Raw genomic sequence first — 72,089 nt, 5'->3', positions numbered from 1 at the left:
GGGATATAAATGCGTCCGTCACCTGTGTAACTTCGTAGATTCTGTGGTTGATTGACCCGTTGTCAATGTAGTTGATGACAGTTCTGAAACTGAAATGCATTTCTCGGATTCAGATAACGAAGGAGCTAAAAACTGGATTCGGCGTTCAACAACATGGTGAAATGCCTGCGGTATGCCTTTGTATCGCACATAGCTACCTCAGAAAAGTTACTCTTTGTTTAAGTTAGGAATTTAATCATTCTTGTTTGTAATTAGTGTACCATATTCGGTGAGAACGAGAGCATTTTATGTTTTGCGTCTGGTCATCTGGTTACCTAAGCAGCGTGCGGAAGTGCTGCAGTTTTGCCGAGTATTATTTCATTCTCTCTAAAAATTACATGACATTAGAAGCTATATTGTTTCTCTGCTCGTCCCTTTTTACTTCTGAACTGCAACTGCTCACAACATTGCATGTTCGTTGGACCAGCTGGTTGGCCAATGCTGTGCAGGTTAAACGTACCGGTGAATCTGGTGTCACGCATTATCCCTCAATCTATGTGCGTGTAACACAGCATAAAACGTATCCTTATGATCGTACTTGATTGTACTGGACACAGCTTGGCTTCCTATCCCTGCGGAACGAAATCCAATGAGATTGAAGCTAACGCAGAAGAATGTATGAGGTAGTGTTTACATCAGGTTTACTCTTATGATGAACACAGTGTATCATGGAGTGAGAAGCTCGTAACAATGGAATATTTTCAAACACAGATTTCGAATAAACAGTTATTGAGATCTTACAATCAGAGTTTCAGGCTAAGTATAATACTTATTCTACGAATTAGCGGAGTTAAATTTCTATTTTCATGGGGTTTTGGACTGTATTACTCATTCATTCATATCTCTGAGGATACTGCTATTTCTTCTTTACCAAATGTAGATAATATTACTCCGCTTTCTTTTCCTTTTTTTAGATTAAACAGCAAATGCTCTGTCACATATATATTTCACACACCTGCTCACTCCTGCTTACTTGCCCAACAATTAAATTTCATTCATTGTGGAAGGTCGATTCTTTCGTCTCCGCCGAAAAATTCGACACTCCCGATCAAACTGTAAATAACTGCTTACTTGGGCCATGTCAGTTGACTCCAGTTTCATTTTATGAACATATTCTAAAACTACCGTGGTCGCAATATCTGTCTTTGTTCACTACAACATGTGTGTAGCTACTGAGTAACAGTAACTGGTCACTAACCAATCCTAGTTACTTATAAATCAGCGTTAATACTGAAATAATGAAATATAACCAGAACATCTCAGAGAAAAATAGGATATCATTCATTTCATAGCAGTTAGAGAAGAGATGATCTCTTTTATTTTTCCTTAATTCACTCTTAAATTGAATTTATCAGGGGTGTCTAATAGCGCAATTCCTGAGCCTCTCGTTTGCTTCTCCGTTTACAGTGGTCTACATGCACTTGACAAAAGTATTTCTTAATGTCTTTAATATTTTTGGCAATGGGATATGTTAATCAGTAACTTATTTCGAATTATACTGCCCCCACTCATTCTGGTGGTTCGTTGTTTCTGCAATGTGTCATAGCACGTATAATGTGTCATGTGTCGTGAATGTGACATAATCTTGACGACGGTAACCGTTTGGGTTTCCAGTAGGCAACATTTTATTGATACAAAGCGGGCCGCTCTCTGTGTGGGGAGGTGTCGTAGCAGCCGCATCATTGCTTGCGACACTGTTCACTGTTCGCAATACACTTTGGTAATAGCTGCCGAGAATTCTTCCGGGTTGTATGGCCGTGGTCCATGGAACTCTTCTATCCTTGACGTTTTGTCCAAAGCTACGTTGGACATCTTCGGATGCACTCTTGGTTGTGCTGAGTCTTGCAGATTGACGAGTCGGACGTCGAAGAAGTGGGCGTGATCTGGATTTCAAGTGATAGCAGAGATAAACCTTGACAAGGATAAAATATAACTATAGATCATACTACGTCAAAGATAAAAACTTCTCATCAATTCTGTAGTGCCACTGTCCATATATCGCTGAGTTTCACAGCTTCTTCATTTCTGTTAAAATTATCCCCATGTTTATATAATTCGATGGCTTCTGTATATAGCCGTGAATAATATTTCGTCATAGTACATAAAAGTTCAGTTTATGAAAATTTCACTACCTGATCACCCGACTGAAGAGTATGTTCCGCCACAGCCGACTTGTCTGTTTTCCCTAGTCGGCAAAGACTTTCATGTTCCTTCAACCGTGTATTCTCACTTCTCTTTGTAGTTCCAATGTAGACCGTACCACATGTAAACGGAATCTTGTATACACCACTTGCAGACGGAGGGGGACGTTTATCCTTAACGCAACGAAGTGCTTGGTCTACTTTCTATTGAGTCCTACGAGCGCCAATTTTTACATGGAAAAATTCGAACAAGTAGCTCTGGAATAAGTGAATAAGAAACCATGTGTGCCGTCGTTTTTCTAGAAAAAATCAATTATTGAAAAGAGATTCATAATATTACTACACAGTCTACATTTTGATACATCACCGAGTTGCTCAGCTCAGTTTAGGCGACCAGCATCTAGTACGACTGCCAGTCGTGGATTTGAAACGACATTAAAGGCTTACTTTTAAATCCTTGTAATGTTATATTTTGACACTTTACTTGAAGTTCGTTTCGAATAAAGCAAGTTATTCATCAGTTCTTCAAGCGGCACGGATAAGACGGTACAGTGTCACGGTGTAATTTGAGACACGGTGACAGTGACACTACGATAAAACACAATGGCATAAATAGCGCTCACTATACACACGGCGGACATGGAAGCAGTCGAAATTCATTTAATGCTATCAGTTAACATGATTAGAGAGTGCTTCGACGGACAATTCCGCTTCTGAAATTCAGGTTACGTAAAATATAAGTAAATATCGAATCTGGTATTCTCCAGAAGAGCTGAGAACATCTCTGCACGTAGAAGAAAATACGTTACTAAAAGACAATGTCAAAGAGGACTTAAAATGCATTTAAGCTGTAATTTCCTCTTTCCGTGGACTACAAAAAGAATATATTCATTACACCATGAAACACAATCTTAGCTAGTGAAATTTCTCTGCGACAACAAGAACGTAACACCTACCCCTGTGTTGTTTCACAAGTCTGTATGCGACTGCAAAATATCAGTTACTTCGGGAGTTGTTGATGATCTAATGTCTAAAAATAGCTTTCGCTGTGATTAAGTTACAAATCTTGTGCAAAGTCAATTGTTACAAAACATTTGCTGGGTATGAAAAAGACTACGTATATAAATCTGAAGAGTCAGTAGAAGACCTAAAAAGAAACACATTTGTAACGTGGCATAAATGTCACAGTGAAACGTCCCTTAGAAATATTAATGAATGATTGTGCTGATAAACCTCTTACATTATTTGGTTTTCAAACAGCTGAGCAGAACTGAACGTACTCAGACATTTCGCTCTTTACCAATTCTGAGCAACACGAAACTGACACACAATATTTTTAGTGCTCCGCTATCTGACTTTCAATAATCCCTACAAAGCAAAGGCTCTGACTAATATTAACCTACGGGCTGTTCACATCCAACTGCCAAACACTGCAATAGGGAATATTCTAACAATGCTAACCAGCCACAGACTGCACACAGCAAAGTCAGTGATTTTCATATAGAGCGCTACGTGGCGTTACCAACATAAAAACCTAAACAGCCTACTTACAACAGGTGCACTCACTTGGGATCCCGAATTCTTCACTTCTCTGAATAAAGTACGACATTAACATTGTTTTATGTTGTGATATGATTACATGTCTGTAGAAATTGATGTTGCACAATCCAGCCGATATAACTGGAAGGCCTCTTATTTATGAGGAGGCACAATCAATAGTCGAGTAGCAAGGGGACCGGACGCAGGAAAATTTACAGCGATACGATTAAGATATCGTGTGACATTTCAAAGACTTAATAGGCTTATATGTGAAACAGAATGCCTTAGAACAGACTAACGGGAAAGTTTGGGAGATGTTCGTGTTGAGGAAGCTGTGTTGGCGCATGATCCATATCTATGCATGGTGTGTTAAGCTTCAGGCACCCGACGGGTATGCATCGATTCGTGTATCAGAAGGCAAAAGATCTATCAGCTGCTTACTTCCCCAGCTCGTGGAATTCTACGAATAGTGTCTACATCACATCCCTGACTTTACTGACGAATGCGTCTTAGTTAGTGGCCGAATATAGTGCAGCCACAATAGGAGTTGGAAAATCGTACAGCGCCTCATGTATTCCACAATCAACCGAGTATTACCATGAATGTATTGGATAGTAGTGTTCACGACCATCTTATTTGGCAGTGCATTCTGTGTAACAGGCGCGAAGGAGGAAATTGCCGTATATTTCTCCGAGACGTTCTACCGCAAATGTTGATGGATGCCTCGCTAACAGTATCGAAACCATTATGTTTCCAGCATGATGGGGCTCGTCAACACTTTGCCGTTGATGTCACAAAGCATTTAGACAGTGTCTTCCGCAATGCTGGGCAGAGAGTGGCGTGCCAGGACCGTGGCTACCACATTATCGTGGCACCATTCCTGTGGATCTCTTCGTGGAAATATATGAAGTGTCCGCAGCTCGTAGTCGTGCGGCAGCGTTCTCGCTTCCCGCGCCCGGGTTTCCGGGTTAAATTCCCGGCGGGGGCAGGGATTTTCTCTGCCTCGTGATGACTGGGTGTTGTGTGCTGTCCTTATGTTAGTTAGGTTTACGTAGTTCTAAGTTCTAGGGCACTGATGAACATAGATGTTAAGTCCCAAAGTGCTCAGAGCCATTTGAACCAAATACATGAAGCATGTGGTGTACGAGACATCGAATGACATTCCAAAAGAGCTGCTTATCCGTTTTTGGACACTAATGCAAGCGGACGATTTTTTCAGCAACATATCTGAATTAATATGTCTCAGACATTGCTTCAACGCCGTCTCTCAATGTAATTATCATTAAAACTTTCTGAAACTCCTACCTGGGATCATACCTGTGACATTTTCATCACTTAAAAAGGTGTTCATCACCTCCAATCACTCTAAGGTTCCGTATACGTAGTTTTTCTACAGACTTCTTATGTTTTAAGTGAGTAGAACGATAAATTGATATCGTGAGGAACGACAGCGACTGATTATCAAAAACCATAAGGACAGTCTAAATCGAAATGTATTTAAAACCTGATTTCGGGTGTAACAGAAACCTCGGACAAATTTTATACGAATAATGAGGTGACAGTGACGGCAGCATCGACACTGCGATACCACTACGTGATGGAGGTATGAGGGTGACTGCACATAAGAAGTAGTTACGAAACATAAATTAATTCAGATACGCAAAGTTTTTAAGATGGGTTTCTTGGAATAAGAGGTAATACGAAAAAATCGTCTTTCATAATTTTTAAGATGAGTTTTTTCGAATAACACGCTGCTTCCGATGTAATTCTGTACTTTTTCCTGTTGCGCATAATATCCGAAAACGTTTTCGCCGAACTGTATGTTCCTTCACACCGACATGTTGAATTTGGTTTATAATCGCAACTTCATGATAACAAATGGATCTAGAATGAGATTTTCACTCTGCAGCGGTGTGTGCGCTGATATGAAACCTCCTGGCAGAATAAAATTGTGTGGCCGACCGAGACTTGAACTCGGGACCTTTGCCTTTCGCTGGCAAGTGCTCTACCATCTGAGCTACCGAAGTAAGACTCACGACCAGTCCAGTTTTAATCTGCCAGGAAGTTACAACAAATGGATATGTTAGAGAAATACTGAACATGTCTGTCTGAACTATAGGATCGTTTGCCTGATAAATTTTCGTTTTTTGAGGCGTAATACAGTTTATTTGAATTAGATGCCATATATTCGTTATGTCCTTCATCATACATCTTTAAAATGAATCTTTACTGCTGGCGTTCCATAAATTCTGCTTCTGCACCACAGCATATTTTTGGTTCTTAATAATTTCTGCATACTAAATGTTCCTCGAATAGTAAAAGTTCCTAGCATCATAAATGGTGGAATACTTTTCTTAAATCTCGCACATTCCGTGCGTTAAAACTGAGGTCCAATTTTACTAATTTTCACTCAAATAAAATTCTATATTTCTTTATTTTACACGCCACATGCACCAAAAATATGATAGTGCTGCTTTCATCTTCAAAAATGGTTGTAAAACTATTAGTTCCTTCATTGTCATGCAACGTGCCAATACACTCAAGAGCCAAGGAAATTGGTATAGGCCTGCGTATTCAAAAACAGGCAGAATACGGCGTTGCGGTTGGCAACGCCGAGATAAGACAACACGTGTCTGGCGCAGTGGTTAGATCGGTTACTGCTGCTACAATGGCAGGTTATGAAGATTGAAGTGAGTTTGAACGTGGTGTTGCAGTCGCCGCACGAGCGATAGCACGCTGCATGTCCGAGGTAGCGATCAAGTGTGGATCTTCCCGTGCGACCATTTCATGAGTTTACCGTGAATATAAGGAATCCGGCAAAACGTCAAATTCCGACGTCGCTGCGGCCGGATAAAGATCCTACAAAGAAGAGACCAACGACGACTGAGGAGAATCGTTGAGCGTGACAGAAGTGCAAGCCTTTCGCAAATTTCTGCAGATTTCAATGCTGGGTCATAAACGTCAGCGTGCGAACCGTTCAACGAAGCATCATCAAGAGGCCCACCCGTGTACCTTTAATGACTGCACGACTCAGAGATTTAAGCCTCACCTCGTCCCGTCAACACCGACGTTGGACTGTTGATCGCTGGAAACATGTTGCCTGGTCGGACAAGTTTCGTTTCAAATTGTATCGAGCGAATGGACGTATATGGGTATGTAGACAACCCAACGATCCTGCATGTCAGCAGGGGACTTTTCAGGCTGGTGGAGGCTCTGTAATGTTGTGGGGGGTGAGCAGTTGGAGTAATATGGGACCCCTGATATGTCTTAATACGACTCTAACAGGTGACACGTACGTAGACATCCTGTCTGATCACCTGCATACATTCATGTCCATTGTACATACTGACAGACTTGGGAAATTCCATCAGGACGCCGGGACATCCCACACGTTCAGAATTGCTACAGGGTGGCTCCAGAAATATTCTTCTGAGTTTAAATATTTCCGCTGGCAGACATGATGAACATTATTGAGCATATCAGGACTGCCTTGCAACGTGCTGTTCAGAAGTCAGAAGAGATCTGCATCCCTTCGTATTCTTACGGATTTATGAACAGCCCTGCAGTATTCATGATGTCAATTCGTTCAGCACTATTTCAGATATTAGTCGAGTCCACACCACGTCGTATTGCGCTACTTCTGTGTGCTTTCGGGGCTCTACACGATACTGAGCAGGTGTACCAATTTCTTTGGCTCTTCAGTGTATTAAAACGTAAGAAGAAAACGACCCTAACTTTACAGGGTAAGTACCACTGATAACGTTTGCAAATTGATAATATTTGTTCCTTCCAGATTTCTCTTACTTTTATAGAATGGGTGTTTTTTGAATAAGTGTCGTTTTGAAATAAAACTAAACAAGTAGACTTTTCTCAGCAATTTAATTTTTTTCATGGAAATATGTACTTTAAACTGCTTTTTCACATAATTCCCACCAATATTGAAGCACGTAATCAGATTTTGAATACCATACTCGTAAAATTATTTCGTGCCGATAGACAACTATTGCAAAACGTTTGTTTTGACGTCTGCATTTTTGTAGTGCCATTGACCACCCAGACGCATCTTCAAATGCTGAACACATATTACGTCAATGGGTACTAGAATGGCAGCTGTACGGAGGGTGATCAAGTTGTTCCCAGCCGTATGATCCGATAATTTGTACAGTTCGACTGAACGGGTATTCTCATGAAGCAAAGTGATCCCCTTACTCAGCGTGTCTTATCTTTTGCTTTAGATTGTATGGCGGATTCTTTTAAGATTCGCAGTAAGCTGTGGAAGTTACATGGTGTCAACACGAGATAGAAAACCTCTAAGTTACAGCGTCCTTCATTACTCAAAAAACAGTGCACATGATCTCACGGGCTGAAATAGTTTGCCTGAACTTTACTTTGTTGAGTGGTTTTGAGTGCTACCCTTTCCATGGATTGCTGCTTTGATTCAGGTACAACTTGTCTTAAAAACTCGCCATCTTCCTCACTTTACCACTCCAGAAAAGTCAAAGAGCTGGGTAAACGTTGGCTTTTCTGCATACCCATGTGAGGTATGCATGTCATCTTGGTCATTACAGAACTGTTAACTTCCTACTTTCATAATTCGATACGTACACAGCAGAGAGAGAAAGCCATACTGATATTCGTTGGCTTGTTACGCTATCCGTGCCTGAGGGAGCTCACGGAAAGAGCACTATTATTAGTAACGGTGTGTTGGGAAGCAGACCTGAACTGAATGGCTAGGAAATTTTTTTGCTTGAAATAAGCTGCTAAATACTGACTCCGAAGAGTGTTAATTTGTAATTATATCACATACAAAAAAGTTTACGTCACTTTTTATCACACCGTCTGTCCGTCAAGATACGGTCATTTACGTTACATATTTTGATACTCACAAACTCACTCATCAAAACCTATACGGTACTCCCGTTGGTGTTGTATCGTGAAATTTGACAAGAAGAAAGGTACCACAGCACAAGTAAAGAGAAAAACTCGGAAAATAATCAATCTGTAATCATTTAACAAGAAAAAAGCATTTGTTTCGAAATTTGTTATCTGACTTCAAATTTGAATTTTCGAAAGTCTTGAGGACCATGGGATCGATATCTTCCCAGTATCAATGTCGAGAACAGGCAAAAATTGTCGATATTCACCATTCTCTGGATGGATTAACTGTCTACACACACCATTAAGTTTGTACGGAACCCAAACTGCGCGAATCCTACAACGCACCTGTAAGATTTCTTTCGTCAACTATTTGCACCATATTGACAGTAACGACTGATGTTTAGTCACTGCGTTCGCCTTCATGCACATTTGCACAGCTGTCATTGAAAGCTGTCACCCATTTCCGTACCACACAATCGCTCATAATGTTTTCTCCATGATCTGTATTGATCTAATGAATTTCGGCTGTTTTCACGTCCTTAGCTCTAAGGTTAAGAATCACAGCACTTATTTCACAGTCGGTCGCAGTCTCAGTTACAGAAGGCATTTCAGATACTAACAAACAAACGTAAACAAGCCGTATGACTTGGTAATGGTTTCTGTGACTTACCAACAGAGTGCGGTACACACCACACCTGCTCGCAATGCCGGCCACGGCCCAGAAACGACGGAATTCCGAAACAGTACTTACTTTAAAAATACATCTTGTGTCAGTATTAAACTTTTAACAGGTGTTCCTTTTTCCAAAGATAACAGTCTCATTCATCTCTGCTACAGTTCGTCGAATTACTGGTACGTTCTGATTGATCACATTTTATGTAAAATTCTCATCCTTTCCTCAGCAGATGTTTTTGTCATTATTAAACATCAGCTAACTAAGACAGCGTAAAAGCTAGTGAGAAGGAAAAGAACGTAATTCATTATGCTGTTTTGTGCAAGACAGACGTTTTGAGCCTGTAACTATGTATAAAAGACAGGTTGATTCTTGCAGAGAAGATAACAGCCGCTTTTTATTATGCTGATTATTTACACAAATAGCACCATTACCGGTTTTGAATTGACATGTTCATCACCAGGCGGCTTGTTCATGTTAAGATACATTTTTGTTATAGTTTACAATAGTTCTCGCTTTTTATTTCCCCATGGGACAAAAATTGCATGTCAAAAGCCCCTCGCCAATACGTCGCAATGCCTGCTTGTGTTCATACAGTACCGAAGACAATGTCAACCAATTTCTTAATAAATATGTACAGTCTTAGATGTAAAAATTGACCGCCGGCCGGACACCACAGAGACTAATTCACTTAAGGTGGCCAATGAAACTGACTGCCCCTGACAACTCTAAGTCCGGCCATCTGCACAATCTGGCAACACTGTAAGATGCGGAAGTGTCGGGAGGAAGTGTTCCTACTTCCTAGATGTTGTCGGATTGTGTGAGCCCGTGGACTAGTGGTAATCGTCGTGCATTCTAAACGTATGGTCGCTGGGCACGCCCAACTGCATTTCTTTTTTAACCACATTTCGGCCCTCGTCTAAGGTTATGAGTCTGATTGAACATGGAGGATAATTCGCTTCACATTCTACCCACCAGCAATAACAAGTACTCCCAGAAACAATTCCGCAGGACATCTCGTGGCTGCGTGGCAATCAGAACGGCTTACGCTCGAGCGTTTCCTCGCGCTGCCGCGGCTACCGGCCGCCGGCCAGACGCCACCAGCCGCCTGAAATCCGGCTCCGCCCACGTGAACGCGGCGCAACGCTGTCAGTGTACGTGTAAACTGTCATTTTCGAATCTGAAGTTCTGGTTATCATCTTATAGTTAAGCATTGGATTTTGCATACCTGAAAATCGTGAACTACCGTTAAGTATTGTGAAAGTGAGTCGCAAGTAGAAAAAGGTGTAACATCTACAACACAATATTTACTTTTCATATAACAGAGGGGTGAATGCAGAGGAGGCAGCTACAACGATTTGAACTGTCTATGGAGAGAGTGCTTTTAGGAAAACTACGCCAGAAAAAGATATTCTTCTTTCAACAAAGATCGTTCTCGCATGACCGATTTTCCACATTAAGGAAGTTTCGACTACTGATATATGTCATGGATTACCATTTAACCGTCATGCGACATTTGCATTCAATAGGCAAAGTTCAGAAGTCTGGTGTCGGAGTACTGCATGCTCCAATTCGAAACAACAAAATTCAACGGAGTAACTACTATTGAACGTCATCAGGTCGCTCATTGAGTATTCCTATGCAGTACTGTTATTGGTGACGAGTTGTGATGCCTTTATCGTTAACTTCCTAAGAAGAAATGAAAGGCTGAGCCCCACCAAAGGATGTAAACTCGAGCAAAGGGTAGTGTGAACATAGTATTTAACATCTGATAGCTCCAAAAATGCGTTTTGGGCTACAAATTCTGCCCCAAGGGGTGTGTGCATCACCGCTGGAATATGTTGCCATCAACTGGGACACCTTTTGGTCGCAGTGTAAGAAAATCGACCGGCAAAACTACATCGTCCGTGCTGCTCCATGATAACGCACTCTGTTGATTTGAGAAACAAAACTATCTAGGGGATTGATAGGAAAGTCGTCTATCAGGCACATGTATTGATAGGGAAGTCCTCTCTGAAGCACTTCTCCCTCTCGTCATATGCCGCCCAGAGTGGCCGAGTGGTTCTAGCCGCTACAGTCTGGAACCGCGCGACAGCTACGGTCGCAGGTTCGAATCCTGCCTCGGGCATGGATGTGTGTGAAGTCCTTAGGTTAGTTATGTTTAAGTAGTTCTAAGTTCTATGGGATAGATGACTTCAGCAGTTAAGTCCCATAGTGCTCCGAGCCATTTTGAACCTCTCGTCATATACTAGTAAAATATTACCTTTCCCGCTCTTGATCGATCAACCGTCACGGCGATTCATTTCTAGACGAAAACGCTCTACAAACTACACTGGTTGAATGACATCGTTGGAACCAGTAGGTTTCTACAGGCATGGAGTTTGTAATCTACTTTAGGATTGTCAGATTGTTTTAGATATCTTGAAAGGAAGTTCTGCTGCTGATTAATTTCTCTTCGAAGATTACTGTTGTGGTCAGTAAACTAATGGAAAACGCTATTTAAATATTCACTGTACTAATACAAATTAAATTCAGCTTACTACGGAAACATCATGACGGCAGTCTATCTTAATAAAGCATTAAGTATCTGTAAAACGATTGAGCCTATTTTTACACGAATTAGTAGGATATTACCGACTTTTGACTTCGGAAAGTTTTGTATTTACTTCATGTCCTGTATCATTCGCAAGTGTTTTGAAAATGTGGCAGTTCACAGATAAAATTATGTATTCACAACAACAAAACATATGTCGGCAGAAAACAAAAGTGGCATTACGGATTTTGCAGTACCGTAAGGTTTTCGCTCTGACACTAACAGACACTAAAAGTAGCAAGACGAATTTTGCTCGAGCGTTGTTTTACGATTCCCTTATTGAGTTTGTATCTGCCTGCTTGTAGCTCTGCTACAGAAGAATTAAAAATCTGGCTTTCAGCGAGTCTCGAAAGGTGAACAAAGGCAACGTATACCTGAGAAGCAAGCACGTTACCTAGGAGCTAGCGAACAGGTGTGGTGTCATTGACTTGCTTATAGGCCCATTAGGTACTTTTGGAAGATAAATCGCAACATAAGAGGCAAGAGTATTTGCATTTCCCGTGTGGAACGACTTCCGCTGACTCAAAAGCATTAACCTGATATCCTTATATTACATTTCAAGAGAAAATCACGTTGTTCAATTGAAATGACACGATAATAGGAATGGAATTTAGCCGGCTAGTTCTGTGACATCAAAGAAGTAACTCGTCGGTCTCAAAGTTGCCAAACATATTCTGCGCTGTTGCCAAGTTTCAGTATACTGCCAGGAAGGATACCAGCTGATGTGTTCTGTGAGGGACCTCGGAAGTGACTAAAGCTTCCTCTCAAAGTTGCGGGTGCAAGGGCCGCAATATCCTCATTATATGTCAATGAATCTTATTCGCATTTCTGTAACTGGGTTTAGGGGCTAGAATGTAATCACTTGTAATACATCGATGCACTGAGTGCAAACTAAATCTCATAAATTAATAACTGCGACAGTTATTTGTGTTTACCGGCCTTAATCGAACAGAAAAATTGAAAGCGTTGTACCCAGCGCGATTCACACTTTTGGAGCTTCTCCAGTGGTTGAGTTGGCAACGTATCTTTGTTGTACAATATTGTTATTGAGATAACTGTCATTGGCACATCCGCCAGAAGACAGGCATGGCCTGGCTTTTTGTTGTCAGCTTTTCTGACGGATATTCTGCCTTTGCTCGAAACGTGAAGACTTAAGGCGATTTCGAATATTGCATATCGCGAAAATTTTATGATTATAATCTTCCAGCTCTAACATTCAAAAAACTGTTACAATAAGCGGTAGAAGAGCGCCTGTGAACCAACAATTAATAATGCAGTCATAAATAGTGGAATCTGACAAATTCCATCTGTCATCTGATAATTGTGAAAAACTACTTTTTTTCTCTGCACAGCACCGCAGTATGAACTCATGGATTTCATAGGATTCCTATACTTAATTTCAATGTGTTCGTTTACAATGACAGTAGGGGAAGAAGTAAAACCATCTGACTTGAAACATACTTTTCCAGTGGGATTTGAATATTTGGCTACGTTGCAGTAGCTCGTCCAGTGGGGTATCAAGAATGTGAGCAATCCCTCATTGCTGTAGTATAGGCTAGGCCAGAAAGAAGCATGTTCCCGACAAAATAAACGATGAGAGACACTGTCGCTGTCACTTATTAAAGAGGAATTGTTAAGAATATTACAACTATATGTAATGAAATGAGTAGGTTGATGCAGCTCCAGTCCCGCGCTATCACTGTGTTGCCAAACATTTTCCCAATAGCTCTTAAGATGAAAATGTGTGTGTATCTGTGTGTGTGTGTGTGTGTGTGTGTGTGTGTGTGTGTGTGTGTCTGCTCTTTCGAACATTTCAGAAAGAACAGACACTACGAATCCAAATAAACAGCCTTGTTAATCAATTAAATATCGAAGGACAGATGTCCAGGGTGTCATGGGCGTTACAATAGAACAAAGGCGTCAGATGAAAATTTGTGCCTGACCAGGTTCGAACCCGGATTCGTAGTGTCTTTTCGTTCGGACATGTCCGACAGAACAGATTCCACACCCATATCCATATTCAAGGTGTTTCAGGAGGAATAGTAGATATTTTAGCAGGTGGTAAGGTGGTACTGCAGACGAATTGCATAAAAAATTACGAATAAATGCGTCCACTTTTTATTGAGTACAGAGATACAGCTGTTAGTACTTAACCCTAACAAACTCAAAGGAAAGGCAAATGAGGACGTTAAAAGTTGATTATCAAAAATTCCCACACCAACTTTAATGCACATTTGACTTCTCTTAATAATACCACGTGTAGCTCTTCTTAGGTCGTCTTTGCGTCTTTTTATGAGGGCTGCACTATTCTTAATCCGAACGATCAGATCGGCTCTTGGGTTACTCTTTCTTTGTAGACTTCGCCTTTAACCATCCATGCAGGCAAAAATCCAGAGATAAGGCTGGGGATCTTGGTGGCCAAGAAAAGTGCCCATTATCTATTGATCAATCTTCCGGGAAATGTTAGGCTTGGATAATGTCACCTGACGACTAGAATGTGCAGGAGCCCCGTCGTGCTGGAGGAACATACGCATTCTTGTAGCCAAAGGAACCTCTTCCAATAACTCTGGAAGCTCATTTTCAAGGAAGTGTAGACAACTGGGTCCTGTAAGGACCAACATACGAAACGAAAATGCATTGAACCTAGCTGTACAGTACTCAATAAAAAATTGGACACACGTTATATGACATTTTTCGGCAATTTGCCTATACTACCACCTCCTGTAATATTTACTATTCCTCCTGAAACATCCCGTATAATTATTCAGGTCTCGACTGGTCATCGAAAGTTTTCAGTGCTAGACGCACGTCATCGTCCGAATCCTCGCGCGGGAATACAGTGTGGCCACGAGTGAGTGGAATAATCGACTAGGGTGGCCGGGGGGGGGGGGGGGGACTTCGGGAGGTACCGCGCATGTGGTATGCGGCAAAGATGGGAATTCGCGTCTGACGAATAGCGTGTGTAGATTAATGCTGCAGAGAAGTTGGCCGCTGTGTCCCGATCGTGCCAACCTTCGGAGGTTCGAGTTCTCCCTCCGGCATGGGTGTGTGTGTTGTCCATAGCGTAAGTTAGTTTAAGTTAGGTTAAGCAGTGTGTAAGCTTAGGGACCGATGACCTAAGCAACTTGGTCCCATAATATATTATCACAAATTTACATAATTTTAATTCCAAAATACTGCATCTCGGTTCTTACAATAGTGCAATAGGTGCGCACTGGTTAGATGTAACTGAAGAGAGACTCCAATTCTGATTGTGGTTAAGGGCGAATCCCAAGCGCATGGCTACGAACAATTGGGAGCGGAAACTTAATGTTATCGGAGACTTGTTGAAGGACAATGACATGCGATCGTTACACCGACTGCAGAAAGTTCAGTTTATAAATACATACATACTTAGCGAAATATATCATGTCGCAGCAGTCTTACCGATACCGCAGGTCACAGCACATAAAATACTTACTGCAGCGTGTTGATATGTGTGGAAACAAAATATCTTCAAAATATCCTTCCACAGGGCGACTTTGCAGAAGCAAAATGGAGGACTTGGAATTAAAGACGTTAAATCTAGATCTGACGCAGTGTTTCTAACTCGTGCTTTTAAAATAATACATGCCACTAAGACAGGCATCATGAAACTTCTGTTCCTCTCGTTAGATCCTAGGGATAGGAACGATCCTGTTAATGTAGCACATATAGATGCCAGCCTAGATTACGTCCGAAAGTACTATGTCGATTGCAGCTGTATAAGACTTCCATCAGCACGAACCAACACTAGAACCGTCTATGGTTATATGACCAGACATCGTATTCACAACCCAATTCATGTAAATTAACCTACTAAATACTGGATGAACGTATGGAAAAATATCAACAGTAAAATTCTACCAGTGCCCTGTGGTACGACGTTGTAATCGAAACCATACTCACAGAGGAACGATTACGGAAAATCAAATTGAGACCATTTCCATACCGCGACAAATGTCGGCTTGTAGAAACTGTAGCGGACATGTTCTTATGTGAAAATAGAATCAGAATTTTGGACTGGAATAGGAAGAAATTACCACTATCAACAGAGCCGCAGAAAGTCATATACCGATAACTGAAGCTCTACAATCCAACTGGAAACGTTACCCGTCCGCAAAGAATAACAGTTTTTCGTGGCTTCTGGGACAGTTTGTGTTTTACGTCTTAACAAACAAATCTTCGAACTTAGAAGCGTTCATGTCTTATATTGCAGAAGAACATTTTAAGCTGCAGAAATATAACAAGTATAACTAATGGTTTCAAAATTTTTTGTCTATTGCTTTATGTGTCTACAAAGAAGTTGGCAGTTTTATTGATTAGAAGCAGAATATTATTCGTTAACTTTATTTATTCCTGGAACATGCTTTTACGTTTGTTGTAAAGTCAGAACTGTTCTAATTTAGTAAAACGCCTCCGGCTCCGAATATTCTTTCATTTGTTGAAAAGTATATGGCTTCCTTACAGACCTCATATGCATCCAGTGCATAATATCTTAAATAGTGAATATGATTCTGAATGAATCTTTATCTATTTTTCCGTCACCATTTTGACTGTTATAAGTTATGTTCTACAAGGAACGCACGCCATTGGAGGCGTAAATCTGTAATTTATTTTACCTTAATTACTACTACAATTTTGTTCTACAATGTAAGGCGTATATGGGAACAAACATGGAATACATGGGAATAATGCAGTTACTCAGTGACAGGTATGGGGGAGGCATTGTGGCCAGGCCTCGGATCTTCGACCCCTACCCTCTTTGCCTCCGCCGATCTGGTGCTGAAAGACTTCTCAAATTAAAAAAAAAGTGCAGTGATAAGACGTCTGTCTAGTAAGCAGGAGGTCCAGGTTTGAAGCCCGGTCGGTCATAAATTTTTATCTGCTGTCGTTGCTGTATTTCAACGCTTTGTAACCGTGTGGACGTCGGTCTTTCGATATTTAAGATGCAATTTTTTTGAGGCAATAGAGGTGATTTGCGAACATTTGTCTTGCCATCAATGCAACGGGACTTCAACGGCGTCCAACCCCTAGTCATTTCTTTGTGGCGGCGCTAACGCATGTCATATACATGCGAATCAGATTGTAGCGCATATTTAGTCAAATAACGAATAGTCAGTATACAAGTACTTACGAAAAGTAGAAGCAGGATTGCAGCGAACTGATCACATAACAAAGTGCAACGTAGAGTACCTGTATAATGAGTCATTCCAGCTGCATAGCTGAGTGTATTATTTGTTAAGCAATTCACTGAAGAATTAATGCAATACCCACACGATGATCTCTGAAGTCATACTGTATCATTAGCAGCTCGCGAATGGAGTACTATGTTCGTTAAATTGGATTACTCAAGCTGATGCCAAATAAAGAGAAGCGACGACGCCACCCCACTATCTTTACTTAAGTTGGTATTCAGCGCTAAATTATGTGCGCCACCATTAACGTTAGTGTAAGCAGTTTGATAAAAACACCACCACTACTACTACCAACCTGTACCACTATCATCATACAGTTGTAACTCGCCGTGATTACAAGTTGCTGATGTTTGTCAAAAATAGCGGAAAGGGCCTCATGAATGTGAAGTTCCATTTGCATTACGCCTAGGACGGAGGGAATCCTAAATAACAGTAATAGGTCACCCAGCGAAGAGAAGAGACTACGTATTGTCTCAAGTTCGATTCCCGGCGGGGTCAGGGATTTTCTCTGCCTCGTGATGACTGGGTGTTGTGTGATGTCCTTAAGTTAGTTAGGTTTAAGTGGTTCTAAGTTCTAGGGGACTGATGACCATAGATATTAAGTCCCATAGTGCTCAGAGCCGTATTGTCTCAAGCTCTTGCAGTATGATATTAATGCAGTTCGCGATGGTTTCACACTAACGGATTCCTTTGGCTATTGGAATACTCATATGGGAATTATCGAAGTGTAATTGCTAGAACGCTGAACTACCTTAATAACACCTCATTCTGGATTGAATACGACTCGGAAAGCGACGTTAATTTGACGTTTCCGTCCATCTCCTGACGTCTTACTGAATGAAGTCTGAAGTGCATTCACAGTTGTGCTGCCTGCCGCATGGATTCTGTGAAGTGTTGTGGCAGCTGGCAGTAATTGCTGAATACAGACATGTGCAAATATCCTCACTGCTCCAGGGGAACTCGTCTTTGTTGCTTTTTTCCCACACCGTAATTAACACAATAAGATAAGGCTTATTCTGCTGAAGAACGTAATGCCCACAAGTCAGTAAATAAGAATTTCCGAGCGGTAGTAATGCATGAAAGGAAACAGACTGTTGGACAAAAGAATGGACAGCTTCCAGCTTTTTGCTTTTCCGATAACGCCTACGATAAGAATCTGGTGTCATATTATGCTTCAGAACCCAAAACAGTTTATTTTTTTTACTTTACAAAAGCTATGATATGAGAATGGGAAATGACTTGCATGCTTCTCAGGAACTTTAGTTTTTCGTGTTTATTTTCTCACTTCATACTAAGAAAAGCGCGTTGATATGATAAGAGAAAATAAAATATACGCTTCCAAGACATAATATTTCCTTGTGTGCTACTACTGCGTGCATGAAAACACCGCAGGTAATTTTTGCGTCTTAGATAAATTTTGGTGTCATCTCACATTACTTTGTGAGAAAGTTCCCACTTTTTGGGATTCAAATAAAGTGGACATTTCATCACTGGTAAATATTCTGATGACTACTGCCATGATACTCGTTGTAATTCCTCCATGGCACCTGTGAGTGGAGTCTCACGTTTGTTACTATAAGAATATGCAGGCAGTGATGTCCGCTCACTGTGACATCTTTCTGTTTATGGTGAAGCGTCTGCTGCAGTGTCTACGCTCATCCAACATAAACAAATCGCGGCGGCATCGGGCACTGCTAATCGCTGCACTTGTCGTGAGCCGCGACGACAAGAGCGCACTGTCTCTCCTAACGATATTATGGAGTTAATACATCTTACTTACTTAACGTAATATGCAGGACGTGGGTTGGGTAAAACTTCAGTTTGTAACTTCCCATCGCATTAAAATACTTTAGAGTCATATTTGATGCAATATTTATTGTCTCTCTAATGTTAGTAGTTTTGATTCAGATTGTGCGTGAACACGAAGACACACACACACACACACACACACACACACACACACACACACACACACAGAAACAGTCATTGATTCTAGTGATTACGACGACTACTGTGTGTTGAACAACACATGCACCAATCAATTCTTCAGTTGACGTCGAGTTGATGAGATTTTTCAATTACCTTGGATTGCAAGAATTGTAAGGAGGAGACTGAAAGTAAATGGACTTGTATGCTAAAGAGCAAAGCAAAGCTTGTTATCAGATAATTGTCCACAAGGGTTTTGTGGACGAGTATACTTCTTTTAGTAACCAATCGAACCACCATCATTACGTAAGATTTCCCGAAGGCATAGAGGAATTGATTTAATTAAGTCGTCGACAGTGTAGCGTGATGGCTTACTTCCCACCATACGTTTTCTATATTCGTCCAAAGGTCGCTTCCATTTGTAGGTCCACATGGCAATGACCTTGTTACCTCTGCCCACATATTCTGTATCTGGTTGATGTTCGGTGATCGTGAAACAAATGGCAACTGCTTTATCCTCTCTTGGCCCTGAAGCCATTCTTGCACTTCTCTGCTATGATGTATGGGGCTCTGCTCCTGTAAATGAACTGTTATCTCGTTACTTCATATATTTATATTTAAATAACATATTTGTTATAAGCACATTGTATTAGTATTTTCCATAGTGTTTAAGAATTCAGGCCCAGTCTTAGATAAGTGATCTACATTCAACAGTCCGGTTAAGAATGTGGTTTACCCAGTCTATCATATGATGAGAGCCGTAGTCGGATATCCACATTAAGACTGAGTGGCTGAATCCGATTAGAACGATCTGGTATCGAAATTAAATTACAGAAATCGGATAATTTGAACGTCTGTATTGCAACAATGCTCGGCACATAATTCCTTTGATGGAGTAACATTTAGCAACTGTCTAAGAAAAAGTAGGAAATATGTCTACTAGTAGCAATGCAACGTAATTATAACCCATATTTATGTGATGGAAATATTGAATCGAGGAATACACATCTATTTTAGTGGTGGGAAGATACACCACATCGAATTTGCTAATGATATAATAATGATAATAATAATAATCCCGTGTGGCGGATAGCGGAAAGCCTCCAACATATGGGTGCTACCGAGGAAATCAAATACTTGGGGTTAACCAAATACTAACACAATCCTGAACGGCTATTCAGTCCGTTGAACCCAAAATCCAGACACTTCTAACTGAAAATCACCGTTACTCTGATCACCTTCTGTTGGATCAATGAGCACGGCTGAAAATATTTACTTCCAAAGGCTTGAACACCCTCTGGTCCTGTATGGTCCAATGAAACATAACCAAACATGAACTGTGCAAGCAAAGTCAACTTTACCCCAGGTGGTACACAACCCGCCCGCCGACAGGCGGCAGCTGGATTTACGGATTCTGGGGAGTCCAGGCTAGGACGGCAGAGAATATCGGAGATCTCTGGTAAATTTCCCTACAAGCACGAAACATGCATTTGAAAACTAAACATCGATACATTCAACCAAACACGAAAACTAAATAATCTCACATAAGAAGTCGACAAACAAAAAATTCTCATCCTTGCTGTTCAAGAACCACGACTAACAGACAATGAAATCTTAAATTACGGGAACCATCGCATCTTCAAGAACAAAACACAACAAAAGGTAGCGAAATGGCCACCAATCTTCGGCATGGGATTTCTCGAACACAGATCTATCATCTACTCTGTCGAAGAAATCACACCAATCAACAATCGACTTATAACTATGCTCAATCAGAGCCCCAATTAAAATATATACTCATCAATGCACATGCCCCCACCAACACTAAAAATAAGAAAAGCACTGAAAATGTAGAAAAATTCTGAAACACACTTGAAAAAACTATGAGCAAAATTCACCAAGATGACGTTAAAATACTAATGGGAGACTTCAACGCTCTATTTGGGTCAGAAAAAACCTATAGAAAAATCATTGGAACAAATTCAACACACCGAAACACGTACACTAACGGCACACGTCTGACTGACATTTGCCAACAATTCAACCTCGAAATGATGTCTCCCCGTTTTTTTTTAAAAAAAAAAAAAACAGTTCTCAGGTAACAAGATTGGCTACCAGGTGCAAGCTGCCTACGTTCGCATTTCGAGACTCGCTGAACACCAGATTTTTAATTCTTCTGCAGCAGAGCTACAAGCAGGCAGATACAAGCTCAATAAGGGCATCGTAAGACAACGCTCGAGCAAAATTAGTCTTGCTACTTTTAGTGCCTCTTAGTGTCAGAGCGAAAACCTTACGGTACTGCAAAATCCATAGTGCCACTTTTGTTTTCTGCCGACATATGTTTTGTTGTTGTGAATACATATTTTTATCTGTGAACTGCCACATTTTCATAATACCTGCGAATGATACAGGACATGAAGTAAATACAAACCTTTCCGAAGTTAAAAGTCGGTAATATCCTACTAATTCGATTGAAAATAGGCTCAATGGTCTTACAGACACTTAATGCTTTATTAAGATAGACTGCCGTCGTGATGTTTCCGTAGTAAGCTGAATTTAATTTGTATTAGTACAGTGAATATTTAAATAGCGTTTACCATTTGTTTACTGAACGGAACTGTAATCATCAAAGAGAAATTAATCAGCAGCAGAATTTCCTTTCAACATATCTAAAACAGTCTGACATTGCTAAAGTACTTTACAAACTCCACGCCTGTAGAAACCTACTGGTTCCAACGATGTCATTATACCAGTTGAAAGGTGGCTACACTGAGCCACAGCGCCAGAGATTGCGCCAAAGAGTATTATTCAGCCGCCTCCACTGGCAGTGCTTGGGGAGAACTCGTGGTAGTCTGTCTGTGCTGAGATGTCGTAGTGAAGAGTGCATGTCGAGATGTGGCAGTAGAGAGTTATTGTTGAGATGTGGTAGCAGAGAGTCGGTGTGGAGATATGTTGTAATGATTAGAGTGATTTTCGTCAATATATGAAGGTTAAAGGAAAAAAATTTTTCCTTTTCTTTTTATTATCTCAATGTCTTAAATAATATGTCATTACAGGTTCAGTCAACAAAGCATCTGGCTTGTGTTCTTGTATTAGAGTGTAATTCTGGTTTTCTTGCGCAATTATAGTTTTTCTAATTTTTTTTTATCACGTCAGTATAAATGGTATTTGAAATTTTTTGTCTTATTGAAGAAGAACCGTGGCAGATGTGTACGTTGAGTCATACTTCCACACTCAGAACAGTTACACTTGTGTTTTGGTTTCGTAGGTTTTATAGTTGCTGGAGACTTGATTAATTAATTGTGTTAACGAAAATTTTCATTTCATTCCTTGTTGTTGTTCTATGCAGTCAGATTGCGTACAAAAACTAGTCAGGGCCAACCGTTTACGAGACACATCGTAATCGGACATACAGCCACCAAAATTAAAAAATGATTTTCAAATTTATAAATAATTAAGCCCCCATGGACAAACAGCTACGAAAAATAAAAATTATTCTCTAAATAAATAATGAAGCTCCCATGCACGTGGCGACCGCTGCTTCGGATCGTCCCTTGGAATTCTTCTGATTGTAAAAATTGTAGACAGTAGTATTGTTGTAGTAATTTGTAGTTTAGTAATTTTAGTCTATTTTGCATGTGTAGATTTGGTAATTGGCATTCTTCTAATGGTATTTTTTTTCAGAATTTAATTTTGTTGTCTTGTATACGCGTTTGACAATTTAGTGCAATTATTTCAATTGATCGTTAATCGTGTTTGAGGGAAACATTTCGTGTGAATAGTATTGTTGGAGACAAGGAGGCATTGTGTGTAGTTTTCGTACAGTGACGAATTTTTTATGTTTTGTAAATGATTACGCGGTCAATGAAACAGGCAAAAATGATGAATAGTCAGAGTAACGAAATTGTTGATATGGCGAACTCGCCAACACAGGACAACAGTATGATGAATAATGGAGTTGAAAACTATTTAATAAGTCGGGAAAATAGTCCAGAACCAGTTCAAAATTTTTCACAATCAAAAAATTTTCAGAATACGAGATTAACGACAGAAGATATGGAGCAGTTAATGAGTGCAATATTAAATTTGGGATCACGGTTAGACACACTGGGATCACAGTTACGATCTGAAATTGAAACTGATATGGAAGCAATGGTAACACGGTTAAGCTCACAATTAAGGACAGGTTTCAAAAACAAGAATGATGAATCAAAGAAAGAAATTAGAGAAGAAGTACAACCGATTTTGAAGGCTCACAATAATAGTTTTATTTCAACTGAAATTAGACAAGAGGAACAGGAGAGAGATCGGGAAGAAAAAGATCGCGTGATAGTGCAAAAATATTCAGAGTTAAATTTACAACGTGCACACGATAAGGAAGAAATACTTGAAAGAATCGAGGAATCCGTACCAAATGACAGAATAAATAACTTAACGCAACAGTATGAACAGTTAACTACTAAATATGTCAATACTGAAACCCGAGTTGCGACACTTACCGGAAGACGTAAACTTATCGGAAAGAGTTGAGGAGATTTCAGATAAATTGACAAATCTTAGTTTACATGGGGACAGAGGTTAAGATGATACAGCACCATTGCCATTTGCAGAAACCGAAGAGTATCAGAACATAAATAAACATGTTGAAAATCAGGGAAAATTTAATAAACGCGTTAAAAGGGAAGTTGAGGAATTACGAAAGCAAGTAAAACAAATCGAAGGCGAAATTGTAGGAAAAGACAGCAAAAGAAATTTAGAATCACAGATAGCAGAGGGGTTTGAAGAAAATAATTTGTTTCATTTACAGGATGAAACAAGAGAGCGCCAGGCGCATGAATTTAACAATAATCGTCATTGGGACTGGGACAGACGCGGTAGATCTTTGTCGCCACGAGGCGAAAGCTTTGACTATAAACACTTTTTGACTGTTCGGAAATTTAAGATCTTTCGCAATTCTAAGAATGACATACATCCATGTGCATGGTTACATCAATTTATGTACACACTCCCACCAAATTGGCCACTAAGTCACAAACTGGAATTTATCTGCGGCTATTAAAGTCCTCAGGGGATTCACTACACTAAGTGGTGGGGAGGCTTGCGTGCCTCAGCGATACAGATAGCCGTACCGTAGGTGCAACCACAACGGAGGGGTATCTGTTGAGAGGCCAGACAAACGTGTGGTTCCTGAAGAGGGGCAGCAGCCTTTTCAGTAATTGCAAGGGCAACAGTCTGGATGATTGACTGATCTGGCCTTGTAACAATAACCAAAACGGCCTTGCTGTGCTGGTACTGCGAACGGCTGAAAGCAAGGGGAAACTACAGCCGTAATTCTTCCCGAGGGCATGCAGCTTTACTGTATGGTTAATAATGATGGCGTCCTCTTGGGTAAAATATTCCGGAGGTAAATTAGTCCCCCATTCGGATCTCCGGGCGGGGACTACTCAAGAGGATGTCGTTATCAGGAGAAAGAAAACTGGCGTTCTACAGATCGGAGCGTGGAATGTCAGATCCCTTAATCGGGCAGGTAGGTTAGAAAATTTAAAAAGTGAAATGGATAGGTTGAAGTTAGATATAGTGGGAATTAGTGAAGTTCGGTGGCAGGAGGAACAAGACTTCTGGTCAGGTGACTACAGGGTTATAAACACAAAATCAAATAGGGGTAATGCAGGAGTAGGTTTAATAATGAATAGGAAAATAGGAAAGCGGGTAAGCTACTACAAACAGCATAGTGAACGCATTATTATGGCCAAGATAGATACGAAGCGCCCACACCTACTACAGTAGTACAAGTTTATATGCCAACTAGCTCTGCAGATAACGAAGAAATTGAAGAAATGTATGATGAAATAAAAGAAATTATTCAGATTGTGAAGGGAGACGAAAATTTAATAGTCATGGGTGACTGGAATTCGAGTGTAGGAAAAGGGAGAGAAGGAAACATAGTAGGTGAATATGGATTGGGGGACAGAAATGAAAGAGGAAGCCACCTGGTAGAATTTTGCACAGAGCACAACTTAATCATAACTAACACTTGGTTTAAGAATCATGAAAGAAGGTTGTATACATGGAAGAACCCTGGAGATACTAAAAGGTATCAGATAGATTATATAATGGTAAGACAGAGATTTAGGAACCAGGTTTTAAATTGTAAGACATTTCCAGGGGCAGATGTGGACTCTGACCACAATCTATTGGTTATGACCTGTAGATTAAAACTGAAGAAACTGCAAAAAGGCGGGAATTTAAGGAGATGGGACCTGGATAAACTAAAAGAACCAGAGGTTGTACAGAGATTCAGGGAGAGCATAAGGGAGCAATTGACAGGAATGGGGGAAATAAATACAGTAGAAGAAGAATGGGTAGCTTTGAGGGATGAAGTAGTGAAGGCAGCAGAGGATCAAGTAGGTAAAAAGACGAGGGCTAGTAGAAATCCTTGGGTAACAGAAGAAATATTGAATTTAATTGATGAAAGGAGAAAATATAAAAATGCAGTAAATGAAGCAGGCAAAAAGGAATACAAACGTCTCAAAAATGAGATCGACAGGAAGTGCAAAATGGCTAAGCAGGGATGGCTAGAGGACAAATGTAAGGATGTAGAGGCCTATCTCACTAGTGGTAAGATAGATACCGCCTACAGGAAAATTTAAGAGACCTTCGGAGATAAGAGAACGACTTGTATGAATATCAAGAGATCACATGGAAACCCAGTGCTAAGCAAAGAAGGGAAAGCAGAAAGGTGGAAGGAGTATATAGAGGGTCTATACAAGGGTGATGTACTTGAGGACAATATTATGGAAATGGAAGAGGATGTAGATGAAGATGAAATGGGAGATACGATACTGCGTGAAGAGTTTGAGAGAGCACTGAAAGACCTGAGTCGAAACAAGGCCCCCGGAGTAGACAATATTCCATTGGAACTACTGACGGCCGTGGGAGAGCCAGTCCTGACAAAACTCTACCATCTGGTGAACAAGATGTATGAAACAGGCGAAATACCCTCAGACTTCAAGAAGAATATAATAATTCCAATCCCAAAGAAAGCAGGTGTTGACAGATGTGAAAATTACCGAACTATCAGCTTAATAAGTCACAGCTGCAAAATACTAACACGAATTCTTTACAGACGAATGGAAAAACTAGTAGAAGCCAACCTCGGGGAAGATCAGTTTGGATTCCGTAGAAACACTGGAACACGTGAGGCAATACTGACCTTACGACTTATCTTAGAAGAAAGATTAAGGAAAGGCAAACCTACGTTTCTGGCATTTGTAGACTTAGAGAAAGCTTTTGACAATGTTGACTGGAATACTCTCTTTCAAATTCTAAAGGTGGCAGGGGTAAAATACAGGGAGCGAAAGGCTATTTACAATTTGTACAGAAACCAGATGGCAGTTATAAGAGTCGAGGGACATGAAAGGGAAGCAGTGGTTGGGAAGGGAGTAGGACAGGGTTGTAGCCTCTCCCCGATGTTGTTCAATCTGTATATTGAGCAAGCAGTAAAGGAAACAAAAGAAAAATTCGGAGTGGGTATTAAAATTCATGGAGAAGAAATAAAAATGTTGAGGTTCGCCGATGACATTGTAATTCTGTCAGAGACAGCAAAGGAGTTGGAAGAGCAGTTGAATGGAATGGATAGTGTCTTGAAAGGAGGATATAAGATGAACATCAATAAAAGCAAAACAAGGATAGTGGAATGTAGTCTAATTAAGTCGGGTGATGCTGAGGGAATTAGATTAGGAAATGAGGCACTTAAAGTAGTAAAGGAGTTTTGCTATTTGGGGAGCAAAATAACTGATGATGGTCGAAGTAGAGAGGACATAAAATGTAGGCTGGCAATGGCAAAGAAAGCGTTTCTGAAGAAGAGAAATTTGTTAACATCCAGTATTGATTTAAGTGTCAGGAAGTCATTTCTGAAAGTATTCGTATGGAGTGTAGCCATGTATGGAAGTGAAGCATGGACGATAAATAGTTTGGACAAGAGAGAATAAAAGCTTTCGAAATGTGGTGCTACAGAAGAATGCTGAAGATTAGATGGGTAGATCACATAACTAATGAGGAAGTATTGAATAGGATTGGGGAGAAGAGAAGTTTGTGGCACAACTTGACCAGAAGAAGGGATCGGTTGGTAGGACATGTTCTGAGGAATCAAGGGATCACCAATTTAGTATTGGAGGGCAGCGTGGAGGGTAAAAATCGTAGGGGGAGACCAAGAGATGAATACACTAAGCAGATTCAGAAGGATGTAGGTAGCAGTAGGTACTGGGAGATGAAAAAGCTTGCACAAGATAGAGTAGCATGGAGAGCTGCATCAAACCAGTCTCAGGACTGAAGACCACAACAACAACAACAAGTGAATATGTGCCGTAGCGTGCATAGGGCCCCGAGCTGTAGTGGTGCTATTTCCCTTTTAGTTTTCTGCACCGCTGCCTACTCTTTTACTATTCTTTGCATCTGTCAAAACAACTCTTCGACTATCAATCTATCTAGAGAATCGGTAAAGAATAACCTGATATGACTATTTTACCTAAATGTGATTTCGGAAATTACCGTTTGGACTTACTGTACCTTCAGCAGCATTCATTCATAGTTTAAACGAAATTTTACCTGTTTATCTTCGTGACAATGTTGCTTCATATGTTGACGATATTCTTGTTGCTGAGCGTTCTTGGAGTGAGTGTAACAAAATTTTGGATTCATTATTACGTATTTTGCAAGAGTTGGCATTACAGTGAACTTAGAAATATCTGAATTTGGTCGTTCTCAGGTGAAATTTCTCGGTCACATTATTTCTACGGAAGGTATTCTTCCTGATCCAGAAAAACTTGACGCTATTCGTAATTATGATGTTCCTACCACAAAACGTGATATTCGTAGTATTCTTGGTGTCTGTAATTTTCTTAGACGCTTTGTTAAATTGGACGATTTGGCCACACCTCGTTTATGTGAACTATCCGGAAAGAATTCTAATTGGTGTTGGGATGAGGAAGCTCAATCAGAATTTGAACAACTTCGTGATGCTTTAGTTGCTGCTCCACTTCTTTCACATCCGGATTTATCTAAAGATTTTTGTTTGGCGACGGACTCATCATACAAAGGCCTAGGTGCACATTTATTTCAAGAGATAGAAGAAAACGGCGTTGTAATACAGAAAACTATTGCATTTGGAAGTCGTGTTCTTTCTAAATCAGAAAAGAATTATTCGATTACGGAACTTGAAGCTTTGGCTGTTGTTTGGGCTTTCACAAAATTTCGCACATTTTTGTTTGGCAGACATACTAAGGTTTACACCGATCATCGAGCTCTGGAATTTCTTATGTCAACAAAATTAACTCATGACAGATTCTCACGATGGGCGTTGTACCTACAGGAATTTGATTTTAGTATTGTTTACGTACAGGGTTCTTCAAATATTGTTGCTGATGCTTTATCACGTGCACCTATGGGTTTGAAACAAAGTGCTGAAGAGGACTGCAAGGAAAATAATTATTGTTTGATGTATATTCAAGGTGTTGCGTTTGAGAACTTTATTTCGTCTTCGCTCCAGGACATCGCTAAGGAGAAAAATAAGCATCCAATCTGGAAGGACATTAAGGAGAAGTGGAGGAGAAAGGAAAGCGTAGCGATTAGACAGCATTATTTAGTTCGCAATGACATTCTTTTTAAACGAAAATCGGTCGACAACTCTGTTTGGTTAGTTTGTATTCCTGATGAGTGGGTTAATAAGCTGATTTGGTATACGCATTTCAGTTATGCACACTTTGGTCCCAGAAAATGCATTCATAAATTACGAGAAAATTGCTACTTCAGTAATATGGAAAAACGTATTCAATCTGTTCTTGCCAAATGCAAATTATGTCAAAAGGCTAAGCCGCCAACAATTTCTCACAGAGCACCGTTGTTTCCTATCATTCCAGCGAAATTAAAGGAGATGGCTGCAGTCGATTTGTTCGGTCCAGTGGTTCGTTCTACTAATGGTTTTGCGTACATTTTCGTAGCAGTGGAGTTGCCATCAAAATATGTGTGTTTTACACCGTTACGCAAAGAAACAGCTCGTTCAGTATCTAATGCTTTCATCAAACATTTTCTTAAAGAAGTTGGTCGTGCTGATAAGGTTATATCAGATAATGGATCACAGTTTCGTTCTACAATTTGTCTTCGTACTCTACGGCGTCGTAAAATTTAACCAATTTTCATTTCACTTTTTCACCCTCAATCTAATGCTTCAGAGGGATGGATGGAGGAAATCAATAAATTGTGTCGTCTTTATTGTCATCAGAATCACAGAACGTGGGATCAGTATCTTCATACTTTTCAAAACATTCTGAATGAACTTCCTAATGACTCAACTTCCTTACCGCCTATACTGATATTAAAAAACACAGCACCGACAAATCGCATATCTGAAATCGTTCCTTTTCCGCCTTCACGGAAACTGCGGCATTCTGAAGTTGTGAACATGGCTCTCCAAAATATTGCATCTGCGGCTGCTACAATAGAGAAATCAGCTAAACATCCTGGTCGTTTAAAAATCTTGTCAGTTGGTCAGAAGGTGTTAATTAAGTCTCATCGTTTGTCTCACAAAGGAAAAGGCTTGTGTCGCAAATTTTTTTTGCTTTATAACGGTCCGTATAGAATTCGCAAAATTATTCATGATAACACTGTTGAAGTAGAAACTCTTAAATCACGACGCTCTAAGGGAATACATCATACATCAAACGTTAAAATTTTTGTGGAATGACATACTTTCGAGAAACCAACAGTTTACGTAAACATGCAGAGGATACAAGAATACCGCGCTGTGTTTTGGCGGCGGCACATACTCAAAGCAACAGTCAAGTCTGCGCGCCGCACAAGGCAGTCGTTGACCGCAAACAATTACTTCCTACGTCACGCGCCTACAGCTGATCGAGCGCTCAGTGCGAATGCACTGACAGCCTTAAACAAATACACAGTCTAATTTCTCCGATTAAATTCAGTATAAAGCTATAGTGACTTGATGAATTATGTTATTAACATTCAGTATTTATCAGGATACGGTTCTATAAAATATTTAAGAAATTCAGGTAAATTCTGTGTGTCTCCGACGTTAAGAGAACTTGCTATCGAGAAAATTTCAGAAAGAATGTAATTTCCAAGAAGAAACTAATAAACTAAAAAGGTAACTATTAATTGAGTTTATTTTTCAGGTAACATATTTCCACTTAGGTACGTACTTTAGACGTAATTTGCTGCTCGCGATTACGTGATTCATACTTTGTGCTAAATTTCATGTTCTATGAAATTACTTGTGAAGCGACATGCTTGCGTACATTAACTGATTTTGACAATGATTGATGATTGAATAGGGTTGTTATTTGTATATATTATGCATCGCTTGGCTGCAATGCTTTTTCACTGGTGTCATATTTTTTTATTATGTGTCTGCTGTGCTTATTTACTTAAATTAGAATTGTCACCTGATTAGTTGTGCTGATATGATTATGTATGTAAGTTATACTTTGTGATTTATCTGCTTGCGCCTTCATGTTTACTTATTAAGATTACATACGAACATTTATTTGCTTATGCTGATATGATGCTAATGACCTGTTTATTGTGTTAGATAACATATTGCTGCCTTGCTTATGGATTGCATATTTACACATTTTTGTTTTGTTGTCATAACTACTCTTTAATTTGGTATATAGAAATGCTGATATACTGTGAATGAACATAGAGTTTAGGTCACACTATTGTATTAATTATAGATTGTTCGCTTGGCAGAGCCTCGTTGTAAGAATTGTGCTGCATCCACTTGTTGACATTCTGTTCTCTACTGGTATATTTACTCGCTATTGCATGTTTTGCTTACGCTCAGTGCCTTATATTTTTAAGATAGGAAAATGAACTGCTATAGTTCGACATAAACGACATTAGTACAAGAAACTTCATAGAAGTCACATGAGCTGGAGGTTTCATGAAAGCTGTATATATGTATGCTAATAGGAAGGAAGCTAACGACATGACATACCAAAACTAGGTTTAGACCACTGACAGTTATTACATTGCATTTTTCGTGAGCAATTGAAATACGAAGTGACACTTGACACAAGAAATACTCCACATGTTTGCTTCTGTTTGCCATGATTCTTGAAGTGGTGTACACACTGTGAAATATTATGATCATTCACACTCCGTAATCGTACTTAATTACTGAGAGTTATTCGAACTAAGTCTGTTAGAGGTCATGTATGCATTTCTTTGTTTATAATTCATAATGAGTAGAAGATTTGGGTCAGATGGATTACACAGAGGTTGTGTGTTGACAATGTGTCTTCCGATTGTGTGGGATGATGAGGTTTGCATTAGGATTTTATCTGTACTTGTTCGAGGAGACTGACTAGAGGAAAGAGTTGTTATGGAAGTGAAATGATATTGGTAATAAGGTTTATATGTATCGACGTATTGGAGAGGTATTATTGAGGTATTGAGATTATATGAAGTTGATGATTATTGGAGTTTTGGTGGACAAGAGGTAAGGTAAATGATATTAATGATAAGGTTTATATGTATCCACGTAAGAGGTACTATTGAAGTATTGAGATTATGTGATGCTGATGATTATTGGAGTTTTGGTGTATAAGAGGTAAAGTAAGAGAGGAGCATATTTTTTTTTTGTTGGTCTATATGGAACAAGGAGGATGAAGATAGCAGACTAGAACACTAAAGTGGAAGGAAGATTGTCTACACACACTTGTTAAATCAATAAGCAGTACATATTTTTTTTTGAAGAGAGGAAGTATTTGCATATCTGGCCACACTGACAGTTGTTCAGCAACAGTACATTTTGATCTGGCTTGGCAAACATTGGTCTTGACATGATGACTATGACGTTGATTTAACTACTATTGACTGTTATATATTGCTGCCACTACTACTTGATACACAAGATGAACATCAAATTTTGACAGAATTGCATTTACACGGTTAACACTATTCAATTACACAGTAGTACTTAATGTGGATGAAAGATGAGTGAGTGTGTTTTGTGTATTTTCCTTTCCTAATCCCAAATAATTAGTCCCAACCTATCTCCTAAATATTATTTTACTTGTTTGTTGTGGCTTGCACTGACACCCATAGATAGTATAGGTTTACTGATATTTGAGTATTTGTAATAGTTAATGTGACAATTATCTGATATCATTTGTGTGTTTATTAGAATTTGTATGTAACTGTTACCTGCACTTGTTCAACATTGATGTGTGACAGTTAGAAATGTTTAATTTCTGCTGATGAACTGCACTTTTTCAACATAATGGGTGCCACTTAGAAATGTTTAATTTCTGCTGATGAACTGTGTGATCAGTGATAGTAAATATTATGGACTGTTACTTGTACTTTTTCTACATGATTGGTGCCACTAGGACATGTTTAATTTCTGCTTATAAACTCTGATGAACAGTGTGATCAGTGATAGTGAATATTATGGACTGCTCTCTGGACCTGCTCATCATTGCTAGGTGCAACTGATGGACTGCTTCTACTGAAATAATGTCACTTGTTGCTGTCTGCACCTGTTCAACATTGCTGGGTGCCACTGATGACCTGCTTCTACTGAAATGATGTCACTTGTTGCTGTCTGCACCTGCTCAACATTGCTGGGTGTCACTGATGGTCTGTTTTTACTGAAATAATGTGACCTGTTGCTGTGTGCACCTGTTCAACATTGCTGGGTGCCACTGATGGACTGCTTCTACTGAAAAGTTGTCACTTGTTGCTGTCTGCACCTACTCAACATTGCTAGGTGCCACTGATGGATTGCTTCTACTGAAACAATGTCACTTGTTGGTGTCTGCACCTGTTCAACAATGCTGGGTGCCACAGATGGACTGCTTCTACTGAAAAGATGTCACCTGTTGGTGTCTGTACTTGTTCAACATTGCTGGGTGCCACTGATGGAACTCCTTCTACTGAAATAATGTCACTTGTTGCTGTCTGCACCTGTTCAACATTGCTGGGTGCCACTGATGACCTGCTTCTACTGAAAAGTTGTCACTTGTTGCTGTCTGCACCTACTCAACATTGCTAGGTGCCACTGATGGATTGCTTCTACTGAAACAATGTCACTTGTTGGTGTCTGCACCTGTTCAACAATGCTGGGTGCCACAGATGGACTGCTTCTACTGAAAAGATGTCACCTGTTGGTGTCTGTACTTGTTCAACATTGCTGGGTGCCACTGATGGAACTCCTTCTACTGAAATAATGTCACTTGTTGGTGTCTGCACCTGTTCAACATTGCTGGGTGCCACTGATGGACTGCTTCTACTGAAATTATGTCACTTGTTGGTGTCTGCACCTGCTCAACATTGCTGGGTGCCACTAATGGAACTGCTTCTACTGAAATGATGTTACTTCTTGCTGTCTGCACCTCTTCAACAATGCTGGATGTCACTAATGGAACTGCTTCTACTGACATAATGTCACTTGTCGGTGTCTGCACCTGTTCAACATAACTGGGTGCCACTGATGAACTGTTTCTACTGAAATAATGTCACTTGTTGGTGTCTGCACCTGTTCAACACTGCTGGGTGCAACTGATGAACTGCTTCAATTGAAATGATGTCATTTGTTGCTGTCTGCACCAGCTCAACTTTGCTGTGTGCCACTAATGGACTGACTCTACTGGAATAACGTTACTTGTTGGTGTTTGCACTTGTTCAACACTACTGGGTGCCACTGTTAGAACTGTTTCTACTTAAATGATGTTACTTCTTGCTGTCTGCACCTACTCAACATTGCTGGGTGCCACTGATGGATTGCTTCTACTGAAATAATGTCACTTGTTGCTGTCTGCACCTGCTCAACATTGCTAGGTGCAACTGATGGACTGCTTCTGCAGATTGATGGCACTTGTTGGTGTCTGCACCTGCTCAACATTGCTGGATGCCACTGATGGACTGCTTCTACTGAAATAATGTCACTTGTTGGTGTCTGCACCTGTTCATCATTGCTGGGTGCCACTGATGGAACTGCTTCTACTGAAATAATGTCACTTGTTGCTGTCTGCACATGTTCAACATTGCTGGGTGCCACTAATGGAACAGCTTCTGCTGACAAATGTGACCTGTTGCTGTGTGCACCTGTTCAACATTGCTGGGTGCCACTGATGGACTGCTTCTACTGAAATAATGTCTTTTGTTGGTGTCTGCACCTGTCAAGGTTACTGGGTGCCACTGATGAACTGCTTCTACTGAAATAATGTCACTTGTTGGTGTCTGCACCTGCTCAACATTACTGGGTGCCACTGATGGACTGCTTCTACTGAAATAATGTCACTTGTTGGTGCCTGCACCTGTCAACATTACTGGGTGCCACTGATGAACTGCTTCTACAGAAATAATGTCACTTGTTGGTGTCTGCACCTGTTCAACATTGCTGGGTGCCACAGATGGAACTGCTTCTACCGAAATAATGTCACTTGTTGCTGTCTGCACCTGCTCAACATTGCTGGGTGCCACTGATGGATTGCTTCTACTGAAATGATGTTACTTCTTGCTGTCTGCACCTACTCAACATTGCTGGGTGCCACTGATGGATTGCTTCTACTGAAATAATGTCACTTGTTGGTGTCTGTACCTGTTCAACAATGCTGGGTGCCACTGATGGAATGCTTCTACTGAAAAGATGTCACCTGTTGGTGTCTGTACTTGCTCAACATTGCTGAGTGCCACTAATGGAACTGCTTCTGCTGAATGATGTCACTTGTTGGTGTCTGCACCTGTTGACCATTGCTGGGTGCTACCGCTGGAACTAATCATTGAAAGCGTTTTATGTGAACATTTGTATAAACTGATTTTTTGTGGATTGTGTGAACTATTATGTAAAGTCACATGTATGAAGAGAAGTTGTTTTGCTTACTGTATTTTATATATTAGGTCATCGAAAGGCCAGTGCAAAGCCAAAATTTTAACTGATTATGTGATATTTAGTTATTAATATTATCTTTTATTTTTGTCTGTATATTTGTGGACGAATTTGGTGGTATTTTCACCACCGATGCTGCCAAAAATACCATCAAATTCTGGCCCGTGGAGGAGGGTAATATGAAAGGTGGCTACACTGAGCCACAGCGCCAGAGATTGCGCCAAAGAGTATTATTCAGCCGCCTCCACTGGCAGTGCTTGGGGAGAACTCGTGGTTGTCTGTCTATGCTGAGATGTCGTAGTGACGAGTGCTTGTCGAGATGTGGCAGTAGAGAGTTCTTGTTGTGGTAGTAGAGAGTCGGTGTGGAGATATATTGTAATGATTAGAGTGATTTTCGTCAATATATGAAGGTAAAAGAAAATAAATTTTTCCTTTTCTTTTTATTATCTCAATGTCTTAAATAATGTGTGATTACAGGTTCACGCAACAAAGCATCTGGCTTGTGTTCTTGTATTAGAGTGTAATTCTGGTTTTCTTGCGCAATTATAGTTTTTCTAATTTTTTTATCACGTCAGTATAAATGGTATTTGAAATTTCTTGTCTTATTGAAGAAGAACCGTGCCAGATGTGTACGTTGAGTCATACTTCCACACACAGAACAGTTACACTTGTGTTTTGGTTTCGTAGGTTTTATAGTTGCTTGGGGACTTAATTAATTAATTGTGTTAACGAAAATTTTCATTTCATTCCTTGTTGTTGTTCTATGCAGTCAGATTGCGTACAAAAACTAGTTAGGGCCAACCGTTTACGAGACACAGCGTAATCGGACATACAGCCACCAAAATTAAAAACTGATTTTCAAATTTATAAATAATTAAGCCCCCATGGACAAACAGCTACGAAAAATAAAAATTATTCTCAAAATAAATAATTAAGCCCCCAAGCACAGTGCAGTTTGTGGAGTGTTTTCGTCTAGAAATGGATCGGCGTGACGGTTGATCGATCAAGAGCGGGAAGGGTAAAATTTTACGAGTATATGACGAGAGGGACAATTGCTTTAGAGAGGACTTCCCTATCAATATATCTGCCTGAGAGACGACTTTCCTATCAATCTCCTGGATAGTTTTGTTTCTCAAGTCAACAAAGTACGTTATCATGCAGTAGCACAGGCGACGTAGTTTTTTCGGTCGATTTTCTTACACTGCGACCAAAGGTGTCCCCGATGATGGCAACTAATTCCAGCTGTGATGCACCCACTACTTGGGGCAGAATTTGTAGCCCAAAACGCATTTTTGGAGCAATCAAATGTAAAATACTATGTTCACACTACGCTTTGCTCGAGTTTACGTCTTTTGGTAGGGCTCAGCCTTTCATTTCTTCTTAGGAAGTTAACGATAAAGGCATCATAATTCGTCACCAGTAACAGTACTGCATAGGAATGCTCAATGAGCGACCTGATGACGTTCAATAATAGTCACTCCGTTGATTTTTGTTGTTTCGAATTGGAGCTTGCCGTACTCCTACACCAGACTTCTGAACTTTGCGAGTTGAATGCAAATATCGCATGACGGTTAAACGGTAATCCATAACATATATCAGTAGTCGAGACATCCTTAATGTGGAAAATCATTCATGCCAGAACGATCTTTGTTGAAACAATAATATATTACAATGCTTAACGGTAGTTAAAATGGTTGAAATGGCTCTGAGCACTATGGGACTCAACTGCTGAGGTCATTAGACCCCCTAGAACTAGTTAAACCTAACTAACCTAAGGACATCACAAACATCCATGCCCGAGGCAGAATTCGAACCTGCGACCGTAGCGGTCTTGCGGTTCCAGACTGCAGCCGCTTTAACCGCACGGCCACTTCGGCCAGCTGCTTAACGGTAGTTCATGAGTTTCAGGTATGCAAAATCCAATGCTTAACTATAAGATGATAACTAGAACTTCAGATTCGAAAATGACAGTTGATGCATACACTGACAGCGTCGCGCCGCGTTCACTTGGGCGGCGCCGGATTTCAGGCGGCTGGTGGCGTCTGGCCGGTGGCCGGTAGCCGCTGCAGCGCGAGATAATGCTCGAGCGTAAGCTGTTCTGATCGCGACGCAGCCACGAGCTGTCCAACGGAATTGTTTCAGGGGGTACTTGTTATTGCTGGTGGGTAGAATGTGAAGCGGTGGCCATGCGGTTCTAGGCGGTGCAGTCCGGTACCGCAGGAGTGCTACGGTCGCAGGTTTGAATCCGGCCTCGGGCATGGGCATGTGAGATGACCTTAGGTTAGTTAGGTTTAAGTAATTCTAAGGTCTAGGGGTTTGATGACCTAAGATGTTATGTTCCATAGTGCACAGAGCCATTTGGACGCGAACAGGCGACCTTAAGTTTAGAATGCTCGACGATTACCACTATTTATTTTTATTCATTGTGTTCGATATTGTTCCTTGCGTCACAAGACATCCGTGTTAAGTTGATCGTTGATTCAAAATTGTTAAGGCTTTCGTGGCCACTTGTTGACAAACTGCCTATTGGCTTCTGTCTCGGTTCTTCGGCGACGATCATCCAATGATTTTTCTGACTGGCATTGTCAAAGCTTCACCCTCCATTGCCGGTGGTGAACTGGAGCCGAGCTCGCGGGCGCAGACTATATGTACCTGGCGCGCCAACGTCCGAGGGCTTCTCTGCGGTCATTTCCGGTGCGGTTCTCCTCTTGCTACCTGCGACGGTCGTTCGCTGCTGTACGGGAAGCCAGGATCCGTTTGCCTTAAGGCTTTCCTCTTTCTTGTTCAAACTGTTCGCGTGTTTTTGTATTTCTACAGCTTCTCTGAACAAGCGCGTGTGATAATGCTCTTCTACAGCCAGAACATCCGTGTCGGCGAATTTTATTACGTGGTCGGTCTCATTCAGTGCGTGCTCTGCCACGGTCGATTTCTCCACCTGCCCCAACCTACAATGTCGCTTATGCTCTTTGATCCTGGTGTTGATGGATCGTCCAGTCATTCCGACATAAACTTTTCCGCATGTGCATGGTATACGGTATATTCCCGACATTGCAAGTGGGTCTCTTTTCTCCTTTGCCGATCTAAGACATTCTTTGATCTTCCTTGTTGGTTTGAAAATCGTCTTTACGCCATGTTTGCGCAATATACGGCCGATTCTGTCCGTCACTCTGGGAATGTATGGCAGAAAGGCCGTACCCGACATTTCTTTTTCTGGTTCCTTACTTCGCCGAGTGTTTGGCTCTGTTACACTTCTAATATAATTTGTGGAGTACCCATTGCTCCTCAGGACAGTTTCCAGGTGTTGCATTTCTCGTTTGAGGTGTTGCAGCTCACATATTCGTCCTGCTCTCGTTACGAGCGTACTAATCATGCCTCTTTTCTGGCTCGGGTGGTGGTTTGACAGTTTGTGCAGGTATCGGTCCGTGTGTGTCTGTTTTCGATACACGCTGTGTCCCAGGTTTTCGCCGTCCCTTGTGACCAGCACATCTAGAAATGGCAGTTTCTTGTCCTTTTCTACTTCCATGGTAAATTTTATGTTGGCATGGAGGCTGTTCAAGTGTCTTAGGAAGTCACCGAGCTGTTCTTCACCATGGCTCCATACCACGAAAGTATCATCGACGTACCTGTACCACACCTTAGGTTTGCAAGTCGCCTAGTCCAGTGCCTGTGCTTCGAATTGTTCCATGAAGAAGTTGGCCACCACTGGACTGAGAGGACTACCCATGGCGACGCCTTCTAGCTGTTCGTAGAAATCGCCATTCCACGTGAAATAGCTCGTGGTGAGACATGCATGGAAGAGCTTTCTGATGTCCTGCGGGAAAATGGAACCGATGTGCTCCACAGCCTCACTGAGTGGCACTTTCGTAAATAACGAGACAACATCAAAACTGACCAAGATGTCGTTTGGTAAGTTTCAGTTTCTTCAGCTTCTCAATGAAATGTCCTGAGTCATTAATGTATGTGTCGGTCTTCCCCACGTGTGGCTGGAGCAGAGAGGCCAAGTGTTTTGCCGGTTTATACGTTGGTGAGCCAGGAGCGCTAACGATCGGTCTCAGTGGAACGTTGTTCTTATGGATCATGGGTAATCCATACAGCTGAGGTGGTAGGGCTTCTGTGTTGCGCAGGTTTCTCGTTGATTCTTAGATTCAGTTTCTTTATTACAGAGAGCACACAGCCCTGTGACCGAACACGCTGAGCTACCGTGCCGGCCTCCTCTAGACCACGGGCTCACAAAATCTGACAACATCTAGGAAGTTGAGATCACTTCCTCCTGACACTTCCGCATCTTACAGTGTTGCCAGATTGTGCAGATGGCCGGACTTAGAGTTGTCAGGGGCGGTCAGTTTTATTGTCCACCTTAAGTGAACGACTCGGAATTAGTCTCTGTCGCGGCCGACCGGCGGTCAGTTATTACGTCTAAGACTGTACATATTTATTAAGAAATTGGTTGACATAGTCTTCGGTAGTGCATGAACACAAGCAGGCATTGCGACGTAATGGCAAAGAGCTGTTGACAAGCAATTTTTGTCACATGGCGAAATAAAAGGCGAGAACTATTGTAAACTACAACAAAAACGTATCTTAACATGAACTAGCCGCCTGATGATGAACATGTCAATTCAAAACCGGTAACGGCGCTATTTGTATAAATAATCATCATTATAAGAAGTGCCTGTTATCTTCTCTGCAAGAATCATCCTGTATTTTATATATAGTTACAGGTTCAAAATGTCTGTCTTCCGCAAAACAGCATGATGAATTACATTCTTTTCCTTCTCATTAGCTATTACACTGTTTTAGCTAGAAGCTTGCACTCAATTTTTTTGCAATTTTTTCTTATTTAACGTAGCCACTGGATGCCCTTCCCGTCGTAGTTGTCGTCAACTACCTACTGGAGGGTAATCTTGCTCGCGCCCTTTCCCTGCAACTATTGTAAATTTAATTCTGTGTTGCACAGTAATTAAATTTCGAAAGAAAAACAGCCATGGTTACTGGGGAAATAATACATCTATCGACGCGTATCGCCCTTCTGGGACATCATCAGTAAACCTTTGTGCACTGCAAGTTTTCTGAGATGCCCAGGAAGGGCGAAACCAGTTGATAAAAGTTTTGTTTCCCCCTGCAAACAAGACTCATTTTTACTTTTTGTTCAGAAATGCTTCAGGCGCTCAGTCCGGTACCGCGCGACTACTACGGTCGCAAGTTCGAATCCTGCCTCGGGCATGGATGTGTGTGATGTCCTTAGGTTAGTTAGGTTTAAGTAGTTCTAAGTTCTAGGGGACTGATGACCACAGATGTTAAGTCCCATAGTGCTCAGAGCCATTTGAACCATTTGTTCAGAAATGCTACCCACCGTTTCTGCATCTATTAAGTCATGGAATGGGGTGAATTGCACGCAGTTTGACACTTTGTGTAACTTGTTTCCGGAGGTGGAACATGGGGATCAGCTCAGCATTTGCCTAAACAAGAATGGGAAAGCACCTAAAGGCCACTCATAGATTGGCCGTGGGACAAGCCATTTGCCGGTGACACACCGCATGATTTCGATGCGAGTTTCTGTTCCCTGTCCCACGGAAGCGCTATAACACGTAGTATTGCATTTCCTCTTTTTTGTTTTTTTTTTGGGGGGGGGGGGAGGGGGGCTCATGATATTAGGTTACTGTTTGAGCTGGGAACATGGGGTCATGGAATGATTTTTTTTTTTTTTTTGCCTGGACCAGCGGCCATTTATTTATCCATTCGAGGGTCTGTTTTACTGTAGCTATGTCATATTATATTAAGCAAGGTTTGAACGACAAACCGGAACTAGCTCCAATGCCAGTTGTGCGAATCAATTAATTCCTTTTACAAGAGAGTTTAACTGGGCTGATATCAATGCTCAGATAATGGCACAATTTGGATGAGCACTATTATTTTACGTGCAAAAACAGTCCCCCTCGTTCATATTTTACGTGCAAAAACAGTCACCCCTTAATAACTCCGTATTACAGAGAGACTGATGGATAAAATTTGGTCCACCGATATATAAGTAAACCGGAAAACTAGAAAAGACGGAGAGGTTTCGTGTCGCCGTAGCCCTCAGCGGTCTACAACCCCACAGCAGGTAATAGCAATCGACCCACCTCATCGCCGCCCCACACCGAACTTCGGATTATTGTACGATTCGCCCCCCAGTGGATCCTCCCTCACCCCCCCCCCCCCCCCCCCCTCGTGGAACGTATCATACCAGACGAATGTAATCCCCAATGTTTGCGTTGTAGAGTAATTATGATGTACGCGTACTTGGAGACAGTGTTTGCGCAGCAATCGCCGACATAGATATCAGAACTTGATTTAAGCTCAGTTTTAACAGTTCGAAGAAATACTGCTTTGTTTAGGTTTTACGTGGAAAGAAACACGTTTTTCAGGGACGTTTTTGAAGCGTGCCACTTTTATACTTTAAACTTGTATGAATTTGTTAGAACTTTACACAAACGCTGAGTAATCTTTAACTGTTGTCCAGAGGCGATGGTTTAACGTTTTTCAGAGCGCCAAGTCTATACTTTAAACTTGTACGAATTGCTTCGAACTTCGCATGAATAGATAAATGGGTGAAGTCAAAACGATTTTTTTTCATCCAATAAACTTTACCCGTTTTTGGGATATGATGGTTTAAAGTCGAGCTAGATGTAGCACGTAAAATTCGTTCTTTCGTAAACCGAATGCGCGGAAACTCTTTAATGTGCATCATATAAATAGAAAATGAAGTCTTAAGGTAAAACTGGAAGTCCACTTCCAGAAATGTGCCCTCATTTGGATTTTACGTGCAAAACACACTTTTTCAGTAAGTTTCTTACGTGCCCCACTTCTCCGTTAGAACTTGTGCGAATATGTTCAAATATTGTAGGAGGATGGAAAATTACATGTAACTAATGGTCATCTTGTTCTTGTGTGAAAGACTTACCTATTGCCACTATTTAAGCAACATAGTTTGGAAGACAGTAACAAAACCAATACAGGATCAGTGGTCGCCAGATTCAGCAAAAATCTACATTGGTTGCGAAACAATGGTGGTCTGATGTCAATATTATTGTAGAGTAAAAGTTCGGAATCACAATGAAAAATTCTCCCGTCGCAGCACAAAAAAGGCGAATATGTCCTCGTCAGAGTTAGAGATGAGAAATACGGGAACTAGTTTCCCGACTTACCTGGAAGCTTCAAAGGCCTTAAATCGTAATATATTCTTGTTAATAATGGTATCCACGTCATGAAATATAATGCATTATGTCACGTAAAGTAACATGGCAGACGATATCATGTAGTACAAAATGACACATGTCATCATGTGATCCTATATGGGATTTATCACGTCGTGCAATAACAAACGAAAGGGCAACGTCGGAGCTGGCATGTTAGAGATTTGAAAGTGGTAGGGACGCTAGAAAATACGAAAAGGGAAATGGGAAGGCCCATTGTGGATATAGTGAGGTTCAGTAAAGTGAAACGAAAAGAAGGATTTCTGGTCAGACGGCTGTACGCTAATGTCAATGGCGGCAGTAAATGTTATGACGGGGTTACGATACGTTATGAATAGGGAGGTAGGGCAGAGAGTGAATTACTGTGAACAGTTCAGTGATAGGGTTATTCTAATCAGATTCTACAGCAAATCAACGCTGCCACCAATAGCTTAAGAAGTATACTTGCCGACTTGGCAAGGAGAAGATAAAGAGATAGAGAAACTATATGAGGATATACTTCAGTACTTGAAGGGAGATAAAAATGTAATAGTAATTGGGGATTGAAATATGGCAGCAGGGAAAGAAGTAGAAAAAAAGGTTACGGAAGTAAATGCGCTTGGTAGTAAGAATGAGAGAGCAGGAAGACTAACTGAGTTCGGCAGTAAAATTCAGCTAGTAATAGCAAATATTCTGTTCAAGAATAACAAGAGGGGGGCGTATGCTTGGAAAAGACCCGGAGATAAAGGAAACATCCAGTTATATTGCGTCATGGTCAGGCATTTTCGGATATCAGATACTGGATTTTAAGGTATACCCTGACTCAGGTCACAATTTAGAAGTTATGAAAGGTAGGCTGAAGTTACAGAGACTAGTCAAAGAAGTGCAATACGGAAGAAGTGCAATACGGAAGTTCAAAGGAATGAAGACATACGCTTGAAGTTCTATGGGCTATAGATTCTGTGGCCGTAAATAGCTTCATAGCCAGATCAGTCCACGAGCAATGGCAATCATAGAAGTTGGAGAGAAAAACAAAGATACAAGGAAGTTTACTGCCAGAACACTAAGGGTAACAGAAGAAATGCTTCACTTGATCCGCGAAAGAAGGAAGTACAACAATGTCCATGGGAATTCAAGAGGATAGAAACACAAGTCACTTATGAATGAAATAGATAGGAAGTGCAGAGAAACTAAAGCGAAATGGGTGCAGGAAAACGGTGAATAAACCGAAATAAACGTAATTGCTGGAAGAACTGATTCAGCATATGGAAAAGTCAAAATGACCTTCGGTAACATTAAGGCAAGGGCAGTCACATTAAGAGTGCAGTGGGAATACCAGGGTTAAATGGAAAGAAGTGAGCGGATTGATGGAAAGAGTGTACTGAAGGTTTCTAAAAGGAGGAGGAATTATCTGATGAAGATACAGAGGAAGAAACAGGCAGAAAGTGTACACTGAAGGTTTCTAAAAGGTGGAGGAACTGTCTGAAGAAGTGACTGAAGAAGAAACAGGGGTCGACAGGGAAGAAGAAAGGATACCATAATAGATTCAAAATCTGAAAAAGGTTTGGAAGAATGAAGATCAAATAAGGCACAACGGATTGTCAATATTCAATCGGAACTTCCAAATCCTATGGGGAAGTTGGTAGCTAGACAACTATTCAAGATCGTGTGTAGAATGCATAAAACTGGCAATATACCACCACACTTGGGGAAAGTATCACCCACACAATCCGAAAACAGCAAGAGCCATCATGTGCTAAAATTATAGCACAGTCAGCTTAACAGGTCATGCATCCAAGTTCCTGACACGAATAATAAACAGAAGAATGGAAACAAATTTGAAGATCTGATCGATTACGATCGGTTTGCCTTAGAAACCGTAAAGGCACCAGAGGGGCAGCTGTGGTTACGGTTGACAATGGAAACAAGACTGAAGAGAGATCAAGACACGTTCATACAATTTCTCAAGCTGGAAAATCGTTCGATAGTGTAAAATGATTTAAGATGTTCGAGATTCTAAGAACGATAATGTTAGCTTAGAGATGGACGGGTAATGTACATTATGTACAAAAACCTACAGGGAACAGTGTGACTGGAAGATCAAGAATGAAACCCTCGGATTAAAATTGTCACAACAGGGTTGTAGCATTTGACGCCTACGTCAGGAGCAATGACAGAAATAAAAGAAAGATTCTAGAGTGGGATTAAAAGTCAAGATCAAAGGACGTCGGGGATAAGATCCGTTGATGACTTCGTTATTCTCAGTGAAAGAACAATTACAGGGTCTGTAGAACGGAACGAACAGTCTGATTTGTACAGAATGTGGATTGAGAGTAAATCGGAAAAAGACAAAAGTAATTAGAAGTAGCAGGCATGAGAATAGAGAGAAGTTCGCATCAAGACTTGTGACGGCGAGGTAGACGAATATATGAAATTCTACTATCCTGAACGTAAAATAACTCGTGAGAGACGAAGCAAGGAGGATATAAAAGGCAGACGAAAAAGTGCGTGGATGGTATGCCTCAAGAAAAGTCCACTGGTATCAAACACTGGCCTTAATTCGAGGAAGAAGTTTCTGAGAATGTACCTTTGGAGGAAAACATTGTATTACTGTGAGGCATGGACTAAGGACATACCGGAACACAAGGGAATAGAAGCATTAGAGTCGGCCGCTGTGGTAGAGAGGTTCTAGGTTCTTTAGCCCGGAACCGCACTGCAGCTACGGTCGCAGGTTCGAATTCTGCCTTGGGCATGGATGTGTGTGATTTCCTTAGGTTAGTTAGGTTTAAGTAGTTCTAAGACTAGGGGACTGATGACCTCAGATGTTAAGTCCCATAGTGCTTAGAGCCATTTCAACCATTTTGAATTTGAGCATTTGAAATGTGGCGCTACAGATCAGTGCTGAAAATTAGGTGGACTGATAAGGTAAAGAATGAAGAGGTCCTCTGTTGAATCGGCGAGGAAATGAAAGTACGTCAAACACCTACAAGAAGAAAAAACAGGGTGATAGGATATGTTTCCAACGAATAACATCCATGGCACTGGAAGGAGCTGTAGAGGGTAAAAACTCTAGGGGAAGACAAAGTTGGGAATGCATCCACCAAATAGTTGAGATCATAGGGTGGAAGTGTTTCTCTGAGATGAAGAGGTTGGTGCAGGATAGGAATTCACGGCGAGCAGCAATAACCAAGCAAAAGAAATTAACTTTTTTTGTCTGTTGAAAATGGCGCATCAGTATTTAAACATTATATGCAAACAGTCATTAATTATGAGTTTGAGAAGATTCGGAGCACCTTTTGTGCCACAACGCTAACAGGATCACTTACCGTTCTTTGCATAATGCTTCCTTAATGATCATTGCATTAAAGATACACAGTGTGAAGGTTAGAGGTAATGGCGCAGGGCAAAGATACTACAGAATGCAGGATGATAAGTGTTTCTAGTCTGAGCGGATCAACCATCAAGAATTTATTGGTTCACTCTTTAAGGGAGTGCATTGTAAGGTGATATGTTAGCAATGTGCGTTGCTTGTGCGTTCTGGACAGACCCTCTTGAAACGGTCTTCTACTAGAGAATAGGGAAACAATAGGAAGTACTGGACCCCTTTTGTTATCATTCGTTTTAATTAACTAGCATATCAACAAATTCCTTTAGAACAACAAAATTTTAATCCTGATTACTTTAGGTAATAAGAATAGTAAGTCACAAGATTTTACTGAATTTGCTATCAATGTATTTTTATCAACAAGGTCTATCCCCTATATAAGAAAATTTTAAAACCACTGACAATTATGCCCCTGACACGATAAATTAATACACACAATATTTCTGGCTAGTCTTTGGACACTGAGAACTGATGTTGTCAAAAACATTTGCCTGAATAACAACCTGCCAGAGATGCACCCAATAAATAGCAGGATGAATTTAACACAAAGTTACCTGTTTCACACTCAACAGTCAATCAGTATCACTAAGGCTTACTAAGGTTTCAAACTGCGGCTTCAAGGCCCAGTAACACAATTAGTCAGCGTAGAGTCTTACTAAGAGTAGCACAGCAACCACCTCTCACAAGCGTATGTCACTCTTGCGACAAGGTTTATTAAAAATAGTAAATATAATAAATAACCGAGTAAATATAATTACCGCCAGAATTAATGAGCAAGGAGTGACACCAGGTCGCTCGAAGGCAGAACGAAAACTTAACTTGGAGAAGCCAAGGCGGAAGGCGGCAGTTCGTACAAGTCCCACTCCTAGAGCTTCGACCTGGAGTCACCTACCGCTACCAAAGATTTCACAGCCTCGGTACCCAAACGTGGAAAGGTACCGCTTAATCCAAAACGCCATCTAGCCAGCTGTAACATTTAACAAGCCCACAGAACAGGTCCTCAGGGAAAATGTAAACAACCACCAAAAGATTTAAATAACAGTTTCAATTATTCACTAATAAAACGGAACACTGTCTTTTCCCCACTACGAATCAACTACACAGGCAAGGTACAACCAACAGCGCAAATCTTATCAATAACCTTAAGGAGAATTACCGGCTACTTACATATAAAAAGAAAACTTACTGAAATTCCTGGACTAGCAGCACATAACGGGTGAGGTTATGTATATGGAAAGGGGCAAAAATCAGTTGCTGTCAGTTACACTCAACATATAAATTATATTAGTTAAAACAGACAATGACATAAGCAAGAGTTAAAAACTCTCAAGGTTTTAACGAAAGAGCTCCTTTGATTTGATTTAAATCGGCTGAAAGCCACATACGAAAATCCAGGGCCCAAGGCCTAAGCAAGGAATTGAGGGACAGGACTTCTGCAAATTTCACTTCTTTTATAAATTTTTTTTACTTCAATAAAAATAGTCTGAAGGCCACACATTTAGCAAGAACAGTGTTACGGTTTAAGGCCGAAACAAAGATTTTCAATGTTAATTCTAAATAGGCTGAAACACGACTCAAGGCCGCATATCAACGAAACAATTTAACAGCAGAAAGCCTAGGAAGACGAGTTTTCAGTTTAACAGGCTGAGGGCCTTAGCTTAAAACCTTTCATGCAAACTTGGCTGAAGGCCTCATACTAAATAATAATTGTGGTGTCACCGCCAGACACCACACTTGCTAGGTGGTAGCCTTTAAATCGGCCGCGGTCCATTAGTATACGTCGGACCCGCGTGTCGCCATTGTCAGTGATCGCAGACCGAGCGCCACCACACGGAAGGTCTAGAGAGACGTACTAGTACTCGCCCCAGTTGTACAGCCGACTTTGCAAGCGAAGCTACACTGACCAATACGCTCTCATTTGCCGAGACGATAGTTAGCATAGCCTTCAGCTAAGTCATTGCCTACGACCTAGCAAGGCGCCATAGCTTTGATAATTAATATTGTGAAGCATGTATCATCAAGAGCGATGTTCTACAAATGTGGATTAAAGTTAAGTATTACAGCAACTGTGTCCATTTTCTAAGTTCTCATTTCCTTTTTAACTGTTCAATACCTAACGCCAGTCAGCGTGTAATTAAACGCGTGCATTTCGGCCTCCTCTAGAAAAACAGTGTTGGTTCTTCTGCCAACACTACAATAATAATGTTATGACTTAAGTCAAGACCAAGATTTTAAAATTTCAGTTTAAGAGAGATTAATACTCGGCTGAAGGCCACACACCATGGAGAAAACAATTTCGCAGCTTAAGGCCTAAAGAGAAAAAAGTTATAATTTTTACAAGCTAAAACTCGGCTGAAGGCCACACAGAGTACTTAAGACTAAAAGGAAATGACTAATTTAAACACAAGGAGCGGTGCTCAGAAGCTTCGAAGGGTCGGCCTTGAAAGTAACACTAAAGTACGTTTAGGTGAGGCAGGCAGCCAGACTGACAACTTCTAAATGGGAAGGCTGCACAACCAAGGCCAGCCGACAAACAAACCAACAAAATCAGTTCACTCCATCCATTGAGCAAAACGACATCAAGACGTCAATAGTTCAACTATCTGGATGCTGGTGCCCAATCCAGCCAGGTCTGAATAAACGCCCAAAACTACCAACAAACCTCTGCTCTCGAACTACATGCCGTGCTGGACAGCAACAATACGACGATGAAAATACACTGCCAAAAACTACGTCAACACACAGGGCAGGTAACCGGGACGTTAATGGCCACAAGGCCAAACATACCACTGGTGCACTTCATTAATGAAGGATTTAATTAAGTTAAGTTAAACCCTATCAAAGGAAACGGCTGCAATTCTAGCTGACTTCAATGCACACATGTTGTTGCTCACGGGAATCTCGCAGAAAGCAACATCCAGGATCAAACAAAGTAATAGCATTTGATGCTTGATAGTATTTTAAGTGAGCACTCAACTTTAGGGTCCAATATCAGTGGGTGACGAACTTCGCAACTCTAGCAAGAAATGCCTCACAAATCCAACTGCGCATGCACACTTCCAGCGGCTCCGGCTCGACTCCGCGCGATGGAGACCTCCTCGCTGCTCTGCGCCAATCAACCGGCTGCCTCCACTCGTAAACGGTCAAAGGACCAAACAGACGTCGGCTGATGGGATGACCGACCGGACGACCAACAAACATTCGTTCCCGCTCCAGTCTCCTTCAGTCGGACAGTGAATGTGTGTCGCCAGCGGTCAGCAAGTACTGGCTACCTACACCTGACTGGTGCTCCGTCCCCGACGCTCCTTCGTCGCCGACCACTGCTCCGTCCCCGACTGCACACCTGGTCCGTCTCCAACGGAACTCCCAACTGAACTCCAGACACACCACGACCCGGAAATACTATCGGTCGCCCCAGTGATGGTACTAGACTGCACTTATCGATAAGCGCTGCTGCTGACACTCACGGGCAGTTAAGGCAGAAAGTTAGTGATGCCAGTAAATGGAATAAGGAAACGAGGCGGCAGTACCATAAGAGAAGATGATAAACAATACACGGCATGAACTTGAGCCAAGCATGGTTCACTTACAATTACTAGCAAGGCCAGCAGGCACTCTACCAAGCGTATGCAAGCAGTGACCCAATACTGTCAAATGTTTTTTATTCCAGTCTTTGTTCACGATATGAATTTTTTAGACGATGACCGGTTTCAGTCCGTAATGACCATCCTCAGGTCTTTTTTCCTCTAGTTCTTTTTGGTATACATCGCTTAGACCGTAACCTGATTTTAGAATGTTCATGGTCTGTGGCTAAAACAAATACTGAGTCAAACACATAAACGTATGATTTTTTAAGTGAGTAAATTCTACCTAGATCTCTTGCTAACATGGCAACCATATCATTACGTGGACGCTTACGTGGACGCGAATGTATTCGAGTCGAAGGACATGAGACAATTAGCTTTGTCATAATATCGTAGCCCGAACGACGTGCTGCAAGGTATGCTTGGCCCCGATTATTCAATGCAGGCGTCTAACTGGGTAAACATTGCCTCAATTTGAAGCCAGAACTGAGCTGTATCAATGCTCATTTCCTTCCATTGCTATATATTTGGCTAACTAATCGGCAACAACAAATACTTTTTTAGGTTTCGACACACACTACGTGACTAAAAGTATCGGGACACCCTCAAAAACAGCAGGCACTCCAATTGAATTACGTGAACTCTTATGCTCCACTGTTCAGTGAAAACCGTAACGACCACAATTCTGAAATTTTCATTACAAGCTTTACTGGTGCTCGCTGTGCTAGGGCTGCCAAACAGTCGAATGCAGTATATTGGATAAACAGATTACGGCCTTGCAGCTGAATACATATTACATCAAACAACAATTCCCCAGGAGGCACGCTCGTGCATTATATTAATATTTAACACCTGTCTTAAACTATTCATAGGCCCACCTTCCCGTCCATGGCAACACCCATGCGCTTACAGTTACCAGAGGTGAGGTAGCAGACCTTAACACCTTCACACACACGCCCTAAGTGCAATAGCACTTAATTCTTCGCTGGACGGCCGATATGGCTTGCATCGGGTACAGCGGGCGGCAATAGGGCAGCGAACGAACGTAGACAGCCGTGTCCGGGACTAGTAGCAAACAACCCAAGGCAACAACAAGCATCCCCACAGGCGACGGGAAAGACTCCCCATCAAGCTGCCCCATACACGTGGTCGGTTCAAGCTCCTCTACAAGCGCACACCGGCCTCAGATAACATCGAACGCCAACTGTCCCGTCCCTGGCGAGAGCCTACAGTTAACTCATCCGGCAAGGACAAGGCGGCAGAAGTCAATTACGCGTCATCAGCAAAGGTAAGAGCGTGAAGGCGAGGTACTTGCAAATACGTTGGAGTGCCAGCAATGCCACGGTTTACGTCTGTATTACAGCAAGAAATACCAATCGGTATTTGGTTGAAAATCTGTGTGTTAGATCATTGTGAGCCTAGTAAGGGCATAGTATAAATACGTCGTCAGGTTGCATCGTACATTCTACAGATACCTTCACGGCAGTGGTACCTAACTCGGCATTAGTTCTTTAGGGTATACTACGCTTACATCGTAACCTGATTTTACAATGTTCATGGTCTGTGGCAAAAACAAATACTGAGTAATATACATAAACGTACATCTTTCTTAAGTGAGTAAATTCTCCCTAGGTCACTTGCTAACATGGCAGCCATACCATTACGAGGACGGTTACATGGACGCGAATGTCTTCGAGTTCAAAGACATGAGACGACTACCTTTCTCATAATATCATAACCCGAACGACGTGCTGCAAGGAATGCCTGGACCCGATTATTCTATGCAGTCGTGTAACTGGGTAAACATGGCCTCAATTTGAAGCAAGAACTGAGCTGAATCAATGCTCATTTACTGTTATAGCTATATATTTGCTTAAGTAATCGGCAACAGCAAATACACAACTGGCCATTAAAATTGCTACACCAAGAAGAAATGCAGATGATAAACGGGTATTCATTGGACAAATATATTATACTAGAACTGACATGTGATTACATTTTCAAGCAATTTGGGTGCATAGATCCTAAGAAATCAGTACCCAGAACAACCACCTCTGGCCGTAATAATGGCCTTGATACGCCTGGGCATTGAATAAAAACAGAGGTTGGATGGCATGTACAGGTACAGCTGCCCATGCAGCTTCAACTCGATACCACAGTTCATCAAGAATAGTGACTGGTGTATTGTGACGAGCCGGTTGCTCGCCCACCATTGACCAGACGTTTTCAATTGGTGAGAGATCTGGCGAATGTGCTGGCCAGGGCAGCAGTCGAACACTTTCTGCATCCAGAAAGGCCCGTACAGGACCAGCAACATGCGGTCATGCGTTGTTCTGTTGAAATCTAGGGTTTCACAGGGATCGAATGAAGGGCAGAGCCACGGGTCGTAACACATCTGAAACGTAACGTTCACTGTTCAAAGTCCCGTCAGTGCGAACAAGAGGTGACCGAGACCTGTAACCAATGGTACCCCATACCATCACGTCGGCAGATACGCTAGTATGTCGATGACGAATACAGGCTTCCAATGTGCGTTCACCGTGATGTCGCCTACACGGATGCGACCATCATGATGTTGTAAACAGAACCTGGATTCATCCGAAAATATGACGTTTTGCCATTCGTGTACCCAGGTTCGACGTTGAGTACACCATCTCAGGTACTCCAGTCTGTGATGCAGCGTCAAGGGTAACCGCCGCCATGGTCTCCGAGCTGATAGTCCATGTTGCTGCAAACGTCGTTGAACTGTTCGTGCAGATGGTTGTTGTCTTGCAAACGCCCCCATCTATTGGCTCAGGGATGGAGACGTGACTGCAAGATCCGTTACAGCCATGTCGGTAAGATGCCTGTCATCTTGACAGCTAGTGTTACGAGGCCGTTGGGATCCAGCATGGCGTTCCGTATTACCCTCCTGAACCCACCGATTCCAATTCTGCTAACACTCTTTGGATCTCGACCAATGCGAGCAGCAGTGTCGAGATACGATAAACCGCAATCGCGATAGGCTACAATCCGAGCTTTATCAAAGTCGAAAACGTGATGTTACGGATTTCTCCTCCTTACACGAGGCATCACAACAACGTTTCACCAGGCAACGCCGGCCAACTGCTGTTTGTGTATGAGAAATCGGTTGGAAACTTTCCTCAAGTGAGCACGTTGTAGGTGTCGCCACCAGCGCCAACTTGTGTGAATGCTCTGAAAAGCTAATCATGTGCATATCACAGCATTTTCTTCCTGTCGGTTAAGTTTCGCGTCTGTAGCACGTCATCTTCGTGGTGTAACAAATTTAATGGCCACTAGTGTACTTCTTTAGGTTTCGACATACACTGTGTGATCAAAAGTATCCCGAAACCCTCCAAAACATACGTTTCTCATATTAGGTGCATTTTGCTTCCACCTACTGCCTGATACTCCATATCAGCGACCTCAGTAGTCATTAGACATCGTGAGAGAGCAGAACAGGGCGCTTAGCAGAACTCACGGACTAGAACGTGGTCTGGTGATTGGGTGTCACTTGTATCATACGTCTGTACGCGAAAATTACACACTGATAAACATCCATAGGTCCACTGTTGCCGATGTGATAATGAAGTAGAAACGGGAAGGGACACGTACAGCACAAAGGCCGTCAGGCCGACCTTGTCTATTGACTGACAGAGATCGCCAACAGTTGAAGAGTGTCGTAATATGTGATACGCAGATATCTATCCAGATCATCATACAGGAATTCCAAAATGCATCAGAATCCGCTGCATGTAGCATCACAGTTAGGCAGGAGGTGAAAAAACTTGGATTTCATGGTCGAGCGGATGCTCATAAGCCACACATCACGCCAGTAAATGATAAACGATGCCTCGCCTGGTCTAACGAGCGTAAACATTGAACGATAGAACAGTGGAAATACGTTGTGTTTAGTGATGAATCACGGTACACAATGTGGCGATCCGATGGTAGGGTGTGGGTATGGCGAATGCCGGGTTATCGTCATCTGTCAGCGTGTGTAGTGCCAACATTAAAATTCGGAGTTGGTGGTGTTGTGGAGTCGTTGTGTTTATCTTGGAAGAGGCTTGCACCCTTTGTTGGTTTAAGTGGCACTACCACAGCACAGGCCTACATCGATACTTTAAGCACCTTCTTGTTTCCGAAGGTCGAAGAGCAATTCGGGGATGGCGATCGCATCTTTGAGCACGGTTGAGCATCTGTTCATAATGCCAGGCCTGTGGCGGAGTGGTTACACAACAATAACATCCCTGTACTGGACTGGCCTGCACAGAGTCCTGGCCTCACCCACCAACATCGATACCTCATCTCAGTGCAGCATTCCGTGAAGAAAGGTCTGAAATACGCCAAGAAACCTTCCAGCACCTGATTCAACGTATGCCTATGAGAGTGGAAGCTGTCATCAAGGGTGGGCCAACACCATATTGAATTCCAGAATTACCGATGGAGGGCGCACGAACTTTTAAGTCATTTTCAGGCAGGTGTCTGGATACTTTTGATCATATAGTATAGGTGTCGTTTCCTAATTGCGATCGATTGTTATTTAACGACAAGTTTCTATGTTTTGGCCGGCCGGTGTGGCCCAGCGGTTCTAGGCGCTACAGTCCGGGACCGCGTGACCGCTACGGTCGCAAGTTCGAATCCTGCTTCGGGCATGGATGTGTGCGATGTCCTTCGGTTGGTTTGGTTTAAGTAGATCTAAGTTCTAGGGGACTAATGACCTCAGAAGTTAAGTCCCATAGTGCTCAGAGACATTTGATTTTTCTCTGTTTTGAAATCTCCCTACAAGGTACTGTTGGTAAACAACATCAATTACTTTTCGGTTCACTTTTTCCCTGTATGTATGTTAGTATCAGGTAGCTAATTACAATTTGTTATTACCTAACAGTGAGAAAACCTATACATTTCTTTGATTTAGTGATTTTTTTGCTTATAAGCTTTGAAGAGAGTAGGCAGATAAACTTTACCACAAGACAAGATTATTAATATCTCCCTTCTTGTAGAATATGTCATCAGTGCGTGTAACCAACAATGTGGACCAGTGTGTTCCATTACTTGACATCCGTATGTGGCATGTATTTAACAGTGGATGTTTCAGTCTGTGTATCTTTAAGCTTTTTAAAGTTTTTTAAATTTTTTTCTGGGGAGACGATATATTAATAGAATTCGCAAGCAAGTAAAACTTCTGGGAAGAATATCGTTATTTATAAACCACCTATTTCAAAATAAATGAAACACAATGCTTGAGTGAATAATATTCATCAACATTTTCCAAAATTATTTCAGAAATAAAAGTGGAGAGTTTGAATATTCACCCTTTTCTAGGAATTTTCGAAAGAGTACATTGAAAAACACATATATCGATTCCGTATATCGTGGTTCAAAACTAGTTCAAATGGCTCTGAGCACTATGGGACTTAACTTCTGAGGTCATCAGTCCCCTAGAACGTAGAACTTCTTAACCCTAACTAACCTAAGGACATCACTCACATCCATGCCCGAGGCACGATGCGAACCTGCGACTGTAGCGGTGGCGCGGTTCCAGACTGTAGCACGTCTGGCGTATGCATTTTAAAATTATTTGAAATTGTTTTCGGTGATATTCCTGTACGGAATCTTGATTCATAATCAGTTCAAAGAGCTAGTTTTTGGAAAGTGTTGGCGTCATTCGTGGTTTGCGCGAAACAATTGCCAACGCATGATATCTTCAGCAGTGTTAACAACGTTTCCTTCACGACTGGGATTCATACGAAGAAATGTCACTGTGGCAATTCTATGTTTCGAATGTTTATACGATGAGTATCATGGAACGGAATGTACCAAATCTTCCTGAAGAATCAACATAACAATAAAATATAACAATAAACATAAATAAAAAATGCAAGAATATGAGAAATAATAAGACTGTTGCCCCCGAAAATATACACGCATGTATACGTCATTAACAGTATGATACTTACTGTGATACACTCTTTAGTTTCGCGATTAAAATGAAGCTCTTGTACCCCTAATCTGATGAGAAGCAGTCGTGTAGTAACCTTATACGAAAATGGGTACACAAATGATCAAAAAAAAAAAAATAAAATAAAAACATAATAAAATAAAAACAACAAGCGGATTTGGAACACGGGGCCCAAAAGTGATAACACGTGACGTTAACCAGTGTGCCACCTCTTCGGCTGAGGTTATTCCATGTTAAAATGTACCCCCCCATGAACCATGGACCTTGCCGTTGGTGGGGAGGCTTGCGTGCCTCAGCCGTACCGTAGGTCCAACCACAACGGAGGGGTATCTCTTGAGAGGCCAGACAAACACGTGGTTCCTGAAGAGGGTAGCAGCCTTTTCAGTAGTTGCAGGAGCAACAGTCTGGATGGTTGACTGATCTGGCCTTGTAATACTAACCAAAACGGCCATGCTGTGCTGGTACTGCGAACGGTTGAAAGCAACGGGAAACTACAGCCGTAATTTTTCCCGAGGGCATGCAGCTTTACTGTATGGTTAATAATGATGGCGTCCTCTTGGGTAAAATATTCCGGAGATAAAATAGTCCCCCACTCGGATTTCCGGGCGGGAACTACTCAAGAGGACGTCGTTATCAGGAGAAAGAAAACTGGCGTTCTACGGATCGGAGCGTGGAATGTCAGATCCCTTAATCGGGCAGGTAGGTTAGAAAATTTAAAAAGGGAAATGGATAGGTTAAAGTTAGATATTGTGGGAATTAGTGAAGTTCGGTGGCAGGAGGGACAAGACTTTTGGTCAGGCGAATACAGGGTTATAAATACAAAGTCAAATAGGTGTAATGCTGGAGTAGGTTTAATAGTGAATAAAAAAATAGGAATGCGGGTAAGCTACTACAAACAGCATAGTGAACGCATTATTGTGCCCAAGGTAGACACGAAGCCCACGCCTACCACAGTAGTACAAGTTTATATGCCAACTAGCTCTGCAGATGTCGAAGATATTGAAGAAATGTATGATGAAATAAAAGAAATTATTGAGATTGTGAAGGGAGACGAAAATTTAATAGTCATGGGTGACTGGAATTCGGTAGCAAGAAAAGGGAGAGAAGGAAACGTAGTGGGTGAATATGGATTGGGGGTAAGAAATGAAAGAGGAAGCCGCCTGGTAGAATTTTGCACAGAGCACAACTTGATCATTGCTAACACTTGGTTCAAGAATCTTAAAGGAAGGTGGTATACATGGAAGAAGCCTGGAGATACTGGCAGATTTCAGATAGATTATATAATGGTAAGACAGAGATTTAGGAACCGAGTTTTTAATTGTAAGACATTTCCAGGGGCAGATATGGACTCTGACCACAATCTATTGGTTATGAACTGTAGAGTGAAACTGAAGAAACTGCAAGAAGGTGGGAATATAAGGAGATGGGACCTGGATAAACTGAAAGAACCAGAGGTTGTACAGAGTTTCAGGTGGAGCGTAAGGGAACAAATGGCAGGAATGGGGGAAAGAAATACAGTACAAGAAGAATGGGTAGCTTTGAGGGATAAAGTAGTGAAGGCAGCCGAGGATCAAGTAGGTAAAAAGACGAGGGCTAGTAGAAATCCTTGGGTAACAGAAGAAATATTGAATTTAATTGATGAAAGGAGAAAACATAAAAATGCAGTATTTGAAGCAGGCAAAAATGAATACAAACGTCTCAAAAGTGAGATCGACAGGAAGTGCAAAATGGCTAAGCAGGGATGGCTAGAGGATAAATGCAAGGATGTAGAGGCTTATCTCACTAGGGGTAAGATAGATACTGCTTACAGGAAAATTAAAGAGACCTTTGGAGAAAAGAGAACCACTTGTATGAATATCAAGAGCTCAGATGGAAACCCAGTTCTAAGCAATGAAGGAAAAGCAGAAAGGTGGAAGGAGTATATGGAGGGTCTATACAAGGGCGGTGTACTTGAGGACAATATTATGGAAACGGAAGAGGATGTAGAAGAAGATGAAATGGGAGATATGATACTGCGTGAAGAGTTTGACTGAGCACTGAAACACATGAGTCGAAACAAGGCTCCGGGAGTAGACAATATTCCATTAGAACTACTGACGGCCTTGGGAGAGCCATCATCCTGACAAAACTCTACCATCTGGTGAGCAAGATGTATGACTCAGGCGAAATATCCTCATACTTCAAGAAGAATATAATAATTCCAATTCCAAAGAAAGCAGGTGTAGACAGATGTGAAAATTACCGAACTATCAGTTTAGTAAGTCACTGGTGCAAAATAGTAACGCGAATTCTTTACACACGAATGGGAAACCTGGTAGAAGCCGACGTTGGGGGAGATCTGTTTGGATTCCGTAGAAATATTGGAACACGTGACGCAGTACTGACCGTACGGCTTATCTTAGACGCCGGATTATGGTAAGGCAAACCTACGTTTCTAGCATTTGTAAACTTAGGGAAAGCTTTTGACAATGTTGACTGGAATACTCTCTTTCAAATTCTGAAGGTGGCAGGGGTAAAATATAGGGAGCGGAAGGCATTTTTAATTTGTATAGAAACCAAATGGCAGTTATAAGAGTTGAGGGGCATGAAAGGGAAGCAGTGGTTGGGAAGGGAGTGACACAGGGCTGTAGCCTATCCCCGATGTTATTCAATCTGTATATTGAGCAAGCAGTGAAGGAAACAAAAGAAAAATTCGGAGTAGGTATTAAAATCCATGGAGAAGAAATAAAAACTTTGAGGTTCGCCGATGACATTGTAATTCTGTCAGAGACAGCAAAGGACTTGGAAGAGCAGTTGAACGGAATGGATAGTGTCTTGAAAGGAGGATATAAGATGAACATCAACAAAAGCAAAACGAGGATAATGGAATATAGTCGAATTAAGTCGGGTGATGTTGAGGGTATTAGATTAGGAAATGAGACAATGTAGTAAAGGAGTTTTGCTATTTGGGGAGCAAATAAACTGATGATGGTCGAAGTAGAGAGGATATTAAATGTAGACTGGCAATGGGAAGGAAAGCGTTTGTGAAGAAGAGAAATTTGGTAACATCGAGTATAGATTTAATTGTCGGGAAGTCGTTTCTGAAAGTATTTGTATGGAGTGTAGCCATGTATGGAAGTGAAACATGGGCGATAAATAGTTTAGATAAGAAGAGACTAGAAGCTTTCGAAATGTGGTGCTACAGAAGAATGCTGAAGATTTGATGGGTAGATCACATAACTAATGAGGAGGTGTTGAATAGGATTGGGGAGAAGAGTAGCATGTGGCACAACTTGACTAGCAGAAGGGATCGGTTGTCAGGACATGTTCTGATGCATCAAGGGATCACCAATTTAGTATTGGAGGGCAGCGTGGAGGGTAAAAATCGTAGAGGGAGACCAAGAGATGAATACACCAAGCAGATTCAGAAAGATGTAGATTGCAGTAGGTACTGGGAGATGAAGAAGCTTGCACAGGATAGAGTAGCATGGAGAGCTGCATCAAACGAGTCTCAGGACTGAAGACCACAACAACAAAATGTACATAATGTACCTTGAAAACTTACACCGTTGCTTTTTCGGAAAGGGTCGTTTATCAAAGATTAATCTGAGAAACGTGTTCACCTATTTCGCACCGATAAGCAGAAGATTTGTGCCACCAAGAGCTCGCGGACCGAAGGAAGGGTGGTATTAAATGTCATTTCCACCGTGTTTTCGTGTCCGTCACCGGGGATTAGTCGGTACATTCTTCCTCAAGTTGCTCATTAGATTATTAGGTTGCTTCATTTGGATTACAATGTCCGTAAGGAGCTTACGCGTCCTCGGATGTATTGAGCTGACATGGACTCTTTCTTTCGCTACTTCTCCACCTCCTTCTGTTCGTGTTTCTTGACTCGCAATCCGTAGGCACTGAGCCCGTCCGATCTTTCCAATGTAGGTTTTCCTTTATTTATGAAACAGCTTCAGGATAATGGAGTGAATATTCGACATAAGTGGTCATGAATCATCAAATCAATGTCCCATCTCCTTCTATACCTTCGTTTCAAATTAATTATTTTATTACGTCACACCCTTAATCGCACTGTATTTTCGCTACAACACAGAACTAGAACGGTTTCCGCCATTTTCTGCCATCTCCTTCAGTGCGAGGTGGCAAGTTCAATCGTTAATAATGCTCATTTGGAAGTGTTGTGATAGCAGTGATGACAGGAAAGATATTAGCGGCTAATGACTCACTAGGTGCATCAGGATGGCGACATAAAATGAGTGTTCGGGAGGTGCAGAGGTCAACCTTCTATGTGGTGTATTTATTATACTTCGTAAAACAAACAGTTTCGACTTTCAAGAAATGTTCTAAAGAAACCGTTACCTTCAACCGTGAAAACCGAATGGAAAATGACGTGTCACAGGGATCACACAGGTTCGCACCATTATGATCGAAGATGAACTCCCTGGGAGTTACAAACCGTGCAATACGTTCTGTTAGGTATACACTCTTAAAGAATGTATGTAGAATACTCTTAATGAATGCGTATAGAATTATATTGGTTTAACGAGGTGACGAGAACTGACGAAATGTGGTGGCATGGAACTGAATGCGAAAAAGTGTGTCGTGGAGTTTATCGTGGAAACGGCTGTCTTTTAAGGCGTTATTGCAGATGGTGCAATGTTATGTTTTATAGACATGGAAGAAACAAATGTTCAAAGGCTGAATTTGTCCAATGGTTCCATGGTGTTTGAATGGGAATGTCATACACTTTCCAGGAGGCATACTTTGCTGTAAATGAGAAGACTTTTTTACACGGACCAGTAATCAAACAAATTCAAGTTTTTTTGATCAGCTATTGGCTAAACGCAGTGCACATATCTTAGCTGCATTTCTCTTACTCCCTTTTTTCCCACTGTTGCTTACTGTGATGAAAATATTTCCTACTGCCCTGGCGAAATCACGCACATAAGAAAGAATCGTTATGGGCATGTAACACTTATATTGATTAGTGGCAGGTTTATATTATGTATCTGTAATTACGAAGGGTGTATTGTTTGTAGATCAAGGTCATTGATTTGTGATAGGAAATTAGAGTCGGAATATATATATATATGGACAAAGAAAAACTATTTGTTAAAGTAATGAAATTTTTAATATATATACACTCCTGGAAATGGAAAAAAGAACACATTGACACCGGTGTGTCAGACCCACCATACTTGCTCCGGACACTGCGAGAGGGCTGTACAAGCAATGATCACACGCACGGCACAGCGGACACACCAGGAACCGCGGTGTTGGCCGTCGAATGGCGCTAGCTGCGCAGCATTTGTGCACCGCCGCCGTCAGTGTCAGCCAGTTTGCCGTGGCATACGGAGCTCCATCGCAGTCTTTAACACTGGTAGCATGCCGCGACAGCGTGGACGTGAACCGTATGTGCAGTTGACGGACTTTGAGCGAGGGCGTATAGTGGGCATGCGGGAGGCCGGGTGGACGTACCGCCGAATTGCTCAACACGTGGGGCGTGAGGTCTCCACAGTACATCGATGTTGTCGCCAGTGGTCGGCGGAAGGTGCACGTGCCCGTCGACCTGGGACTGGACCGCAGCGACGCACGGATGCACGCCAAGACCGTAGGATCCTACGCAGTGCCGTAGGGGACCGCACCGCCACTTCCCAGCAAATTAGGGACACTGTTGCTCCTGGGGTATCGGCGAGGACCATTCGCAACCGTCTCCATGAAGCTGGGCTACGGTCCCGCACACCGTTAGGCCGTCTTCCGCTCACGCCCCAACATCGTGCAGCCCGCCTCCAGTGGTGTCGCGACAGGCGTGAATCGAGGGACGAATGGAGATGTGTCGTCTTCAGCGATGAGAGTCGCTTCTGCCTTGGTGCCAATGATGGTCGTATGCGTGTTTGGCGCCGTGCAGGTGAGCGCCACAATCAGGACTGCATACGACCGAGGCACACAGGGCCAACACCCGGCATCATGGTGTGGGGAGCGATCTCCTACACTGGCCGTACACCACTGGTGATCGTCGAGGGGACACTGAATAGTGCACGGTACATCCAAACCGTCATCGAACCCTTCGTTCTACCATTCCTAGACCGGCAAGGGAACTTGCTGTTCCAACAGGACAATGCACGTCCGCATGTATCCCGTGCCACCCAACGTGCTCTAGAAGATGTAAGTCAACTACCCTGGCCAGCAAGATCTCCGGATCTGTCCCCCATTGAGCATGTTTGGGACTGGATGAAGCGTCGTCCCACGCGGTCTGCACGTCCAGCACGAACGCTGTTCCAACTGAGGCGCCAGGTGGAAATGGCATGGCAAGCCGTTCCACAGGACTACATCCAGCATCTCTACGATCGTCTCCATGGGAGAATAGCAGCCTGCATTGCTGCGAAAGGTGGATATACACTGTACTAGTGCCGACATTGTGCATGCTCTGTTGCCTGTGTCTATGTGCCTGTGGTTCTGTCAGTGTGATCATGTGATGTATCTGACCCCAGGAACGTGTCAATAAAGTTACCCCTTCCTAGGACAATGAATTCACGGTGTTCTTATTTCAATTTCCAGGAGGGTATATATGTTATTAAAGAAAAACTTTGTGTATTGGTAGATGGTTCATGCTTAGGGCGTTTGTGGTTGCTATATGTAAAAGACGTAGGGAAGTCCCTCCGCAACGGAAGTGCCTCAGCGCAATGTAAAAGGTGGTTTTGGCGGTCGAATTGGGCGGCTACTTAGTGGGAACGATTGGTAGCCAGTGGCCATCCGTTGTACAGTACACATCGACGGTGTGCCAAGGGAGGCTATCGGAAGCCGCTTTGCAACGAATTTTCGCCTCGGATGTGGATTTGGCTTGGGGGGGGGGGGGGGAGGGGGGGTACTTTCGGCAATAAGGTTTGGCTCTGACACGTTAAAAATCCGTCGCCAAGAAGAAATTGTATAGAGCATTCAAATATCAAGAGCCGTGAGTACAATTATCCGCCACGTCACTTCCCACCACAACTCCGTCACTGCTCCACCAACTTCATGCGTGCAGATAAGTATCAGACCTTGGACCAGTTTATTTGTGTGAATGATTTAATAATAATTCAAGTGCTGTAAACTTGTGTTTAGGACCATATCTTTTATCCTAATCATGAACTTAGGCAGGATCCCCTCCTAAGTGTTCAGAAAACCGAGTATCCTGTTTAAAATTAACTAGTCATTTATTTATGTTTGTCAAATGTGCTAGGATTAGCTAGAGTGGAAGTCAGTTAGAATGTTGGCAAAGTGATCTCAGTTAATTGCAAAGTAAGATTCTGCAAAACTCAGTGCACGACTGTGTAAATGTTACTATCTAAAATACCTGCTTCACAACTGATGAAAATGGGACGTAAGTCAAACTTATTTGAAACATAGTTTACCCTTGATTACTATCATGAACGATTTTGTTTTGAAGTTAATTGTGCTCACTGTTGAATAATTTGCGTTGAAAAGCAAAAACATAAATTATTCCATGTGAGGCTGGGAATTAACTTAAGTTGAATTAAATTTTGCTACTGAAATGATCATAGACTTTGTCTAGCGATACAGTCTCAGTTTATGGGTCCCCGCCATATTATTCTCATATTAGAAAGATAATTGGACGGTTATTACTACTAAGGAAATCTGATATATTTCTATAAATGGGAGGTTGAACAGTGTGATTGCGGTATTATTTATTTTAACTGTGGTATTTATATGTAAGTTAAGTCATAACCCTCTCCTGGCCAATTTTAGTTCTGCACTTCTTGCAGTACCATTTCAGTACTAATTCAAGTGTAGCTCTTATTATTATGAGATGGGTACAATTTTGCTTTCTATGATTACTGGTTTGTGCAATATTGGTAACTACTGCTACCCACAGCTTAGATTTCCCTGTGTCCGCTTGTATCCTGTGTGCTATTCAAAGGGAATCTTAATGAAAAGCACTTCAACAACTAAAATTCAATTTTCTGAAACATATATTTTCAAATTAATGTGGGTAATTGGGCTGGCGACTGTTCGAATTGTCTTTCGTATATGAATTTTAGTACTTTCATTAAACCCAAAGTTTAAGTCTGTTTAGTTTTTGTATTAATTGCACTATATTCAAAATTACAGTCCGATACCTTCATTCACTAGGCCAAAAAGCGGTAAAAATTTCCCAAATTCTCTCAGAGGGTAACATTAGCTCGTGTCACGACAGCCTAGTCTTATACGCAGAGCATGTAAAACTTCTCGTAGCACAATAAATAATTTTCCAGAAATTGCACTATCAGTATTAACAGTCGACATAATTGTTTATGAATGCGCTAAGGCATTGATGTTAGCTGATCTTGATACAACTCTCTTCGTACCTATAATTTCCAGGGTTCATTTCAAATGCGTTTCCTCTTCAAACCCCAACTAGTCGCAGTTGACAACGAATTCATTACTAAACGATGCGGTAAGTTTGTTTTTTCATCTACAAATATTCAGGCCGAGTCCACTGTGCATCGTCAAGTTGACGCTTTGTCTGAAATTTCGTTCCAAATCTGTCGCACCACTTTAAGTTATGCAGGCATCCACTGTTTCCCTTGAAATCACAGTAATATTGGTTATGAGGTATTTAATGTCCACAACATAGTAGGTCACTACCATGCACATCTAGTAAATTGTGTCAAGCATCCTTGAAACGCACAAACACCAGTTTTTGGATCAAGTGCGCCTTCTCCTCCCTTAAATATCACGGTCATATCGCTGAAAACTTACTCGAAATCTGTTCCAAATAATTATTTTTCTATACTGCGGATGACCTTCTATGTACTTAATTATTTTTAGTATCCGCTCCCTAGACAACTACTGTCCTTTACTATCTTTCAGTGGATACGGGGTTTGTGGCTTCCGGTCCAACAAGGATGATGAAACTACATGGCTCGACACCTGTTTCAATATCACTTTTACTTGTTAAGCAAGTATCATCATCACTCTGTTCCTTATGTATATTGTACGCACAGTGGAGCATACAAGACACCACACATTCCACTGATTCACCTTTCGAAAACTCCAATATATCGTCTGCTACTTCTTTCTCGCTCTGTGCAATTGCTTGGGTTCCTTTCTGACTAGATGTCAACTTCGGCAACTGTAATTGTAGATATTTTGCGACGTTTTCTTTGTTTATCACTGTCATTGCTCTGCTCTGATTCAACATCATTGGCTTTGTAGCACTGTTGTGAGTTACACATCGACAAAGCAGTTCATCTACGCACTGTAGTCTCAGACTGTGCTCACCACAAGATAGTTCCATTCCCTCAACCCTGTTGCCATTGGCAGCCAATATTATAGTTGCATGATAGGCAATATGTCGGGCGTCGATCACCGTAAACATCACTGCCCTTTGTCGACCTGGCCCTGAAAGGTTTCCATGTAAGATTAAATATATTTTATGTAACAGCTACAACAAGTAACCTCTTTGAAGTCTGTATCGGGTAAATAATCAGAAACTGCCTAACAATTTAAAAATATACCCGCACTACACCGAAGTATATCGCCAGGATTCAATAGTCACCGTCTTCCTATATTCCACGAGGACAACGGCCAACAAGTAGCCCATTCTGAGATCATGCAGACCAGTAAAGGACACATAAGTAGTGGAGCGTTTCTGACAAAATACTTTTATGTCGGCACACCGAAAACTATGCTAAAGCCAATCCTGTAACATCAAATTAACGTTTAATTATGTACCGTAACCATTCTGGACGCATCTGTGTAGGTTCAAATGGTTCTGAACACTATGGGACTTAACATCTGAGGTTATCAGTCCCCTAGAACTTAGAACTACTTAAACCTAACTAACCTAAAGACATCACACACATCCTTGCCCGAGGCAGGATTCGAACCTGCGACCGTAGCGGTCGCTCGGTTCCGGACTGAAGCACCTAGAACCACTCGGCTACACAGGCCGGCCATCTGTGTAGGGAAAACACGGTTTATTATCAGCCACATTGACGGTAACGCAGAACCGGTGGAACAACAGCCGGAACTGGAGGCCGATGACCATAGACTGAGCAAGTTGAGTGACTAGCCAGAAAACAATTCCAAAGCGTAGCAGAGTTGTATTAAGCGTCTATGGCAGTCCAAGGGGCAATCGAAATGACAAGCGTCAACAACCCAAATAACAAACGTGAAACAGGCTAGGTCAAAGTGTCCGGCAGCGGTATTCGCGGGCAGTCTTGCGTCAGTGGGTAGCTACACGTGATATGGCTGCCCGGGGGCGACCCGCGCGGGAGCATTTGCAGCTGGAGTTCGTAGACCATGTATCGCTGACCTCCTCTCCATACCGATACTACGGCTCGGAGGGGAATTCCAACATCGCTACTTAATGAAACATGGGGTAGAAAAAACTGCAGAAAACATTTCTTCGTGAAATGGAACCAAAAACCTTCTTCAATGCACTAGAGCTCCCGCATCCTGAGTTTCTTACCCATGCCGTCCCATATCTAGGTACTCCGATTTAAATTATAGTAACAAGATACAGATCAAGGGTTACTTCATGGTGAGATAGAGACTTCGAATATTCATGAAACATTTCCACCGACAGATGTAGGCCTAGGGGATAATTTGTTGGTTGTGAACTGCAAACTATAACTTAAGAAAATGTAGAAAGTCAAGTAATCAAGGAGATGAGACATAGAATACTGAAAAAAAAATCAGGGTATGAAAGAGAGAATTAGTGTCCAGTTGAATGGAAGAATAGAAAGGATTGCAACTGAAGATCAATCGGCCCCCTTGAGAAAGGAGTAATGAAGGAAGCAGCGCATCAAACAGACTAAAAGGTAAGGCCCTGATATAAAGTCTTGAATAACAATGGATGTTATGAATGTGACTGACGAAAGGAGAAAATATAAAATGGCATCAAATGAACCAGAACAAAAGAAATAGAGACCTGACACAAAATACAAAATGGCTAATCCGGAATTGCTAGAGCACAAAAAGAAGTAGATGAATGCTTGACTGTGGGAAAGATAGAAGCCTGTAGGATAAATAGACCTATAGACGTAAGAAAAAGCCCCTTTAAGAGCTCAGACAGCAAACCAATACTAAGGACTCAGGTGATAGCTGAAACGTGAAAGAAACATATGCACTAAGAGCTGACAACGCGTCTCCTTCGCAACTCCGTATATCTGCTCACAGTACTGCTGATCAACGAATAAAGAGTAAATGAAAGTCAACAGATTACAAAATAGGTTCGCTAACTGAACAGCAAACCTAACCTCAATTAACTGCAACGGAGCTGTCAGAGGAACACGAGTGAAGAGAGAGACCACATCAAAACTAAGTAGACCATCAGAGCCATTCGGATTCATTCACTCTAACCAACGCAAGAAACCCACCGAGCTCTTAATGTCTCTCTCACACCGACCAAGCGTTGGTCCCAACAGAGTAGCAAGGTGCTCTGCTACGCAGTATGTCGCAGCAGCATTATTACTCACAATGGGATGAACTCTGTCTTTGTGGATTTTCAGGAGGTCGTTAAAATAGGGAGAACAGCACAGTAGGTATTAGGAGTCCTTACAGTGTCCCGCTGCTAGAAACTTTTCTTCAGGTGATTCTTAGTTTTTCACTCAAGACTTTTTGTTGAGTCAGCTCCGATCCGGCGATACGTTAAATCAGATAGCAAATACTGCAGCTTTTGAGCATAGACACCGAGCCACGACAACATTCAAATTCCGCCAAATGCCGGGGAGTTACATAATGTAATTTCCAGTCCGACTACGACCAGGAAGGCAATCCCAAGAAAAGCTCACCTTTTTGAGGCAATTATAACATTCGCCTCATTTTCAGTCAAAAGAGAGAACAGATCTGCAGTGAATTGGCCTGCGCCCTCTTGTCTGAACATAAAGTCAATAAAGATGTGAGGCACTATGATCAGTACGTCATAGGGACCATATTTTGGGTGGTCTTCTCGATGGAGCTGGAAGCCACGTGTCATTAGCCCCTGTTCCACGCGAGGTCAAATGTTAAGTGCGGTATCGGCCACCATCCAGTTTGTTGATCGCACTCCAGTCACGCCAGTCATGTCGCCGTGCTTCCTACAGCTGGCACTGCAGCATACGGACGCTGCCATCAACGATTACGTTGCTGACAATGATATGCAAGCACCTCGTCTCCGAAACCCTAGCGGCTGGTTTACTTAAGTTCAAACATCGACGCACAGAGCTCGATTTTTACACATTTACAGACTTTCATAACGGTCAGGGCTCTTCATCTATAGAACAGTCATTGTACTGAAGACTGACTCAATTGTAAAATTTTGTATCTGCACAAATTTCTACATTCAGAATTGGCTCAGAGCACTGTGGGACTCAACTGCTGAGGTCCCCTAGAACGTAGAACTAGTTAAACCCAACTAACCTAAGGACATCACACACATCCATGCCCGAGGCAGGATTCGAACCTGGGACCGTAGTAGCCTCGCGGTTCTTGACTGCAGCGCCTAGAACCGCATGGCCACTTCGGCCGGCCATTCAGAACTGCTGTTAGTAAATGACGCTGCAGCTACAGCAAAGAAATTTGTGTATAATGTTACTATTTGATATTGGATGTAGAAAAAATTCATATCTGAATTCTGAGTCTACGTAATGCATCGGTTCTTCGCTCCTAGATCCGCTAAAGAACCGCAAACAATGCAAGAGAGGTTACAACTGAAGGGAGGCCATCTACTGTTTGTGTCTGGAACAAGGTACATCACAGTCAAGGTGTTGACTTCTTTAGGAACAGCCTGTTGTCGGTCACTACCAAGCACTACTCATCTTCACGTGACCCTTTATCTATCCAGCATGGTGATAGTTTTTATAGTGATGGACCGCTGAACAATTTAAATATCACTACACTCCACCAAATAATTTGTTTCCTTTAATAGACATTTGCACTGGTATTCAGCAGAATGACATCTTTCCCCAGCGTTTGTACTCGAAGAAGGTTGCCCTGGAATGCTCTAACTGACGACTGTATCATCTGGATTCAAGTGTTGTAGAGAGTGGAGGGCACCCAGCGAGATGGAAGAGGTTAAGTATTTAGCAGTCCGAATGCACCTCATTTGAATCAGAGCCCTCAAGATCGCATGTGTTGGGAAACGAAAAGATTGAAATTTGTGGGTACGCTAACCTTGGCACGATCAGGGGAAATGGCAGAGCACACAATGGAATAGCCAAGCTTAGAATACTCTCCGTATGAAAAGACATACATGTGATGCGTTATCAAAATTCTATAAAACATTTTATTAAAATACACTCCTGGAAATGGAAAAAAGAACACATTGACACCGGTGTGTCAGACCCACCATACTTGCTCCGGACACTGCGAGAGGGCTGTACAAGCAATGATCACACGCACGGCACAGCGGACACACCAGGAACCGCGGTGTTGGCCGTCGAATGGCGCTAGCTGCGCAGCATTTGTGCACCGCCGCCGTCAGTGTCAGCCAGTTTGCCGTGGCATACGGAGCTCCATCGCAGTCTTTAACACTGGTAGCATGCCGCGACAACGTGGACGTGAACCGTATGTGCAGTTGACGGACTTTGAGCGAGGGCGTATAGTGGGCATGCGGGAGGCCGGGTGGACGTACCGCCGAATTGCTCAACATGTGGGGCGTAAGGTCTCCACAGTACATCGATGTTGTTGCCAGTGGTCGGCGGAAGGTGCACGTGCCCGTCGACCTGGGACCGGACCGCAGCGACGCACGGATGCACGCCAAGACCGTAGGATCCTACGCAGTGCCGTAGGGGACCGCACCGCCACTTCCTAGCAAATTAGGGACACTGTTGCTCCTGGGGTATCGGCGAGGACCATTCGCAACCGTCTCCATGAAGCTGGGCTACGGACCCGCACACCGTTAGGCCGTCTTCCGCTCACGCCCCAACATCGTGCAGCCCGCCTCCAGTGGTGTCGCGACAGGCGTGAATGGAAGGACGAATGGAGACGTGTCGTCTTCAGCGATGAGAGTCGCTTCTGCCTTGGTGCCAATGATGGTCGTCTCCGTGTTTGGCGCCGTGCAGGTGAGCGCTACAATCAGGACTGCATACGACCGAGGCACACAGGGCCAACACCCGGCATCATGGTGTGGGGAGCGATCTCCTACACTGGCCGTACACCACTGGTGATCGTCGAGGGGACACTGAATAGTGCACGGTACATCCAAACCGTCATCGAACCCATCGTCCTACCATTCCTAGACCGGCAAGGGAACTTGCTGTTCCAACAGGACAATGCACGTCCGCATGTATCCCGTGCCACCCAACGTGCTCTAGAAGGTGTAAGTCAACTACCCTGGCCAGCAAGATCTCCGGATCTGTCCCCCATTGAGCTTGTTTGGGACTGGATGAAGCGTCGTCTCACGCGGTCTGCACGTCCAACACGAACGCTGGTCCAATTGAGGCGCCAGGTGGAAATGGCATGGCAAGCCGTTCCACAGGACTACATCCAGCATCTCTACGATCGCCTCCATGGGAGAATAGCAGCCTGCATTGCTGCGAAAGGTGGATATACACTGTACTAGTGCCGACATTGTGCATGCTCTGTTGCCTGTGTCTATGTGCCTGTGGTTCTGTCAGTGTGATCATGTGATGTATCTGACCCCAGGAATGTGTCAAAAAAGTTTCCCCTTCCTGGGACAATGAATTCACGGTGTTCTTATTTCAATTTCCAGGAGTGTATATGTAGGTGTGCAGTCTCTCCTATACCTTAATAAATCTAAAATTACACTAGGTCTCTTCAATAACTGGAATGGTAGTCGGTAGCAACACTGTGTCCGTACTTTCCCCATTACAACTGACACTCGCTCATGTTTCACGTATGTCCCAAATTGTCTCGATGCTCTTGGATGTTACGATAATATATGTTCCATAGCAGAGTGAGCTAGTGTACGGTTTTCTGGTGAATTTGGGAAAGCGAGGGGGCACCACAAGCAGTTGACGGTGGATTGTAACAGGCTATCCACCACTACCAGCACACAAATTAGTTTCTGGCTGGTTCTGTAAGCACTTGCGGCCTGCCTAATTCCTTCGTGAAGGATACGTCTCACTGAACAACTGTGCGCCGGTAGTCTAACCGGTATCTCTCAAAATCGTTCTGGAAATTAGCAGACGAGGCATTCCCGGGTCCTCAGATCTGTAGCTAAGGCAGTTTAATATACACGAGGCTGTTAGGCTAGTAGCCTTCATGTCCATTAGGACTGAGACGACAAATTGAACACGCAGAAACTTCCCTGAATATTTAAAATAAACATTATGCAACAGAATTAATTGACGTTTTCGAAACCCCTTAACTGTATTCCATTGCGACGTGTAAGTTCAAAATCTGGCTCAAAAGCGCCTGCTACCTTCCTCCGTGCTGGTACAAACGCGTGTCACCCTGCGACGACGCTCCGCGCACTAAGGTGTCGACATGTGCGTAAAAAAGATCACAGCTCGGAAGTTCACGTGGCGTGTAAAATGGGTTAATAATGTCACACCGGCATCAAATTTCACCACAGTTCTGCACAATGGCTCCGTGTACTTTTCGCACAATTGATAGGTGATCAGAGCCACCCTTACCCACATTTCACCCATTCTCTCGACGTCTTGCAGTGGAAGTTAGAAGCACGAAGCAAAACATTGAAATCACACCGTTTTCTTATGGGTGGCGTAGGACAATATTTGAGACACTGCCACTCAGAATCGAAAGAAAAGGCCTCAAGGGGTAGCATAAACGGCGTCTATGGCACTACCCCTTTTTATGGGTCGTTGATTCCCACCCATTCCGTGGTCAGAACGACAGTTCGTAGTGCCATGAGCTAGATGATGTTCTCGATAACCATTGGCACTGACTGTTGATACCTGAGCCCTTATAGACAGACATTACGGTGCTGCAAGCACAATGGACATGGTCATACCCCTTTGAAGTACAGTGTGAGAACAGTTTTTGCTCTTGCGTTCATGGTGGGATACCAAGAGACAATTTAAAACCAACTGTCGAAATCTGAACGATATCCGAGACAACAAAGCATCCATAAGCTCTTTCAGTGCTCCTGTTTTACGCACCCCAGTGACGTGATCATCGGGGTGTGTGACATCGACAAACGCATGAATAAAAGGGTGCGGACTCTAACACCCCCCTCCATTTCGACGATAGCCTCTCCCGGTCAAATTTATTGAATATTTTAAAAACTTACTTTTACAGAGAAAATCAGCTAAATGCTCCTAGGCGTCTGCAGATTGGTTACTGGTTTGGGAGTTCTTTGAGGTGATTGCATACCTGTAGGCACCTCAGGCAGTTTAGCGCGTCTTTTCTGTAAAAGTACATTTTAAAATTCTCAGTAAATGTTAGCAGCGGCCACAGAGGGTTTTGCCTAACTGGGTGATCATAGACGATCTCCTTGCCGTTTTTTCATTCATGTGTAAGTTTTGAACCCTTTGTGATGCCGCCACAGAAAGGGTTCAAATGGTTCAAATGGCTCTGAGCACTATGGGACTTAACATCTGAGGTCATCAGTCCCCTATTACTTAGAACTATTTAAAGCTAACTAAGCAAAGGACATCACACACATCCATGCCTGAGGTAGGATTCGAACCTGCGACCGTAGCAGTCGCGCGGTTCCGGACTGAAGCGCCTAGAACCGCTCGGCCACCACGGCCATCGTTGAAACAGGACCACTGAAAAAGCAGGAGGGTTCTCTTCTATTTGAGATACGTTCAGATTTCTTCAGATGGTTTTTAACACTCTTTAGCGATTCCCCCTATGCACCAGAGCAAAAACTGCGCACATAGTGCACCTCAAAGGAGTGAGATTATGGTCAGTGAGGTTGCGGCGCAGTGATCGAGAAGGGCTGAATCGCTCAGGAGATGATTGTGCCATAGACTGTCAAAGACGTCTTCCTATTGCTCATCACACTGAAAACTGTTGTTTCCAATGGTAAAATGTGTGGGAATCAACGTCTCTAGCAAAATGATGGTTTAATTAACGCCATTTATGCCTCCCGCTGAGGCCTTTTCCTTATCTTTCTGATCGGCGGTGTGTCTGAAATGTTTTCATC

Source organism: Schistocerca piceifrons, chromosome 7, assembly GCF_021461385.2.
Source record: "Schistocerca piceifrons isolate TAMUIC-IGC-003096 chromosome 7, iqSchPice1.1, whole genome shotgun sequence".
Lineage (NCBI taxonomy): Eukaryota > Metazoa > Arthropoda > Insecta > Orthoptera > Acrididae > Schistocerca > Schistocerca piceifrons.
The sequence above is the reverse complement of the archived record's forward strand: the minus strand, read 5'-3'. Positions refer to the sequence as shown.